The 72,089-nt window shown below is 38.0% G+C and overlaps 1 protein-coding gene across 1 annotated transcript; it reads left to right on the top strand.

Moving 5' to 3' along the window:
- Positions 1-45,859: 45,859 nt before the first annotated feature.
- Positions 45,860-66,928, top strand: DSCC1 (DNA replication and sister chromatid cohesion 1). Its single transcript, XM_053713201.1, has 9 exons — positions 45,860-46,103; positions 48,207-48,375; positions 49,655-49,789; positions 57,234-57,324; positions 60,013-60,151; positions 62,102-62,154; positions 62,949-63,103; positions 64,578-64,726; positions 66,539-66,928. The coding sequence occupies exons 1-9, from the start codon at positions 45,931-45,933 to the stop codon at positions 66,645-66,647; spliced, it is 1,173 nt and encodes a 390-aa protein (XP_053569176.1). The 5' UTR covers positions 45,860-45,930; the 3' UTR covers positions 66,648-66,928.
- Positions 66,929-72,089: the final 5,161 nt, after the last annotated feature.

Below are 72,089 nucleotides of genomic sequence, written 5' to 3'. Positions count from 1 at the left end.
CATCATAGTATAGGAAACCTCTATTTCCACCAATGGCGAAAGTCTGTGGAGGGTGTTTCTTTCCACCAATACCTAATTCATCTGGCACAAACCGCACCCAGAACCTGCGCTTTCCATTGAAAGTCTCAAATTGATTCTTCAGCTTGCTACCTCCTTGAACATCATCAAAGTAGCGACAAAGAAACAGACGAATTTCCACATCAGTGACCCAAGGGTTGTACATATGTACTGTCACCGGGATTCATCTCTCCCTCTGCACACAGGCAACAAATCTCATGCCCACCAACTCTGGAGCAGCAGCCATATCAGTAGTCTATTGATAGCAGGTCTGTAAATGATGCTCATCGGTGAAAGCCACATCAAAAATTCCTCTTGAAGGGAAAGACTGAACACAATGCAAACTTGCTCTTGGCATCTTCAAAACACCCTCCAAAACAACCTGATGGACATGAGCCAAACCAATCTTCTCTCGGAAGTCCTCAGAAATCAACACCAGAAGTGTATGGGGAACGTTTGGCACATTGGTAGCCATAATTGTCCTATTGCCTCTGGATTTCAGAGCGCCCCCCCAAAAGCAGCATGTGGCTGAAGTCCAGGGACGATGCCACAAGGCCAAGGAGACGGCCCTACTACCCAGTTGCTCTACGCCTAAGGAGTAGCCACCTCCCAATAGCAACAGGAGCCCAAACCCAGAAGGGAAAGGACCCCAGGCCGAAGGAGCAGGTCTTTCAACCAAGACCAAGCACAGAAAACTGCACTTGATCCCAGCCAAAGGTCCGAGAAGTGACCCCAGACGATCGTTTCGGCCTTCTGTGGGCCTCGTCAGTGAGGTGCAGTCGCATCTCTCTAAGGGCATGTGTGCAAGGAGTCCACGTCTGGTTTCCCCTTTAACTCTTAGGGAGTCCCTAAGAGTAAAAGGGAGAAACCAGATGTGGACTCCTTGCACACATGCCATAGAGATATGCAACTGCACCTCACTGACGAGGCCCAAAAGAAGGCCGAAACGTACGTCGGGTTTGTTGTTTGTCTTGTTCAGAGAAGAATTGCCTGGTATTTCGGAGCTGGACTGTCATTGGGCAGGATCAGACTGATGTGCTACAGGATATTATTTCTCTGTGAAAAGGCATAGTGTGCAAAAAGAGACTGCACCCTGAGTGGCACTGGCCTTGTGGACGAGCACAGAGGTTTTTCTAGCTATTGTTCTGTCTCAGTGAGTGCGTCTCTCTATTTTCTTGATTTTAAGCTTTACTTCATAACATTTTACTTTAGAAGTTTATTTGATGTTTATTAAATGTTTTTTTCTTAACTTTTCTCACATAATTTTAGCTGGGGATCGATCCTAATTTGGGATAAAATTTAAAGTGATTTTTTTCCTTGGCTTATTTTAATTGAATATTAAAATCTTAAATCTTTAAAAACCCTGTATTTAAAAAAAAATCTTTAAAACTTATCTGTACAAGTTTATTTACTGTTTCACAACAATGGAGCAAGAGTCTGCACTCATGAATTCATGCTTATTATGTTTAAATGCACAAATTTCAGCTCCTATGCAATTTTGTTCTTTGTGTGTCAAGAAAACCTTGCAAAATAAAGGTAACAGTTTTTGAGCCTGTCTCTCAGGATGATGCTGTTAAAATAATACCTCAGCTTTCTCCTGCTATGTCCCAAGCCTCAATGGCATCACATGCAGTGCCCTGCGGTTCCTCTTTAACTCCTAGTGGGGTTTATTTAAAAGCAGAAATTGCTGCCTAGGTATCTTCAGTGGTATCTGCGGCATTAGCTAATTAGAGATGTATGAGACCCCAGTTTAAAATACGGGAGCCCCCTTTTTCCAAGGAGGGATCTTATACCCCTAAATTAGTAGGTGATTACCTAGCTAACACCACATTCCCAGATTACAGGGAAAATGCAAAATCTAGAAATTCATAAAGTAAGGTGTCTATCCTCAGTTCTGTCTGACCATCCTAGTGGTTTACCCCTGGACTGCCTTACTGTTGCCAAACCCTGCCTGCCATTTATCTCATCTTGCAAACCTACTCTGCTCTGGGATATTCCCTATCATTCCGGCTTGACGCCGGGATAACAAGACTACTGGCCGAGTTCGGTCTGATAGAGGAGTATACCACGAGCATTACAATAAGTCTGATGAGGAAGATACATCGGGACTTTATGAGTGTGAAATATCAGATTTGGACAGTATAATTCCTTCTTCTGAGACTGAGGTGGCATCCTTCAGATTTAAGCTTGAACACCTTTGTGTATTGTTAAAGGAGGTTTTAGCTACTTTAGATGACTCCAATACCCCTGTCGTTGTCACTCTTAAGAAATCTAGTAAACTTAATAGTTTCTTTGATGAACCTTCCACTTCTGAGGTTTTTCCTGTGCAGGACCATGCTATGGAGATTATCTCACAGGAATCGGAGAAACCAGGGGTGTCTTTTTCCCCATCTCCCATTTTTAAGAAAATGTTTCCTGTAGAGGACTCCATTAAAGACGCTTGGTATACTGTACCCAAAGTTGAAGGGGTGCCATCTTTTCAACTTGCAAAATCTCACACAGAGATATTGTTGTCTTTTCTTCGTTCCCATGGATGGAATGTGAATCTGGAAAAAAGCTCCCTTTCCCCTGCTACAAGAGTAGTGTTCTTAGAAACCATAATAGATTCTCTATTGATGAAGATTTTTCTGACAGAGGTCACGAAAAACAAAATAATTTCCTCTTGCCTCTCTCTTCTGGCTTCTGCTCATCCTTCAGTGGTTCAATGTATGGAGGTAATCGGACTGATGGTGACTTCCATGGACATCATTCCTTTTGCTCTATTCCATTTGAGAGCTCTCCAGTTGTACATGCTCAGATAATGGAATGGCAACCATGCGGATCTATCTCAGAGAATAGAGTTAGATCAGTTGTCAAGGGATTCTCTCCCGTGGTGGATTTCTCAGGAACATCTGTCTCAGGGCACCTGCTTTCGGAGACCCTCCTGGGTGATCGTGACCATGAATGCCAGCCTGCTGGACTGGGAAGCAGTCTGGAACTTGTTAAAAGATCAGGGCCTTTGGATTTGGGAGGAGTCTGCTCTTCCCATCAACATCTTGGAGTTAAGGGCAATTTAAAATGCTTTATTGGCTTGGCCTCAGTTGTCCTCAGCCCAGTTTATCAGGGGCTTACATCAATCACCAGGGAGGAACTCAGAGTTCCTTAGCCATGAAGGAGGGTACTCGGATTCTTCAGTGGGCAGAGACCCACAATTGCTGTCTATCTGCTATCCACATTCCAGGAGTAGACAACTGGGAAGCTGATTTTCTGAGCAGATAGACTTTTCATCCCGGGGAGTGGGAACTCCATCCGGAGGCGTTTTCCAGCTTAGTCCTCAAACGGGGAGGTGCCGGAGTTAGATCTGATTGCGTGCCATCAGAATGCAAAGCTTCCAAGGTACGGTTCAAGAGATCCGCAGGCTGTTCTGATAGATACTCTGGTGGTAGCTTGGGTTTTCAGGTTGGCATACCTGTTTCCTCTGTTTGCTCTCCTTCCATGAGTCATTGTTCATTTCAAACAGGAGAAGGTATTGGTGATTCTAATAGCCCCTGCGTAGCCTTGCAGGATCTGGTTTGCAGACCTAGTGGAGATGTCATCTCTCCCACCTTGGAGACTACCTCTGAGGAAGGACCTCCTGATTTAGGGTCCCTTCCTTCATCCAAATCTTGTTTCTCTGAAGCTGACGGCTTGGAGATCGAACGCTTAAAGGGACCTAAAACCCAATTTTTTTCTTTCATGATTCAGATAGAGCACACTATTGTAAACAAATTTCCAATTTACTTCTGTTATCACATTTTCTTTGTTTTCTTGTTATCCTTTGTTGAAAAGCAAGGATGTAGGCTCAGAAGTGTGCACGTATCTGCAGCACTATATGGCAGCAGTTTTGCAACAATGTTATACATTAGCAGGAGCACTAGATGGCAGCAATATTTACTGTCATGTAGTGCTGCAGGCACATGCACACTACCTACCTAGGTATCTGTTCAACAAAAGAATATCATGAGAAGGAAGCAAATTTGATAATAGAAGTAAACTGGAAACTTTTTTTAAATTATATTCTCTATCTGAATAATGAAAGAAATATTTTGGGTTTAATGTCCCTTTAATTCTAAGCGTGGTTTTTCTGAGTCGGTCATTGAGACAATGATTCAGGCTCGCAAGCCTGTTACTAGAAAGATTTACCATAAGATATGGCGTAAATATCTTTATTGGTGTGAATCCAAGGGCTACTCTTGGAGTAGAATTAGAATTCCTAGAATTTTATCTTTTCTTCAGGAAGGCCTGGAAAAGGGATTGTCAGTCAGTACCCTAAAGGGTCAGATTTCTGCTTTATCAGTTTTACTACATAAACGTTTGGCGGATGTGCCAGATGTGCAATCTTTTTGTCAGGCCTTGGTCAAAATCAGGCCTGTCTTTAAGTCTGTTGCTTCTCCTTGGAGCCTTAACCTTATTCTTAAAGTTTCACAGCTGGCTCCGTTTGAGCCGTTGCATTCCATAGACATTAAGTTGTTATCTTGGAAGGTTTTGTTTCTTGTTGCTATCTCTTCTGCTCGAAGAGTCTTGGAACTCTCAGCTCTGCAGTGTGATTCCCCTTATCTTATTTTCCATGCCAATAAGGCGATTCTTTGTACTAAGTTAGGTTTCCTTCCTAAGGTTGTTTCTAATAGAAATATCAATCAGTAAATTGTTGTTCCCTCTCTGTGTCCTAATCCTTCTTCTTCCAAAGAACGTTTGTTACACAATTTGGATGTTGTACGTGCTCTTAAATTCTACTTACAGGCGACTAAGGATTTTCGCCAGTTCTCTGCCCTCTTTGTTTCTCTGGGAAACATAAAGGTCAGAAAGCTACTGCTACTACTCTTTATTTTTGATTGCAAAGTATAATTCGTTTGGCTTATGAGACTGCTGGACAGCAGCCTCCTGAGAGAATACGGCTCATTCCACAAAAGCTGTTTCCTCTTCTTGGGCTTCAAAAATTGAAGCTTCTGTGGAACAAATTTGCAAGGCTGCAACTTGGTCTTCTCTACATACTTTTTTCTAAATTTTACAAATTTTATACTTTTGCCTCACCTGAGGCTTCTTTTGGGAGAAAGGTTCTTCAAGCGGTGGTACCTTCTGTTTAGTACTGCCTGTCTTGTCCCTCCCTATTTATCCGTGTCCTCTAGCTTGGGTATTGGTTCCCAACAGTAATTACTCAAGCATTGGACTCACCATATCTTAGGAAAGAAAAACAAAAGTTATGCTTACCTGATAAATGTATTTCTTTCCGGATATGGTGAGTCCACGCCCCACCCTTTATTTTAAGACAGTTGTTCTTTTGACTATAACCTCAGGCATCACTACACCTCGTGTTACTCCTTTTTCTTAATTTCTCTTCGGTCGGATGACTGGGGGTTGTGGGTAAAGGAGTGATACTTAACAGTTTAACTGTGGTGCTCTTTGCCTCCTCCTGCTGGACAGGAGTGATATTCTTAACAGTAATTACTCAAGCCGTGGACACACCATATCCATAAATAAATAAATTTATCAGGTAAGCATAAATTTTGTTTTTATTTTAAATTACCAATGGTCCTCACTGTACAGACATAGGTGTCCCATGGGCATAACTTGTATAACAATGAGAAAACTTTCATAATAACAAAGTTAGGGAGCATTTATTAATTCACGTTAAAAAAAAACTGAACGGGTTATACACAACCCAGCTGAAACAAGGTAAAGGGTTTACAAATATTGCAAGGCTGACATGTTTCGGCGTAACGCCGTACTCTAAGCCCTATGTCGAGAAAACTTTCAGGTATGGTCTAATGTTCTAAACAATGCATGGAAGTTGAACATTTTCTCACATACATGTCTCGCCACTTTTGCATTTGGCGAGATGAGCATTTTTAAGAAATAAGCTACTTACTATAAAAACACAATTTATGCTTACCTGATAAATTTATTTCTCTTGTGGTGTATCCAGTCCACGGATCATCCATTACTTGGGATATTCTCATTCCCAACAGGAAGTTGCAAGAGGACACCCACAGCAGAGCTGTAATATAGCTCCTCCCCTAACTGTCATAGCCAGTCATTTGACCAAAAACAAGCCGAGAAAGGAGGAACCATAGGGTGTAGTGGTTACTGTAGTTTAAATTTAAAAATTACCTGCCTTAAAATGACAGGGCGGGCCGTGGACTGGATACACCACAAGAGAAATAAATTTATCAGGTAAGCATAAATTGTGTTTTCTCTTGTAAGGTGTATCCAGTCCACGGATCATCCATTACTTGTGGGATACCAATACCAAAGCTAAAGTACACGGATGAAGGGAGGGACAAGGCAGGAACTTAAATGGAAGGAACCACTGCCTGTAAAACCTTTCTCCCAAATATAGCCTCCGAAGAAGCAAAAGTATCAAATTTGTAAAATTTTGAAAAAGTATGAAGCGAAGACCAAGTCGCCGCCTTGCAAATCTGTTCAACAGAAACCTCATTTTTAAAGGCCCAAGTGGAAGCCACAGCTCTAGTGGAATGAGCTGTAATCCTTTCAGGAGGCTGCTGTCCAGCAGTCTCATAGGCTAAGCGGATTAAGCTTCTTAGCCAAAAAGAAAAAGAGGTTGCCAAAGCCTTTTGACCTCTCCTCTGTCCCGAGTAGACAACAAACAAAGCAGATGTTTGACGAAAATCTTTAGTAGCTTGTAAGTAAAACTTTAAAGCACAGACCACGTCCAGATTGTGTAACACAAGGATGGAACCACAATCTCTTGATTGATATTCTTGTTAGATACCACCTTAGGTAAGAACCCAGGTATGGTACGCAGGACTACCTTATCCGTATGAAAAATCAGATAAGAAGAATCAGGCAGATAGCTCAGAGACTCTACGAGCCGAGGAAATAGCTACCAAAAAAAAAAAAAAAAAAGAACTTTCCAAGATAAAAGTTTGATATCTATGGAATGAAGAGGTTCAAACGAAACTCCTTGAAGAACCTTAAGAACCAAGTTTAAGCTCCATGGTGGAGCAACAGGTTTAAACACAGGCTTGATTCAAACTAAAGCCTGACAAAATGCCTGAACGTCTGGAACATCTGCCAGACGCTAGTGCAAAAGAATAGACAGAGCAAAAATCTGTCCCTTTAAGAAACTAGCTGACAATTCTTTTTCCAAACCTTCTTGGAGAAAAGATAAAATCCTAGGAATCCTGACCTTACTCCATGAGTAACCCTTGGATTCACACCAATAAAGATATCTACGCCATACCTTATGGTAAATTTTCCTGGTGACAGGCTTTCGTGCCTGTATTAAGGTATCAATAACTGACTCGGAGAAGCCACGCTTTGATAAAATCAAGCATTCAATCTCCAGGCAGTCAGCCTCAGAGAAATTCGATTTGGATGGTTGAAAGGACCCTGAAGTAGAAGGTCCTGTCTCAGAGGCAGAGACCATGGTGGAAAGGATGACATGTCCACTAGATCTGCATACCAGGTCCTGCGTGGCCACGCAGGTGCTATCAGAATCACCGATGCTCTCTCCTGCTTGATCTTGGCAATCAGTCGAGGGAGCAGAGGAAACGGTGGAAACACATAAGCCAGGTTGAAAGACCAGGGCGCTGCTAGAGTATCTATCAGTGTCGCCTTGGGATCCCTGGACCTGGATCCGTAACAAGGAAGCTTGGCGTTCTGGCGAGACGCCATGAGATCCAGTTCTGGTTTGCCCCAACGGAGAATCAGTTGTGCAAATACCTCCGGATGGAGTTCCCACTCTCCCGGATGAAAAGTCTGACGACTTAGAAAATCCGCCTCCCAGTGCTCTACACCTGGGATATGGATAGCTGATAGGTGGCAAGAGTGAATCTCTGCCCAGTGAATTATTTTTGAAACTTCTAACATCTCTAGGGAATTTCTTGTTCCCCCTCGATGGTTGATGTAAGCTACAGTCGTGATGTTGACCGACTGAAATCTGATGTACTTCAGAGTTGCTAACTGAGGCCAAACCTGAAGAGCCTTGAATATCGCTCTTAGTTCCAGAATATTTATTGGAAGGAGAGACTCCTCCTGAGTCCATGATCCCTGAGCCTTCAGGGAGTTCCAGACTGCACCCCAACCTAGAAGGCTGGCATTTGTTGTTACAATAGTCCAATCTGGCCTGCGAAGGTCATACCTTTGGACAGATGGACCCGAGATAGCCACCAGGGAAGAGGATCCCTGGTCTCTTGGTCCAGATTCAGTTGAGGGGCCAAATCTGTGTAATCCCCGCTCCACTGACTGAGCCTGAATAGTTGCAGCGGTCTGAGATGTAAGCGTGCAAACGGCACTATGTCCATTGCCGCTACCATTAAGCCGATTACTTCCATACACTGAGCCACCAAAGGGCGCGGAATGGAATGAAGAACCCGACAGGAATTTAGAAGCTTTGATAACCTGGACTCCGTCAAGGTAAATTTTCATTTCTACAGAATCTATCAGAGTCCCTAGAAAGGAAACTCTTGTGAGTGGGGATAGAGAACACTTTTCCATGTTCACTTTCCACCCATGCGACCTCAGAAATGCCAGTACTACGTCCGTATGAGACTTGGCAATTTGGAAGTTTGACGCCTGTATCAGGATGTCGTCTAAATAAGGGGCTACTGCTATGCCCCGTGGCCTTAGGACCGCCAAAAGCGACCCTAGAACCTTTGTAAAGATTCTTGGGGCTGTAGCTAATCCAAAGGGAAGAGCTACAACTGGTAATGCCTGTCTTGAAAGGCAAACCTGAGAAACCGATGATGATCTTTGTGTATCGGAATGTGAAGATAAGCATCCTTTAGATCCACTGTAGTCATATATTGACCCTCCTGGATCAATGGTAGGATGGTACGAATAGTTTCCTTCTTGAACGACGGAACTTTGAGGAATTTGTTTAAGATCTTTAGATCCAAAATCGGTCTGAAGGTTCCCTCTTTTTTGGGAACCACAAACAGATTTGAGTAAATACCCTGTTCCTGTTCCTCCTTTGGAACTGGATGGATCACTCCCATAACTAGGAGGTCTCATACACAGTGTAAGAATGCCTCACTCTTTATCTGGTTTGCAGATAATTGTGAAAGGTGAAATCTCCCTTTTGGGGGGGAAGCTTTGAAGTCCAGAAGATATCCCTGGGATATAATTTCCAACACCCAGGGATCCTGAACATCTCTTGCCCACGCCTGGGCGAAGAGTGAAAGTCTGCCCCCTACTAGATCCGTTACCGGATAGGGGGTCGTTCCTTCATGCTGTCTTAGAGGCAGCAGCAGGCTTTTTGACCTGCTTACCTTTTTTCCAGGTCTGGTTTGGTCTCCATACCGTCTTGGATTGAGCAAAAGTTCCCTCTTGTTTATTATTAGAGGAAGTTGATGCCGCACCTGCCTTGAAGTTTCGAAAGGCACGAAAATTAGACTGTTTGGCCCTAGATTTGGACCTGTCCTGAGGAAGGGCACAACCTTTTCCTCCTGTGATATCAGCAATAATCTCCTTCAAACCAGGCCCGAATAGGGTCTGCCCCTTGAAGGGAATGTTAAGTAGCTTAGATTTTAAAGTCACGTCAGCTGACCATGATTTAAGCCATAGCGCTCTGCGCGCCTTTATAGCAAAATCAGAAATAAAATAATTGGCTAGCTTAAGTGCTCTAAGTTTGCCAAGTATGTCATCCAATGGAGTCTCTACCTGTAAAGCCTCTTCCAGAGACTCAAACCAGTACGCCGCAGCAGCAGTGACAGGGGCAATGCATGCAATGGGCTGTAGGATAAAACCTTGTTGAATAAATATTTTTATAAGGTAACCTTCTAATTTTTTATCCATTGGCTCTAAAAAAGCACAACTGTCCTCGACAGGGATAGTAGTACGCTTTGCTAGAGTAGAAACTGCTCCCTCCACCTTAGGGACTGTCTGCCAGCACGGTGAACAAGAGAGAAAGAGAGAGGTGAATGCAATTTTTCTACACACTGACCGCCTACGAACGGAGTGTGGCATAAGTCCCGTGTGGTGGCGTCTATTGGAAAACATTTTTCTAAAAATAGGAGGGGAAGAGAACGGCACACCTGGTCTATCCCATTCCTTATTAATAATTTCTGTAAACCTTTTAGGTATTGGAAAAACATCAGTACACACCGGCACTGCAAAGCATTTATCCAGTCTACACAATTTCTCTGGCACTGGAATGGTATCACAGTCATTAAGAGCAGCTAAAACCTCCCTAAGTAACACGCGGAGGTGTTCAAGCTTAAATTTAAATGTAGAAATATTAGAATCAGGTATCTTTCCTGAGTCATTAACATCACCCACTGACTGAAGCTCTCCTTCCTCAGCTTCTGCATATTGTGAGGCAGTATCAGACATGGTTCTTAAAGCGTCAGTATGCTCTGCATTTTGTCTCACCCCAGAGCTATCTCGCTAACCTCTAAGTTCAGGTAGTCTGGCTAATACCGCTGACAGTGTATTATCCATGACTGCCGCCATGTCTTGTAAAGTAAACGCTATGGGCGCCCTAGATGTACTTGGCGCCATTTGAGCGTGAGTCCCTTGGGCGGGAGTCAAAGGGTCTGACATGTGGGGAGAGTTAGTCGGCATAACTTTTTTCCCCTCGTCAGATTCCTCTGGTGATAATTTTTTTAAAAAACAGAATATGATCTTTATTGCATAAAATGAAATCAGTACATTTGGTACACATTCTAAGAGGGGGTTCCACCATGGCTTTTAAACATAATGAACAAGGAGTTTCTTCTATGTCAGACATGTTTATACAGACTAGCAATGAGACTAGCAAGCTTGGAAAACACTTTAAATCAAGTTAACAAGCAAATATAAAAACCGGTACTGTGCCTTTAAGAGAAACAAATTTTGTCAGAATTTGAAAAACAGTGAAAAAATGCAGTAAATCAAACGAAATTTTTACAGTGTATGTAATAGGCTAGCAGAGCATTGCATCCACTTGCAAATGGATGATTAACCCCTTAGTTCAAAAAACGGATCAAAAAAACGAAATAGACGTTTTTTGTTTTTTTGTTGTTGTTTTTTTTTGTTTTTGTTTTTTGTTGTTGTTTTTTTTGTTTTTAACAGTCACAACCAACTGCCACAGCAAGCTGTGGTCCTACCTTCCCCAATAAACGACTTTGGAAAGCCTTTGAGCCCTTTAGAGATGTCCTATAGCATACAGGGGACTCCTGAGGGAAGCTGGATGTCACAGTTTGTAATTTTAACTGCACCAACTGTAACTTTTATACTATAACAGTGGAAAGCCTCAGTAAAACTGTTTCTAGTCAAAATTTAAGCCAGCCATGTGGAAAAAACTAGGCCCCAATAAAGGTTTATCACCAATGCATATATAAAAACGATTAAACATGCCAGCAAACGTTTATATTGCAATATCATAAGGGTATTACCCCTGGGAGTAAGCATGATACCAGTCGTTATTAAATCACTGTATTCAGGCTTAACTTACATTAATCCGGTATCAGCAGCATTTTTTAGTGTTTTCCATCTCTAGAAAAAATTATAACTGCACATACCTGATAGCAGAATAAACTGCACGCCATTCTCTCGCTGAAGTTACCTCATCTGTGTAATCCCCTCAGACATACAGGGAGAGCAGAATTATTAGGCAAATGAGTATTTTGACCACATCATCCTCTTTATGCATGTTGTCTTACTCCAAGCTGTATAGGCTCGAAAGCCTACTACCAATTAAGCATATTAGGTGATGTGCATCTCTGTAATGAGAAGGGGTGTGGTCTAATGACATCAACACCCTATATCAGGTGTGTATAATTATTAGGCAACTTCCTTTCCTTTGGCAAAATGGGTCAAAAGAAGGACTTGACAGGCTCAGAAAAGTCAAAAATAGTGAGATATCTTGCAGAGGGATGCAGCACTCTTAAAATTGCAAAGCTTCTGAAGCGTGATCATCGAACAATCAAGCGTTTCATTCAAAATAGTCAACAGGGTCGCAAGAAGCGTGTGGAAAAACCAAGGCGCAAAATAACTGCCCATGAACTGAGAAAAGTCAAGCGTGCAGCTGCCAAGATGCCACTTGCCACCAGTTTGGCCATATTTCAGAGCTGCAACATCACTGGAGTGCCCAAAAGCACAAGGTGTGCAATACTCAGAGACATGGCCAAGGTAAGAAAGGCTGAAAGACGACCACCACTGAACAAGACACACAAGCTGAAACATCAAGACTGGGCCAAGAAATATCTCAAGACTGATTTTTCTAAGGTTTTATGGACTGATGAAATGAGAGTGAGTCTTGATGGGCCAGATGGATGGGCCCGTGGCTGGATTGGTAAAGGGCAGAGAGCTCCAGTCCGACTCAGATGCCAGCAAGGTGGAGGTGGAGTACTGGTTTGGGCTGGTATCATCAAAGATGAGAAAATAGTGCAATACATCCAGCAGCAATACTCACAGGTCAGAGCTTCAAGGAGTCACTACAAAACTCCCCAACGATAGTAAAAAAATGTAAAAATGAAGCTCTCCAAAATGCCAAAGTTTCAGTGCTTTATTTTAGAAAGTGCAGAGTCAAACAGCCACGACGTTTCGGGGAGCTATGCCCCTTAATCATGCATCCTTCAAGAAAAACATGATTTTCATGCAGCACAATGCTCCATCACACGCGTCCAAGTACTCCACAGCGTGGCTGGCAAGAAAGGGTATAAAAGAAGAAAATCTAATGACATGGCCTCCTTGTTCACCTGATCTGAACCCCATTGAGAACCTGTGGTCCATCATCAAATGTGAGATTTACAAGGAGGGAAAACAGTGCACCTCTCTGAACAGTGTCTGGGAGGCTGTGGTTGCTGCTGCACGCAATGTTGATGGTGAACAGATCAAAACACTGACAGAATCCATGGATGGCAGGCTTTTGAGTGTCCTTGCAAAGAAAGGTGGCTATATTGGTCACTGATTTGTTTTTGTTTTGTTTTTGAATGTCAGAAATGTATATTTGTGAATGTTGAGATGTTATATTGGTTTCACTGGTAAAAATAAATAATTGAAATGGGTATATATTTGTTTTTTGTTAAGTTGCCTAATAATTATGCACAGTAATAGTCACCTGCACACACAGATATCCCCCTAAAATAGCTAAAACTAAAAACAAACTAAAAACTACTTCCAAAAATATTCAGCTTTGATATTAATGAGTTTTTTGGGTTCATTGAGAACATGGTTGTTGTTCAATAATAAAATTAATCCTCAAAAATACAACTTGCCTAATAATTCTGCACTCCCTGTATGTGAGAATAGCAATGGATCTTAGTTACAACCTGCTAAGATCATAGAAACCTCAGGCAGATTCTTCTTCTATTTACTGCCTGAGATAAAATAGCACAACTCCGGTACTATTTAAAAATAACAAACTTTTGATTGAAGAAAATAAACTAGCTATATTTAACCACTCTCTCCTACAACATCCTAGCTTGTTGAGAGTTGCAAGAGAATGACTGGGTATGACAGTTAGGGGAGGAGCTATATTACAGCTCTGCTGTGGGTGTCCTCTTGCAACTTCCTGTTGGGAATGAGAATATCCCACAAGTAATGGATGATCCGTGGACTGGATACACCTTACAAGAGAAAATGAGTTTGCTTGTTATTTGATACATTGATGTATAACAAAACATAATCTATTTTTAGATTTACAAAAACACGCTTTATATTGTATGTAAACATCTTTTGAAAATATGCCCCCTCCATGCTGCTGACATTCGCAATCATTACCAAAGATTTTCAGCATTTTAGAAGGCATCGAGACCTATACTTTCCTATACCTTATCAAATGCCCCTAACTATGGAACAAATTTGCAAGGCTGCAACTTGGTCTTCTCTACATACTTTTTTCTAAATTTTACAAATTTGATACTTTTGCCTCGCCTGATGCTTCTTTTGGGAGAAAGGTTCTTCAAGCGGTGGTACCTTCTGTTTAGTACTGCCTGTCTTGTCCCTCCCTATTTATCCATGTCCTCTAGCTTGGGTATTGGTTCCCAATAGTAATTACTCAAGCATTGGACTCACCATATATTAGGAAAGAAAAACAAAAGTTATGCTTACCTGATAAATGTATTTCTTTCTGGATATGGTGAGTCCACGGCCCCACCCTTTCTTTTAAGACAGTTGTTCTTTTGACTATAACCTCAGGCACCACTACACCTTGTGTTACTCCTTTTTCTTCATTTCCCTTCGGTCAGATGACTGGGGGTTGTGGGTAAGGGAGTGATACTTAGCAGTTTAACTGTGGTGCTCTTTGCCTCCTCCTGCTGGCCAGGAGTGATATTCTTAACAGTAATTACTCAAGCCGTGGACACACCATATCTGGATATAAATAAATTTAATAGGTAAGCATAAATTTTATTTTTTATTTTAAATTACCAATGGTCATCACTGTACAGACATAGGTGTCCCATGGGCATAACTTGGATAACAATGAGAAAACTTTCATAAGAACAAACAACCGCCTAGATTTAGAGTTTTGTTGGTAAAGACCCGCGGTGCTAACGCTGCTTTTTTTTCCAGCGCACCCTTAAGACAACGCTGGTATTTAGAGTTGCCTGAATGGCTGCGTTAGCCTCAGAAAAGGGAGTGTTGAGCATAATTTAGCTCCACTTCAACCCCCAATACCAGCGCTGCTTACGGTAGCGGTAAGCTTGTGCACGATTTCCCCATAGGATACAATGGGGCTGAGCTGGCTGAAATAAAACCTAACACCTGCAAAAAAGCAGTGTTCAGCTCCTAACGCAGCCCCATTGTTTCCTATGGGGAAACAGTTTCTAAGTCTACACCTAACACCCTAATCTAAACCCCGAGTCTAAACACCCCTAACCTTACACTTATTAACCCCTAATCTGCCGCCCCTGCTATCGCTGACACCTGCATTATACTATTAACCCCTAATCTGCCACTCTGGACACCGCCGCCACCTACATTATAGCCCCTAATCTGCTGTCCCTAACATCGCCGACACCTATATTGAATTTATTACCCCCTAATCTGCCCCCCCAACGTCGCCGCCACCTACCTACACTTATTAACCCCTAATCTGCCGACCGGACCTCGCCGCTACTATAATAATTGTATTAACCCCTAAACCTAAGTCTAACCCTAACACCCCCTAACTTAAATATAATTTAAATTAATCTAAATAAAATTACTATAATTAAATTAATTAATCCTATTTAAAACTAAATACTTACCTATAAAATAAACCCTAATATAGCAACAATGTAACTAAAAGTTACATTGTAGCTATTTTAGGATTTATATTTATTTTACAGGCAACTTTGTATTTATTTTAACTAGGTACAATAGCTATTAAATAGTTAATAACTATTTAATAGCTACCTAGTTAAAATAATTACAAAATTACCTGTAAAATAAATCCTAACCTAAGTTACAAATACACCTAACACTACACTATCAATAAATTAATTAAATTAATTACCTACAATTAGCTAAACTAAAATACAATTAAATAAACTAATCTATAAAAAAAAAAATCCATTAAATTACAGAAAATAAAAAAATTACAAAAAGTTTAAACTAAATACACCTGATCTAAGCCCCCTAATAAAATAAAAAAGCCCCCCAAAATAATAAAATGCCCTACCCTATTCTAAATTACAAAGTAATCAGCTCTTTTACCAGCCCTTAAAAGGGCTTTTTGCGGGGCATTGCCCCAAAGTAATCAGCTCTTTTACCTGTAAATAAAAATACAACCACCCCAACATTAAAACCCACCACCCACACACCCCTACTCTAACCCACCCAAACCCCCCTTAAATAAACCTAACACTAACCCCCTGAAGATCTCCCTACCTTGAGTTGTCTTCACTCAGCCGAGCCGAATTCTTCATCCAAGCGGAGCAAGAAGAGGTCCTCCATCCGGTAGGAGTCTTCATCCAAGCGGGGGAAGAAGAGGTCCTCCATACGGTAGAAGTCTTCATCCAAGCGGGGATTGAACTTCAATCTGATTGGCTGATTGAATCAGCCAATCAGATTTTTCTTACCTTAAGTAAGGATGGCTCAGCGTCGGCTGTATGGAAGATGGCTCTGCTCCACTCCGGATGGATGAAGATAGAAGACCCCGCTTGGATGAAGACTTCTACCGGATGGAGGACCTCTTCTTGCCCTGCTTGGATGAAGACTTCTACCGGATGGAGGACCTCTTCTTGCCCCACTTGGATGAAGACTTCTACCGGATGGAGGACCTCTTCTTGCTCTGCTTCGATTAAGAATTCGGTTCGGCTGAGTGAACGACTCAAGGTAGGGAGATCTTCAGGGGGTTAGTGTTAGGTTTATTTAAGGGGGGTTTGGGTGGGTTAGAGTAGGGGTGTGTGGGTGGTGGGTTTTAATGTTGGGGGGTTGTATTTTTATTTACAGGTAAAAGAGCTGATTACTTTGGGGCAATGCCCCGCAAAAAGCCCTTTTAAGGGCTGGTAAAAGAGCTGATTACTTTGTAATTTAGAATAGGGTAGGGCATTTTATTATTTTGGGGGGCTTTATTATTTTATTAGGGGGCTTAGATTAGGTGTAATTAGTTTAAACTTCTTGTAATTTTTTTCTGTAATTTAGTGGGGGGGTTTTGTATTATAGATTAGTTTATTTAATTGTATTTTAGTTTAGCTAATTGTAGGTAATTTATTTAATTAATTTATTGATGGCATAGTGTTAGGTGTATTTGTAACTTAGGTTAGGATTTATTTTACAGGTAATTTTGTAATTATTTTAACTAGGTAGCTATTAATAGTTATTAACTATTTGATAGCTATTGTACCTAGTTAAAATAAATACAAAGTTGCCTGTAAAATAAATATAAATCCTAAAATAGCTACAATGTAACTATTAGTTATATTGTTGCTATATTAGGGTTTATTTTATAGGTAAGTATTTAGTTTTAAATAGGATTAATTTATTTAATTATAGTAATTTTATTTAGATTAATTTAAATTATATTTAAGTTAGGGGGGTGTTAGGGTTAGGGTTTGACTTCGGTTTAGGGGTTAATACATTTATTATAGTAGCGGCGAGGTCCGGTCAGCAGATTAGGGGTTATTAAGTGTAGGTAGGTGGCGGCGATGTTAGGGAGGGCAGATTAGGGGTTAATACACTTTATTATAGTGTTTGCGAGGCGGGAGTGTGGCGGTTTGGGTGTTAATACATTTATTATAGTGGCGGCGAGGTCCGGCCGGCAGATTAGGGGTTAATAAGTGTAGGTAGGTGGCGGCGACGTTGGGGGGGGCAGATTAGGGGGTAATAAATATAATATAGGTGTCGGCGATGTTAGGGACAGCAGATTAGGGGTTCATAGCTATAATGTAGGTTGCGGCGGTGTCCGGAGCGGCAGATTAGGGGTTAAAAAAGATTTATTATAGGGTTTGCGATGTGGGGGGGCCTTGGTTTAGGGGTTCATAGGTAGTTTATGGGTGTTAGTGTACTTTGTAGCACAGTAGTTAAGAGCTTTATGTTCCCGCGTTAGCCCATAAAGCTCTTAACTACTGACTTTTTTTGACTGTAGGAGTCTTGTCGGTAGAGGCTCTACCGCTCACTTCTTCCAAGACTCGAAATACCAGCATTAGGCAAATCCCATAGAAAAGATAGGATACACAATTGACGTAAGGGGATCTGCGGTAGCCTCGAGTCGGAGAAAGAAAGTGAGCGGTAGACCCTTTCCTGTCTGACTCCAAATACCAGCGGGCATTAAAAAGCAGCGTTAGGACCCCTTAACGCTGCTTTTGATGGCTGACGCCAAACTCTAAATCTAGGCGAAAGTGAGGGAGCATTTATTAATTCACGTTTAAAAAAAAACGAACGGGTTATACACAACCCAGGTGAAACAAGGTAAAGGGTTTACAAATATTGCAAGGCTGACATGTTTCGGCGTAACGCCGTACTCTAAGCTCCATGTCGAGAAAACTTTCAGGTATGGTCTAATGTTCTAAACAATGCATGGAAGTTGAACATTTTCTCACATACATGTCTCGCCACTTTTGCATTTGGCGAGATGAGCATTTTTAAGAAATAAACTACTTACTATAAAAATGAGTTTGCTTGTTATTTGGTACTTTGATGTATAACAAAACATAATCTATTTTCAGATTTACAAAAACGCACTTTATATTGTATGTAAACCTCTTTTGAAAATATACCCCCTCCATGCTGCTGACATTCGCAATCATTACCAAAGATTTTCAGCATTTTAGAAGGCATCGAGACCTATACTTTCCTATAGAAACATCATTGTCTGTGCGACAAGTAGGGTTGACACCTTTTGCCCAGAATATTCCAGGAAAGGGCGTGGCTGCGGCGTGGTTTCTTGCGGCCTCAAATTCAATATGAAATCAAATACAGTATTCCAAAAGTAAAAGGAATGCCCAGCACTTACTGCAACCAGGTGCACGCTACAGAGGTCCTGCATATACCCCTCAGATCAAATTCCTGTTTTTTTTACCTGCAACACAGACTATGTAATCTACCTTATCAAATGCCCTCTCTAAGATCTATATTGGGGAGTCTACACGCAGGATAAGGAATAGAATAAATGAACACAAGTCTAACATACGCTGTGGAAACAAAGAGGCCCCTGTATCAAATCACTTTCTACAAGCAGGTCATACTATTTCCCAATTAAGGTTCCAGGTGATAGAACAGATAAGGAGACCTAGGCGAGGGGGAGATAGACATAAGATCCTCAAAAGTAGGGAGATTTTTTTGATCTATACCTTACAGTCCTTAATATCTTTGGGTATGAATAGAGAAATTGATTGGAACGTTACTTTATAAATTTCTACACATGAATAGATAGGTGTTAGTAATCAAAACACTTTGCAAAATGTATATTTCAATTATGCTTATGTAAAACTTTGCTGTTTTTAAGCAGTCAATATTTCTATTGATAAAATGTATGTACAAATAGGATAGTGATTTTGTACTGTTTTTTAGGTTTTATATCTATAGCTGAATATCCCTTCTGCCACTATATGGAGTCTTGAAATCTTCAATCACTCTCACATTCCAGTCAGCAACCAGGGTGTCCAGCTTAATTGTAATACATCTAAACAAAAATCTCACGGTAGTTGTAAAAGGGAAGCTGCACTCACTGGATTTTAAAGCAAAGCAAACAACTTTTATTTATAGACCACTCCTGTTACAGGAGTGGTTTGTAAATAAAAGTTGTTTACTTTGCTTCAAAATCCAGTGAGTGCCGCTTCCCTTTTACAACTACCTTGGGATTTTTGTTTGTATATATATATATATATATATATATATATATATATATATATATATATATATATATATATATATATATAAAACACACAGAGAAAGTCCAGCACTCACTTACAAGCTCTCAGCTAAGATTTAAAAGCAAAAATGGAAAGGATAGTTACTGCTTCTGGCCAAATGGGACAAGCCCAGGTACCACATCAAGGTCCTTTCCAATACCTGGGACCCTAAAACAGCCACACAATGCAAGCTCTCAAATCCAAACAAACTGGGAACAAGGGAAGGGTGCACAGGCTTATGTAATCACCCTAGACATATACAAAACACGGAAAGGGACTGTACTCTCATACCGGACCGGGTACACATCCCATGACCCTGCAACATGTGCAGCCCTGGGTGCTCACGGGCACTCACAGGAAGCTGTGCTGTCTTCAGAGTCACAGGCAGTTAACCCCAGACAGGTCTGGGTGCAAGAACCATAGGGAAAATTACAAAACAAATTAATACAACACACAGAGAAAGTCCAGCACTCACTTAAAAGCTCTCAGCTAAGATTTAAAAGCAAAAATGGAAAGGTTAGTTACCGCATCTGGCCAAATGGGACAAGCCCAGGTACCACGTCAAGGTCCTTTCCAATACCTGGGACCCTAAAACAGCCACACAATGCAAGCTCTCAAATCCAAACAAACTGGGAACAAGGGAAGGGTGCACAGGCTTATGTAATCACCCTAGACATATACAAAACATGGAAGGGGACTACACTCTATATATATATATATATATATATATATATATATATATATATATATATATATATATATGAAATATTATATATATACATATATATATATATATATATATATATATATATATAATGTCTAAACCGTTGGCAGCAAAAGTGAGTACACCCCTAAGTAGAAATGTCCAAATGAGGCCCAATTAGCCATTTTCCCTCCCTGATGTCATGTGACTCGTTAGTGTTACAAGGTCTCAGGTGTGAATGGGGAGCAGGGGTGTTAAATTTAGTGTTATCGCTCTCACACTCTCTCATACTGGTCACTGGAAGTCCAACATGGCACCTCATGGCAAAGAACTCTCTGAGGATCTGAAAAAAAGAATTGTTGCTCTACATAAAGATGGCCTAAGCTATAAGAAGACTGCTAAGACCCTGAAACTGAGCTTCAGCAAGGTGGGCAAGACCATACAGTGGTTTCACAGGACCTGTTCCACTCAAAATATGCCAGTGTTTATTGACTATATTTGATCATTGTTCACTTTGATGATTACAAGTGGAGATGAATCTAAGTGTATCTGATTTATCATGCTCTTTGGGTTTAAGGAGATTTTTTTTTGTCCTTAGCCAGAGCTTTGTTATATACTTTGGTAAGTGACTTTCTAGAATATCTATGTGATAGTACAGGGAGTGCAGAATTATTAGGCAAATGAGTATTTTGACCACATCATCCTCTTTATGAATGTTGTCTTATTCCAAGCTGTATAGGCTCGAAAGCCTACTACCAATTAAGCATATTAGGTGATGTGCATCTCTGTAATGAGAAGGGGTGTGGTCTAATGACATCAACACCCTATATCAGGTGTGCATAATTATTAGGCAACTTCCTTTCCTTTGGCAAAATGGGTCAAAAGAAGGACTTGACAGGCTCAGAAAAGTCAAAAATAGTGAGATATCTTGCAGAGGGATGCAGCACTCTTAAAATTGCAAAGCTTCTTAAGCGTGATCATCGAACAATCAAGCGTTTCATTCAAAATAGTCAACAGAGTCGCAAGAAGCATGTGGAAAAACCAAGGCGCAAAATAACTGCCCATGAACTGAGAAAAGTCAAGCGTGCAGCTGCCAAGATGCCACTTGCCACCAGTTTGGCCATATTTCAAAGCTGCAACATCACTGGAGTGCCCAAAAGCACAAGGTGTGCAATACTCAGAGACATGGCCAAGGTAAGAAAGGCTGAAAGACGACCACCACTGAACAAGACACACAAGCTGAAACGTCAAGACTGGGCCAAGAAATATCTCAAGACTGATTTTTCTAAGGTTTTATGTACTAATGAAATGAGAGTGAGTCTTGATGGGCCAGATGGATGGGCCCGTGGCTGGATTGGTAAAGGGCAGAGAGCTCCAGTCCGACTCAGACGCCAGCAAGGTGGAGGTGGAGTACTGGTTTGGGCTGGTATCATCAAAGATGAGCTTGTGGGGCCTTTTCGGGTTGAGGATGGAGTCAAGCTCAACTCCCAGTCCTACTGCCAGTTTCTGGAAGACACTTTCTTCAAGCAGTGGTACAGGAAGAAGTCTGCATCCTTCAAGAAAAACATGATTTTCATGCAGGACAATGCTCCATCACACGCGTCCAAGTACTCCACAGCGTGGCTGGCAAGAAAGGGTATAAAAGAAGAAAATCTAATGACATGGCCTCCTTGTTCACCTGATCTGAACCCCATTGAGAACCTGTGGTCCATCATCAAATGTGAGATTTACAAGGAAGGAAAACAGTACACCTCTCTGAACAGTGTCTGGGAGGCTGTGGTTGCTGCTGCACGCAATGTTGATGGTGAACAGATCAAAACACTGACAGAATCCATGGATGGCAGGCTTTTGAGTGTCCTTGCAAAGAAAGGTGGCTATATTGGTCACTGATTTGTTTTTGTTTTGTTTTTGAATGTCAGAAATGTATATTTGTGAATGTTGAGATGTTATATTGGTTTCAATGGTAAAAATAAATAATTGAAATGGGTATATATTTGTTTTTTGTTAAGTTGCCTAATAATTATGCACAGTATTAGTCACCTGCACACACAGATATCCCCCTAAAATAGCTATAACTAAAAACAAACTAAAAACTACTTCCAAAACTATTCAGCTTTGATATTAATGAGTTTTTTGGGTTCATTGAGAACATGGTTGTTGTTCAATAATAAAATTAATCCTCAAAAATACAACTTGCCTAATAATTCTGAACTCCCTGTAGTCTCTCTCTTAATTCTAAAGCTGCCTTTTTGAAGGATTCAAATGTGGTAAGATCCTGTAACAAGAAAAAAAGCGCAAATCCTATCAAGGTAGACGTTTTGTGTTTTTATTAAACACACACAGTTAAAAACACTTACAGAAATAAAATGTCACAAGCCTGTCTCACAATCGTAGGGAACAGAAGAATAAGTCACAGTAGAAACCGCAGTGTTATTACGACCACGCTTCATCACCATTTCCTCTTGAGAAAGTTCGGATAGGCCGAACGAAAAGCGTTGGGGGCGGGGCTTGACGAGGCTCCTGTGGACTGGATATACGACTGTGAGAATATTTGAAGCGTGATCGTAATACCACTGCAGTTTCTACTGGGACTTATCCTTTTGTTCCCTACGATTGGGAGACAGGCTTGTGACATTTTTATTTCTGTAAGGTTTTTTAACCGTGTGTGTCTAATAAAAACACAAAACGTCTACCTTGATAGGATTTGTGCTTTTTTCTTGTTACAGGATCTTTTTGCATATAGAGTGTGTGGTGACACATCTCTGAATCAAGCTGCAATCCTCAGACTGTGAAGCACTCAATAAATGAACTGCACTGTTTTGAATAAATGAAAAAGACATTGGACTGTGTGTGCTGATATTTTGACCATAATATCCATTTGACCATTGGAAGTGGTAAATATAACCAGAAGCATAACATCATTATTGTAAAACTTATACAATCCAATGTTGCTATTTGTTTATGGTGTCATTGTTGTAACAAACTGATTCTTAATTTTCAATTGTGACTCCTTCCCCATTTGTTGCGCTGTAAATATTTGTTTTGGAAATTCAAATGTGGTACTATTCCTTTTTAGTCTCAGATATTCACCATATGGAAGTCCTCTAACTGTAGAGGGATGATGGTGACTTGATGCATGTAGAATATTATTGGTTGCGGGGGGCTTCCTATAACTGTCTGTTTCCAGTTTGTTGTCCACCTTTTTAATAACCAAATCCAAGAATTCCACATTAGCTGTATAAGTTAAAAAAAGGCCAAATGGATTAGCATTTAGAATTTTGATGAATTCCTTTAAGGTTTCCACTGGTCCATCCCAAATAAATAGAATATCATCTATGTACCTGGACCAGTGGGATATTTGTTGCATATAGCCAGGCCCGGCTCCAGTGTAAGGTGAACTAGGCAGCCGCCTTAGGGTGCCCCCAGCAGAGGGGTGCCGGATCTGCCTGCCGGCATTGCCAAACCAGCTGCTTGACTTTGTGCGCACAAGCAAAGCGCGAACGGCACACTGTTGTCACTCACTTATAGTCTCAAGCACTGCCAGCTTTATGCATGATGGCGGGGGTCAGGGGGGCTCAGGCACTGGGCATGTATGTGGGCACTAGTACACTCTAGCAGTGGCACTCTGCGCACAGTTTGAGCGAGTCACATTTGCATTGAAGTTGCGCTGTTATGCGCATAGGTTTGGCACTGAGTCAGACAGCATGCGTAGTAATGGCCATCTATATGCTGACTGGTCTGTCAGTCAAATCAAGTAAGCCACGTGAGGGACGCTGTGACGTGAGAGGCGAGGGCAGCTCAGGGTTTGCACTAGCGGGAAATTGGGAGGTGAATGCCAGAGGCAGTGTGACTAAGAGAAAATGAGCCACGTGATGCCTGGTACTTCTGGAGTGAAGAGGTTAGAGGTCTGGGGTGGGAAGAGTACAGAGGCCATAGGAACCGGTACGCTGCACGGCCTGGGTAGGGTTGCACATGTTAGATGACAGTGAGTGACACAGGGGCCAACATCAGCAGTGCAGCACTGAGCTAATTTGGCAAGGGAAGTGGCAATTACTCCCCAGGCAGCTGAAATCTTCAGACAGAGCAGAGGAGGAGGGTGAGTCAGTGCACCGACAGCTGCATTGGTAACCCCACAATTTAATTAAATACAGGCTCAGTCATGACTCACTTTATTTAAATATATTGGCATTTTTATTAAAAAAACAGAAGTCTAAGTACACCTCACTGGGCCCCAGGACAAAGTCATACAATGGTATGACTTTGCCCTGGGGCCCAGTGAAGTGTACTTAGACTTCTGTTTTTTTCATGTCTTTGCAGCAGCAGGGGTTAAACACATTACATGGAACCATTTGTTAGATAATATTATTTACTTATAGCTATCTCCCTACCTTTTGGCTCCCTTGGGACAGTTTCCATAAATCCAGGAGAGGTTTACAGCTTACACATATCATGATGACTAGCAATTGTCTTACCTATATTATTCTACATGAAGTACAATATTTCCCTTACTTAATTTCTTCATGCTGACTTTTTTCTGCACAGTATCAATCTAGGTTGTCAGAGTATATGTCACTTATTCATATGGTATAATGCATATGGTATAATTCATATGGTATAATTCATATGGTATAATGCATATGGTCTAATGCATATGGTCTAATACATATGGTCTAATACATATGGTATAATGCATATGGTATAATGGATATGGTCTAATTCATATGGTATAATCCATATGGTATAATGCATATGGTATAATGCATATGGTCTAATGCATATGGTCTAATACATATGGTATAATGCATATGGTCTAACGCATATGGTCTAACGCATATGGTTTAATGCATATGGTCTAATTCATATGGTCTAATTCATGTTGTGTAATGCATATGGTGTAATTCATATGGTATAATGCATATGGTATAATGCATATGGTCTAATTCATATGGTCTAATTCATATGGTCTAATGCATATGGTGTAATGCATATGGTCTAATTAATATGGTCTAATTAATATGGTCTAATGCATATGGTTTAATTCATATGGTCTAATTCATATGGTCTAATTCATATGGTGTAATGCATATGGTGTAATGCATATGGTGTAATGCATATGGTATAATGTATATGATATAACTCCCTATGATATACTATGTAAGGGAGGACTGGGCTTGGGTCTTTTTAACTCCTTTGGGAAATGCAAATAGGCACCTGGTACCTGCATATGTACTTGAAGAAAAAAAAAAAAAGACTTCTTTCAAGTTCCCTGAAAAGCATTACATAAGAACACCAACCTTCAAATGTATCTACTAGCCCCTACGCTTAGTGTTAATTTGAGTGGTTTCAATGTATACCTCATGCTAATGTTGTTACAAGAATGTTGTACATCATTTACAGTGGTGCAGCCAAAATGTTCTTTTAGCCTCTTGCCAGGCAGATGTTTGCAACAAATTGCTTTGTCCTTTTGACAGCCAAAGTGATATGCATCAAAAGCAGGCACTTTTAAACCTAGCTCTGCACTCCCTTATTTTTACAATGGTTATTATGTCTTCTGGCCTTGTTTTGCTTAACATGAACTATAATTACTTTATTATATTGAATTATACCTGTCTTACTGATATGCTTATAAATATATGTATATCTATATAGATATACGTATATATTTTTGTTTTACAGCACTAACACTGTTTGATTTGTTATGCAGATTTTCAGATTAACAGTCAGCGATTGTATGTGGCAATGGGAAATGATATTCTCTATAATTATAGATTCAATTGTTATATGTAGGTTTTTTAGCACATCTCTCTAACACTTTGTCACAAACCAGCAATAGGAGGATATGTATTTGGGGGGGGTGGCGGAAAAAATGTATCCTCGCCTAGGTAACCAAAAATCCTTGCACCGGCTCTGCGTATAGCCCTGTAGTGAGTCATGAAATACTACCGATCAGGATGATTGACACCCCCTGCTAGCGGCCGATTGGCCGTGAATGTGCAGGTGGAGGCATTGCACAAGCATTTCACAAGCATTTAGCGATGTCTAATATAGATAAATCTACCCCAAGGCTCTTTATAGAGGGCTTATGATAGCCAAATTAAAATCACTTCTCTTAAAGTCATAATAAAATTATTGAAAAAAACTAAATGTAGCCTTCTAGATACATGAGGTCCTATCTATAAAGCATATGTGAAGTGAAGTGTGGATCTGTAAACATAACACATCAGTATAAACAATTATAAAAACAAGTTGACAGCTTATTTATGTACCAGTAAAGATAAGCATCTTATAACCGCAAAAGGGAAGTGAGTGGGGAATAGATGTATTATAAATAAACCACATAACCTCTGAGAGATTGAAACAAAATGTTATCATGAGCAGGGGTTGTATAGATTATCAGACATCAAACATACATCTCTCTTCAGGAGGTTTTAAGAAGCTTTCTCTTTTTTTAGTGTTTGTTTTCAGAATTGGGGAAAGGGGAAAAGGCAACCTAGGGTGGAGAGAGAGAGAGGGGGAGTGATAGGGTGGGACAGATGGAGAGATATTTGTGTTTAAGTAGTGGGATACCAACAATAAAAGGGATTTTAAGAATTCCAAGTTGCACTATCTGCAACAGTAAAGTCAGTATAATCCTTGAACAGACTGTTAGACATCTCTATATGAGTAAATATTCCACGTCTCACATGTATTCCTTACTTTGTATTATAGCTACTTAATCATTTCTATGAATGGTACAGAAGCATGTACCAAAATGGCAAACCATTGGTCTTCTATTCATGTACAGTAGCTATCAAAGACACTAACAGATATTACCAATACAAATCATGGCGGTCATCATAAACAATACATCTACCCAACGCTTCGAGTTATCCAGAGGGACTAGACAAGGATGTCCTCTTTCTCCTTTCTTGTTTAACCTGAGTGTAGAACCCCTTGCCATCCGATTAAGACAAGAACTGGACGGGATTCTCCTAGCAGATGAAAAGCTAGTGCTGCTTCTATATGCGGACGACCTTCTAATATTCCTTTCCAATCTTGAGGTCACTTTACCCATTTTTCAAGCGATTATTCAAGAATTTGGGGAGATCTCTGGATTTAAGATAAACACCTCAAAATCAGAATTAATGTGGCTATATAGAAATCCCCCTTATTTTTGTAATCATCCCTTCCTCGAGGTCTCCCAGATTACTTATCTTGGCCTTTGTCTATCTAGAAACCCAGAAGAGTGGTACAAGATAAATTATAGGCCAAGCTTGGACTACTGTAGAAGGAAACTAGAGGAGTGGACTTCGTTGCCTATATCATTAACGGCTCGCGTGACCTTAATTAAAGCTGTCCTCTTTCCAAAACTTTTTTATATTATGCAGAATATCCCATGCTTTTTACATAAAAAAGATATTAACATGTATAATAGGGCATGTTCCCAATTTTTATGGAATGGAAAGAGACCACGCATTGCGCCCCATAGACTTATGAATTCTAAGCTTTCAGCAGGCCTTGCTCTCCCCAATATTCAAACATACAATCTGGTCATTATAGCCAGATTTGCTTTAGACTGGTTAACTGAGAAAGACCAAATTTCCTCGGTTATCTGGGAAAACCAAATTGTGGCCCCGTTCAGCTTGAAGGCACTCTTACACTGTCCTCTCACTTCCCTGCCCTCTAATATATTTTATATGACCACCTTTAAGAACGTTATTGTGGCCTGGCAGAGGCTCTGTGTGGAAAACGATTGCTCCCCCTACATATCTCACTATTTAACTATATGTGGCAATCCCGAGTTTGGGCCCGGCCTAAACAATCAGATATTCAAAGTATGGGCGTTAAAGGGTCTTCAAAATATGTCCCAACTACAGGACGCAGATGGGTATCCGCGACTGTTTGAAGATATTGCAATACAATTTGACCTACATTCACGCGAATTCTACGCTTATCTCCAAGCTAGATACTATCTTCGAGAGATATGCTCAAAATACGGGAAAAATTGGTCCCGGGGTGAGTTACAGGCTAAGATCTCCCTGTATGCGGCAGGAATCTCCCCACTATATCTTCTCATAAATCAGAAAGCGTCAAAGACGCAGATGACTGAGATGGTGGCAATGTGGGAGACATACTTCCCAGATATAGACGAACAGACTATTACCGGGAGTTTCCAAATAACTCAACAAAGCTGGGTACCGACCTCTTGGAGAGAGTCACAGATAAAAATTGGCCTTAAAAGATATCTTACTCCTGCTGCTCTCTCCAAATGGTATAAGTCTAGAGTTCTTTGTTCGAGATGTTCCTCATCAAGTGCAGACTTATTCCATTGTCTGTGGAGTTGCCCTAAAACCTACCAATATTGGCAGAAAATATCCTACTGGATGACGGTAACTCTAAAATTGGACCATAAATTATCTCCAATGGATGTGTTCTTTCTGGTGAAATTTCAGGGAATATCCAAGAATTACAATCTGATAAACACTATAATCCTAACGGCTCGTAATCTTATTTTTAAACGGTGGAAAGCATCTTCCGCACCCACAATGTCACAATTTAAAAGTGCTATGATCAATCATTTTACAACTGAGCAATTTAATATTCCCTATCCACAAGATAAATATCTGCCTACATTCTTCAAAAAATGGGAAATATTTGTGAGATCTCATCCCCTTGCACTTCAGAAAAAACTGATTAAACCTCTTAGAGACACAGAGTATGTTATGGTAAACATTCTAGCTGGCCACTTCCCTGGAGAATGGGTGACAGATGCTAGGTGAGGTGATTAGGCGGGGCGGGGAGATGAGAGAGTCGAATATTTTAGTTTTTTTTTTTTTTTTTTTTTTTTTTTTTCCTTCTGTGTTTTGTTTATTTGTGTGGTATGTGTATGTCTGGGAGAAAGTCACTCACTGTTAAAACAAGTAAAGATGAGAAATGATCACAAATATGTCACAAGTGTAACATGTTTTTTAATATTTGACTCACATACGATAAATCCTGGCTGATTGTCCAATTTTTGTATTATCTTTAGTATATCATCCACTAATGAAAGGGGGATTTTGACCCTTACTTGACACTGATTGTTACTGTCTAAATTTTATATGGAATAATTTATTCATTGTGATGCACTTTTTATAACTGATTATTGTAATATATTTTCTTTACTATAAATAAAATTTTAAAAAAAATGAAAACGAAAAAAGAAAAAAAAAAAAAAAAAAAAAAAAAAAAAAAAAAGAAAACCAATACAAATCATATCGTATCTAACAAATGACTTTATTCTTGTATGCCTATGGTTTTGTATAAGGGTAATTGTTTTGCGTACTGAGACACAATCTCGCCACCTTTCAGATTGCAAAATACAATTGTGACACCTGGCAGAGTATGAGGGTTCTCTGCCGCTGGCAGAATGTTCAGAGAAGCATCGCCATGCAGGCTTTAATGTAAATGATCCCTATAGACAGTGTCGAATAACAATACAATTTATATGTGTGAACTGAAAACTGAAATTCTTTAGGTACAATACAATAGTGAAACTTGTTCATAAATAATAAATCTATTTTAACTGGCGGTATACTGTGCATGTGTTGTTTATAATATATATATTATACTTCAAAATAGTATTATATATTTAAACTAAGTTAATTATTTTTAAAAAATCATGTTTTTCATTTTGGCGTGGTTTTTAAAAAATTTTTGGAACAAGGTTTAGTGTATGAGATATTAATATCCCACACTGCAGATCAGAGGCAGAACTACCATTGGTGTGTGCAGAATGTATAAAACCTAATGCAGGGGAGCCTTTTAGTAGTGCAGGTTGCAGGCCCATCTATCTATCTATCTATCTATCTATCTATTAAATGTAACACAGTCCAGCAGGCAAAGAGGATGAGTGGGAAAACATTAAGTGAAGAACATTTTACAGTACAATGTCCTTTTACTTGTCCGTTTTTATAAACATTATCAGTGCACAATCACCTAGATTACGAGTTTTGCGCTAAACAGGGTGCGAAACTAACGCCACAAAAGTTGCGTTATTTCCCTCTCCATAGCGCTGCCATTACGAGTTACTGAAAAGCCTCCTTGTGCATGCGATATGGTGGCGTTAAGCTCCATACCGCAAAAAAGCCAAGGGCTGCTTTGACCTGCTCGTGCACGCTTTCCCCCATAGACATCAATGGGGAGAGTGTTAGAAAAAAACACCTTAAGTTGCGGAATGAAAAATCTCCGTAACGCAACCCCATTGATGTCTATGGGGAAAAAAAAGTTATGTTTAAACCTAAACTCTAACATAAACCCCAAGTCTAAACACCCCTAATCTGCTGCCCCGACATCACCGACACCTAAATAAAGTTAATGACCCCTTATCTGCCGTTCCCAACATCGCCGACACTAATAAAAGTTATTAACCCCTATTCCGCCCCCACATTGCCGACACTATAATAAAGTTTTTAACCCCTATTCCGCCGCTCCCTGACATCGCCACCACTATAATAAAGTTATTAACCCCTAAACCTCCGGCCTCCCACATCGCTGCCACTAAATAAACCTATTAACCCCTAAACCTCCGGCCTCCCACATCGCCATCACTAAATAAACCTATTAACCCCTAAACCTCCGGCCTCCCACATTATTACAGTGGCGACAATGTTATAGTTGCAATGAGGGTGGGGGTTTAGGGATTAATATGTTTTTTATGGGTGACAGTGTACTTTGTAACACTTTGGTTATGAGTTTTGTGAAACATTTTTGTTCCGCAAAATCCATAACTACTGCTCTCAGATGACGGTATGGATCGTGTCAGTATAGGCTGTAACGCAAGCATTTTAGCCGGACCGCACAACCTGTAATACCGGCACTATGAAAATTCTACACAAAAAAGTCATTTTTTTGAGTGTGGAATGGACGTTGCGTTACAGGCTAAAATGCTTGCAGTATAGCTTTACCGACATGACTCGTAATATGCGTTGCTGGCCATTACGCTGGAATGGCCATTTCTTAAAGTGAATGTAAATTTTGATGCTAAAGTGCCCGGTTTTTAAAAATTTGATTAAAAACAGGGGCACTTTAATTCATCAAAATTTACATTTCACTCGTGTTGTGAAAAAATACTTACCTTTTAAACTTCACAGCAGCTCCAGCTTCCTCCACCCGTCGCAAAGCCTCTTCCTGGGTCTGAAATTAGGAATCCGGCTTCCTCCAATCACGGCATTGAATCAGACACTGATTCCCCCAGGGGAAAGCCGTGATTGGAGGATGACCTATCCATAATTTCTGACATCAGAAATGGCTTGCAACGACCAAAAGAACCTGGAGCTGCTGTCAAGAGTAAAAGGTAAGTTTTTTTTTTCTCAACAGGAGTGAAATGTAAATTTTGATGAATTAAAGTGCCCCTGTTTTTAATACATTTTTTAAAAACCAGGCACTTTAGCATCAAAATTTACATTCACGGGGCAGGGCCAACTGCCAAAGCAACAAGATGTGCTGACTTGGAGCTCCTACATTATGACTACTAAAATACTCCTTTGGGACACCCTAAGGCTTTATATATTTCCATATTCAATTTTTCTCACACCCTGGGATATGGCTCACAAAGATTGGGACTAAAACTGACAGGATTGACAAACTAATGGTGCTGAGGCCTATTAGCGAGCTGAGACCACTACGACGCTCCCGCCATCATTTCTGAATCTACCCACGCACTGCTCCAATGGATAGAAATATATTTATTATATACATTGCACTTATACTGGTAGTATAATAATGGAGCAACAACTTCATCTAGCGATTCGCGCTCTAATGCGCTCCATGGACTTACACCAGCAAGCTCTAGTTGCTGAATTGAGAGCTGTGATGGACCCATTACAAAACACAACAATGGCTAGAGAAGAGAGGGTGGAGATAGACCGGCAGGAACCACGCCTGACACAAAACCACATAGATCTGTCCCAGGATAATGCCGACTTGTTTGTAGTTAATCCGAGGGAGCTAGAACCGAGCTCAAAGACACTGCCTGAAATCCCTTCTATCCCGCAGCACTCAAAGAGCTTGGGCGACAGCATGCTCCATACCTTGAGACGCTGCAGACTCCGCTGCTTGAAGTGACCGGAGTATGCAGTCCCCAGCTGACGCTTCATAATCCCTGTGAGCCTGAGGCAGCTGATTCATCTGGAGGTCCTGCTGCCGATGTTCAGAAACAACGCGGTCTGTGGAGCTCTCCCCTGCAGATGACCCGATCCTCTAGTGAGGTTTGTTCAGAAGCCCTTAACGACTCTACTTATCTTAAAGCCCTCACCCAGGGCAGGGGACCGTGGATTGTCCGACCGATTGATTCTAAGTAAGGATGATTCAGGGATACTCTTCTTCACCTCAGCTCTGCTTACTCAAAGTACATTGTCATCTGGATTACACGTAGTGGATACCATACATCGCATCAATTTACTGAAAGTCTCCTTTGATCCGGGAGGCCACGTGCGGTCCCTGTCAGTTTGACCTGCATAGCTCAATAGGAGGTCTATAGCACAGCCGGACTGTTTTTCTCACTGCAGTCAGCGTTATTATAGCGATGGCTTGGAACTCTGTGTTTTGCTGCCCATAAACTCTCCCCATTTAACCTATCAGAAGCTGGGAATAGGCTAAGGCTGAGTATTGACAGTATTAATTGGGACTTTACCTAGGTTAAAAGTGGTCTGTATACAGTATATTGCTCCTATTCTTTGTGCTTGAACATTTAACTCCTCAAGTCATGTTATATATGTGAGGATATAGAAAGCCCCATCATTACATAGCCATAATCACCTCATTTAGTATACAGGTCTGAGTAGTATCCAACTAACAGCTAATAGAATATCACATCTTATCCTTTTGCCTACTGCAATGTCCCTGAGATAATATTACTATCAACATGCTAATTTAAATATACGAATACTTTATCTAACACCCCCCTGCTAGAATATATAGGTACTTAGATATTAGCTTGTTAAATCACATACAAAAAGAGATATAGGATCTGTGAAAGCATTGGGGCTGGCATTTACATTTCCCTGTATTTAGCCTAAACTGCTTGCTCTTATTGACTTGTTCTATGCAACCCATGTAGTATCTAAAATCCTGGGAAATGTCTTAAGCTTGAAGGATTGTTATCCCTCTACACTATTTTATTAGATATTTTCATATTAGGATAGCATATGGAAGCTGAAGCTTTATTATTAATATTGTACACTAGGTTTTAGTGCTACTATAACTTATATTGCTATCCCAAACTCAATACTAACATGTGTTGCATTGATTCTTTTTATTGTACTCTTGCTGCTATTTCCTCCTGTTTGGGCTATATTTAATTTCATTGGTTTATTCAACTACTCAAGTCTCTGGTACAGAGTTTATTGGAAACGTTGCTTATATTTGTTGATATTCTGGGTACTAGTATAACCCTTAATTGGAGACTTATAAAATGATATATACCCCCCCCCCCCAGTTCTCATGTATTCCCGTTAGACAGGCCACATTCTTATTATACTAAGCCCCTTGGGTTCAAAGTTTTTGCTCATCTAATTCCAGAGATAAAAGGTCTCTGAGCTTTGCATGTTTATGGAGGTATCTCAGTTATAATATTCCTTCTATTATCCTTACTCTAAAATGTATTTGTTTACTTAGATATGCAGTTTTTAGGGATGCCTCAGGGTAAAGCTATTTACCATCTACCTTATATTCCGATATAATCAGTTGTATGGGTATCTGTTTTTGTTGCCTAAATGTTTTGTTATTTTTATTCTATATGTTATCTGCTATTATTATTTGTGATTTCAATGGAATTCCACAGCACCCAGGATTCATGATAAAATTAAGAAATTTATTGAGGTACAAACAATAGCAACGTTTCGGGAGTATTTCCCTTAATCAGGCAACTATTTGTGACTGTATGACTGTCATCCCTAGTCTCTCTATAGTTTTGTCCACATTATTAGTACATATTATTTGTTCCTGTTGAGCCTCTCTCCTCCCTTTCCCGCCGGTACTTGCTGCCTGCGGGTCATATCCCCACTCCTTTCTCCCGCATCGCCCATAGGTGGCACTCCCCTAGGAGAGGGGCTCACCCAGAGGTCCCCTATGCTACAAACATTCTAATGTCCCCCTTTCCACATAATATTGTAGAGTGCAATTTTTATTCATTTCATAGAAAGCGAATTTACTCGCATTAAGTGTGCTGGATTACAATTCAGTTGCTTCCTACTTAACCATCACCCCTCACTTTTTATAAACAACATGTCCTTCCTGTTAAGCCCAATATACTGTAACTATATAATATGACCTTTACTAATTATTTTGTTATCCTGTTTGGCCCCGCCCTCCACTCCCTCCCCCACTCCACCTCGAGCGGCTCTTGCCCGCTGCACTCCTTTACTCCTCTCCTCGCTAATTTGGTCCAAAAGTGGCCAAATATAAACACTTGTCCCACTATTACTAGATTATATAACCTTATAAATGATTCCTATGGCAATGTGGTGATTTTTCCCTGTATATATTATTTCAGTATATCATACATTATATGTTTATTCATTGACTCTGAGTAGCTACATCAGATATAATATTCATGATAACATTCGGTCCGCATGCGACCAACGCTGTAGCTACTCCCCCTTTAAGCTTAAAATATAAAACTGAAGTCTCAATGTAGATAGTCCAAACTCCTTGCTAATACCTTCGATGAACTGGATTCATATGCCCCTTCTATTTACCTCTACTGCCTAGTCAACCTCTTTGCTTCTTCATATCTCCAGCCAATTATAGCTTCCTCACTTCATTAATAATCTTCATCAAATACCACTCTTTAAACTCATAACTGCTTATTAGGTTGGCATAATTTGGTTTGTTGATTTGGCAATATCTTTGTATTAGCACTGTATTCTTCTTTTATTTGTCATTGTTTTTGGATGTGTCATTATTGTTACATTTGATTATGACTTCAATAAAAACCGTTTAAAAAAAAAAATTAAAAAAAAATTATATTCACTTTAAGCATTAAAAGCCGTACCGCAACACTTGTAATCTAGCTGTATATTAGTTACTCTCTAGCTATTAGTAATAATATGTATTATAATTAATTATGATTATTTCTATACAGTTTTTTATTGTAAATGAATATCACTGTTTTAAAACCACTATATTACTAAAGATACTCATGTTAGTCTGACCAGTAATTTTAGTATTGTGTTTTCTTTTGGCTGTTTTACATTTATTCAAAAGAATTATTCCTGTCTGCACAGGCGATATAGACATTGTGATGCTCTGTTTATATTTTGTATAGCATGATGGTTTCCATAGCAACCATCCAATCAGTTCTATTCAGCTGATTAAAGTGACGTTTTAGTTATATATGTGTGTGTGACTTATGCTCACAAGGTTTTCCAGTAGGTTTGTCAGATGAAGTCTAGAGCGCCACCTTTTGGATGAAATATGATAACTACAAGACTGAAGAAAATGTTATGTCCTTTTTTTGTAAGGTACATTTAAAGGGCCAGTAAACCCACCAACCAATATTATATAATTCTGCACATAGTGCAGAATTATGTAACTTTTATACATGAATAACAGGAAGCAGGCACTGCACAAAAGCCCAAAAATAAAATCCAAAAAGTCTTTATTGAAAATGATTAAAAAATCCACAAGCAGACATGGCAGGACAGGTAAAGCAGAGAGTCTAACGCGTTTCGTGCCCCCCTAGTGGTGCTTAGTCATAGACTGATGTCCATGTCTCAACCCTATCTATTTATAAGCAGTGAAGGAAATTATTAACTACTTTACTGCCACATAAACAGAGCATAAAAGGGTTAAAAATATAGTATACCCATATAAACACAGAATTGACTAAAGTGAATAATACAAAAAATGCATATAACCTAACAGATGACAGCAAATTACAAACATCCTAATACTTAAACATTTAGGCATTATATCCCCTAAACACTATATTAGATCCATAAAAAATAATGAAAAAATAATAATAATACAAATATAAGAATAGAATATATATATATAGACAGACGTGTTGCAAATATTGAAATAAGTGTATATGAAGACCACAGAACGATTATCATGATTAAAATTATTAGCTACTGTGGAGTCTGGATTATAGAATTTCAAATCCCTAACATGATTTTCAGCGTATTCCAAGGGGCCTGAGAATAAAAAAAAATACCCCTCTTTTGATTTGAGGATGTTTCTGATATGGAAGAATGGAATACTGCATTATCAGAATGCTCATTTAAATTAATAAATATTCTCATTAAAGTGAAAGATAAAAAACGTATCAAACTAAAATCAGAAATAAATGCAAAAAAAGAGGAGTTGAAGAATTTTGAGAGTTGCTCTAATTTTTCAGATTATAAAAAGAAAATGAATGAAACCATTAATAAGTTTGATGGAGAACAGGCCCTAAGAAAAAGTAACAAATTTAATTGTGATAAAGAAGACTATGAGCAAGATAAAGTCTACAACTGGGCAGCTGTAAGAAAACAAAGGAGGGATTTTAATTGGAAAAATAAACAACTGGCAAAAAAAAATAAAAAAATAAAGAGCATCCAAAATCCATCTTAAAGAATAAATAGCAAAGAAAAGTTGTCTTCAGCAATGATGAGGGTGATTCCACAGATTCAGATGCTACCTCCAAAAGTATTGCTGCTTCTGGCAGCTCTTCTTCTCTTTCCTCTTTCCCTCCCTCCTCTTCTCTCTCTCTTTCTTCTTCTATTTTTTTTACAGGAATCAGAGATAGAGGAATCAGACGAACCCCCACAGGTGGTCTGGCCGAAAACAAGAAGAGTAACACAAAAAGAGAAAGAAAAAGGAGACGATGGAGAAGCAAAAGGGCAAGACAAAAACAAAAAGAAGAAGTAAATTTGGGGCCTCAGCTCCAATCTTTGGATACAGAACAAAACTTAGAAAATGAACTAAGTATAATTAACATTTCTGACTATCAACTTACTAGAGATGAAATTAAAGTTCTATCTAAGGGTCTTGGGTTCGCGCCCACCAATAAGTTTTCAAGTTTTAGTACTCTGTTAGATTTAAACAAATTTGTACGTAAACTCTCACTTAAAAGATATTTTGCTCAGTCTGCAAATCAAGATATGCCTATTACAGAATTTGTAGATAACACACAACAGGATACAAATCTAGTTCATGTAGAATTTAGGGATGCCTGTGCTCTTACCACCGTGAATGATTTATACACAGATTATCAAAATGAGGACTGTCTTATTCAAAAACCGTTACCACAACCAAAAAAACATCACTCTGATTTTTATCCAAAAAATTTCAGAGGACCCTTGATTAATGCTTTTTAAAAAGCTGTTCAAGTAGACATATTATTATTAGAAAGGGATATTAAAAACAATGCTGCCTCCCCTAATCTGTTGTTTAAAGAAAGACAGGCGATTGTAATTTGTAATACGCAATTCAGATAAGGGAGGCAGCATTGTTGTAATGAATAAGCACAGTTACTTTCAAGAGGCATTGCGACAATTGTTGGATAAAAAAGTATATTGTCAATTAAATACTTATCCCACCAACACCTTTAAGTATAGTCTTAAGAAATTGGTCTCAGATGGCATCTGTTTAGGTATTTTTAAAGATGAGGATATGAGTGTTTTGTTTCCGGACAATCCAATATGCCCTATTTTTCACCATGTACCCAAGGTGCATAAAGATGTCAACTGTCCCCCGGGTAGACCGATTGTGGCTGGGATTGGCTCTATTTTTGAGCCTTGGGTGAATGGTTGGACTCTATTCTCCAGCCATTTGCTAAGGCACAGTTGAGCTATCTGCAGGACAATTCACATCTACTTTGCACTTTGGACCAAATAGTTTGGCAGCCTAATTATACCTGGATGGTTATAGACATTACCTCATTGTATACTTCTATCCCACAGACTTTGGGTATTAAGGTAGTTTAGTACTTCTTGCGAAAAGATTCTGACTTCGATCTAATTGGGATTGAGTATATATGTGAGGTTTCTTTTGTCACATAATTATTTTACCTCCAAGTTTGTGGCACCGCCATGGGTACAAAGTTTGCACCTTCCTTTGCAAATATTTATGTGGCATGGTGGGAACAGCTTTACATTTATACATCTGCTAATCCTTGGTATAATGATATTGAGTTATTTGTACATTACATAGATGATCTGCTCTTTATTGTAAAAAAAAAACAGTTGATGAGACCTCTTTCTTTGATTTTATGACGTTTTGTAACAATAATGAAATGGGTTTGAAATTCACTGATGAATACTGTGGGGAACAGATAAACTATTTGGGCCTTACACTTCAAACTTCTGAAAATTTGATTGTGACTAAGACATTTAGGAAACCAATGGCAGGGAATACAATCTTACATGTCACCTCACAGCACCCAAGACATTTAGTAGAATCAATACCTAAATCCAAGTTTCTCAGACTGAGGCGCAACACCAAGTCCAATAGTATCTATGATCAACAATCTATAGAACTCAGAGACTAGATTAGTTAGAAGAGGCTATAATTTCCAAAAATTGGGAAAATGTAGAAATTTGATTAAGTAAAATAGTACACACAGAAAACAGATTAGATCAAGGGATGACTTTAGTGATGCAATTGTTTTCACTACTGAGTTTAGTCAACAATATAATGATATTGTAAAGATTCTAAGAAAACATCTACCTATCTTAGCCAGCGATGAGGTTTTAAAAACACATGTTCATAAATGTAAGTTTGTCCCAAAAAAGTCTAGAACCTTAGCTCAAATGCTGTCTCCAAATTTAGTCAAAAACAAGCCAAACAATATGTCTAGAGATTGGTTGTCTAAGAAAGGGACATTTAAATGTGGTGTGAGGTCATGCTATGCTTGTCCCAACATAAGACAAGGCAATATAGTTGCTTGTACTGTTGATGGGACAGTGCACAATATCAATTTTTATGCCAACTGTGGTACTCAGTATGCTGTGTATCTTCTTACTTGCAATTTTTGTTCTTGCCAATATGTTGGCAAAACTACCCGCCATGTCAGGACAAGATTTAATGAACACGTTAGGGATGTGAAATACTATAATCCAGACTACACAGTAGCTAATCATTTTAATTACTTACATTTTACAAATATAGCTAATTTGTCATTACAAATAATTGATGTTGCAATAAACCCTATCAGAGGTGGCAACAGAAACAAAATATTAGACAAAAAAGAGCTCTATTGGATTTTAAAGTTAAACACACAAGATCCTTCAGGAATGAATAAAGAATGTGATATTAGCTTCTTTATAGATAATTGAAGTGACACTCAAATTGTTCATGGTTAATTTGTTCATTGGTTGTGTGTGTTTTTGATATAAGAGCATACTTACATATCTTGCTAATAATCGTTCTGTGGTCTTCATATACGCTTATTTCAATATTTGCAACACGTCTGTCTATGTATATATTCTATTCTTATATTTATATTATTATTATTTTTTCATTATTTTTATGGATCTAATATAGTGTTTAGGGGATATAATGCCTAAATGTTTAAGTATTAGGATGTTTGTAATTTGCTGTCATCTGTTATATACAGGTTATATACAGTTTTTGTATTATTCACTTTAGTAAATTCTGTGTTTATATGGGTATACTATGTTTTTAAACCTTTTATACTCTGTTTATGTGGCAGTGAAGTAGTTAATACTTTCCTTCACTGCCTATAAATAGACAGGGTTGAGACATGGACATCAGTCTATGAGTAAGCGCCGCTAGGGGGCGCAAAACACGTCAGACTGTCTGCTTTACCTGTCCTGCCATGTCTGCTTGTGGACTTTTTAATCGATTTCAATAAAGACTTTTTGGATTTTATTTTTGGGCTTTTGTGCAGTGCCTGCTTCCTGTTATTCGTGTATGACTCCTGCGGCTTTATCCACCGCTACCTGCTACGGCACTCCGTGTTGTTACAATATTCTTTTCATCTAACGCTCCTTGAGGGTCTTTACTTCCGGGTAATGTGGATGTACACTCAAGTGCTGCGACTCTCTCTATTATATAACTTTTGCCTAGTGCCAGCTTTCTAAAGCAAAGGAAAGAAGAGATATTTGCCTACAAATATTATTTTTACAGACCGCCGCTCCTTGCTCTACTGAGCGGGTCTGTTTTTTTTCTAAATACTTTGGGCGCGCTGTCTAGTCACAGCCGGCCCGATTGCGCCATTTAACTAAATGTAGCTCGCTCCCACTACCAGAGCAGGAGAGAGCTACATTTAGTTTAATGGCGAGATATTTTCTCCCCTTTAAAGTGACATTAAAAAATTAATAATTAATCACTTTGTTATTGTATTTCATCTTGTTCCTGTAGCTCTTAACAAATCAGTTTTCCTGTTTTATTAGCTTAAAGGGACACTGAACCCCAAATTTTTCTTTCGTGATTCAGATAGAGCATGCAATTTTAAGCATCTTTCTAATTTACTCCTATTATCATATTTTCTTCATTCTCTTGGTATCTTTATTTAAAATGCAAGAATGTAAGTTTAGATGTCAGCCCATTTTTGGTGAAAACCTGAGTTGTCCTTGCTGATTGGTGGATAAATTCATCCACCAATAAAAAAGTGCTGTCCCGAGTTCTGAACCTAAAAAAAAGCTTAGAAGCCCTTTTTTTCAAATAAAGATAGCAAGAGAACTAAGAAAAAATGATAATAGGAGTAAATTAGAAAGTTGCTTAAAATTGCATGCTCTATCTGAATCATGAAAGAAAAAATTTGGGTTCAGTGTCCCTTTAAAGGTGCCAGATGGTGAAGCTCCACCTCTTCATACTAGACGCCATCTTAGAGCGCAAGAATTTGCACAGCCTGTTACAGAAGCTGTGCACACTCACACATCAGTAATATTTGCCACTGTTTTACAGCAGAATCATTTGCTTGGAGTTAGTGTGCAGGATACATCATATGAGATTTACAGAGTTGTACAGTTACACAAAATAGAGCAATGCAGCCAGCGTGAAAAATGAAAGCTCCTGCTTTGTATCATGTACCCTAACCTGAAGCACTTTATACAGTTGTCAAAAAGTTAACAACCTCATTGATATGTAAATGCACACTACTTTTGTCCCAGTATGTGAGAATACTTGAGCTCCAAGATGGCGGCACCCAGTATGAAGAGGCGGAGCTTCAGTATCTGGCACAAACAGGAGAACTGACTTGAAATGAGCTGCAGGAACAGAATGAAATGCAATAGCGTAGTATTCTTTTGTAGTTGTGCACAGCAGTTTAATGTCCCTTTAATGGGTTTCTAATTATCCATTCACCTTCATAATGCATCCTTCACCTTTATTTTCTGATTTGAAATAGCTGGTTTAATCTAATGTTTCCCCACCCATACTGAACATTTCTGAACTTAAGCTCTGGTTACACACAAAAAAAATGTAATGAAAAAAGATTTAGATAAAATAATGCTCCCAGTGGGGGTCTTTTACAGAGAGGTACTAAAATTGTAATTTTCCATTGTTCTAGTATTGGCCTTTGAGTAAAAATGAAGATAAGGAGGACTTATGTAAACAATTAGACAGAAAAGATAATAACGTCTGCCTTCTCTACTAGCTCCACCCATTTCATTGGGTTGTAGTTTCAATTAGCAGTAACAGTTATTTTATATACAAAATTATACCTAATGGTGCAATTTCCCATACAAATTAAACTCTGCAGCTGTTATAACAAGTCATTGTAAACACATTAATGAGAAACCAATATTACAGTACACTGTCCCTTTAAATAGACATTAATGTCAAATTTGTTTATATATATTTAAAAACATATATCAGCAATTAAGCACTGCCATACAAGTTTTTTTTTTTTTATAAATTGTGCACAGGATTTACTAAAATGTTCTGACCACACACGAAAAACAGATCACAAAATCAGATTCAGAATAGCTTTAATACATAAACAAGCTCAAACAACATCTGCACTTTACTAAAATGTGCACCATTTTGTAAACTTGGGGCATTTTCACAAACATTATAATATACAAAACACAAGATCACTCCTATTTAAAGGGACATAATACTCTTATGCTAAATCACTTGAAACTGATGCAGCATAACTGTAAAAAGATGACAGGAAAATATCCCCTGAGAATCTCTATGTAAAAAAGGAAGATATTTTACCTCACAATTTCCTCAGCTCACCAGAGTAAGTGCTCTGTAAAAAGTTATCTTTCAGTTACTGCCCAGCCGCAGGTAAAGAAAAAAAAAGAAGAGTGCTGAGGTCATGAACTCTTTTACTGTGCTCTCATGAGATTTCACTTAACTCTCATGAGATTACATAGTAAACTTCATTAAACTGAATAGGGAAATAACATGAGTGTGCACGAGGCACGCTCCCTTGCAGGTCCCAGGTCAGGCATACTGATTTGCTGCTTAAAGTCCTTTACAATGGGGTATGAATACTTAGGGCATTTTAAGGTAAAATACCTTTCTTTTTTACATAGAAATGTTCAGGTAAAATTTTCTAGCCAGCGTTTTACAGTTATGCTGCATCACTTTCAAGTGTTTCAACATTTGGGTATCATGTCCCTTTAAGTGACTTTCAACTAAGAATCAAGAAGCATATTCTTGAAAAAGTCTCTCTGTTAAGATAAAACGTGTAGAAGATCCTTGTCCATCACAGGCCACTGTACTTCCCCTTGAGATGGCTAGCGTTTTGGGAGCGATTACGGCTGCAACACCAGGCCTGTACTCATAAAACGGAGATTGGAAGAGGCTGAGTTTGGTGACATGCTATTATACAGTGGGTATTGAAAAGAATCACCCCCTTTGAAAATAATCACATTTTGTTGTTTTGCAGCCTGAAATAAAGACAGACACAGTTTTTGTTAATCCAGTTGTAATTACTCAGTGAAACTTATAATATCCAAGTGAAAGATATAACACCAACATGTCAGACAAAAATAGAAACAATTCAAAAACAGAATTACTGAGTTGGAAAAAGGATCACCCCCTTCTAAAATTACTTGTAAACTCAATCAGGTGTAGCTAATCACCTTCTAAACGGCACACACAAAGCATTTGACCTTCAACTGTGATCAGCTGTGGGCATATTGATTAGCTCAGCAGAAAAGCTTTCCTGGAGAATCTCAGTCCCTGGTAGTGCAACTGAAGCAACTATGGGTGGCAAGGCACTGTCAAAAGATCTCCGGGATAAAGTTGTGGACAGGCACAAGTCAGGAGATGGATACAAAAAAATATCAAAGGCTTTATCAATGCCTAGAAGCACAGTGAAGTCTATTATTAAGAAGTGGAAGCTATTTGGTACAACACAGACCCTCTCTGGATCAGGACGTCGCTCCAAACTGGATGAAAGAGCCAGGAGGAAACTGGTCAGAGAGGCTACCCAGAGACCCACAGGAACTCTGAAGCAGTTGCAGGAATTTATGAAAAAGAGTGGTCATTGTGTGCATGTGTCAACAATATCACAAATTCTCCACAAATGTGGCTTGTATGGGAAGGTTGCAAGAAAAAAGCCACCCCTCAAGACAGGCCACATGCAGTCACGACTGAGCTTTGCCATAACACACCTAGGAGATTCTGAGGCCACATGGAAAAAGGTGTTATGGTCAGATGAGACTAAAATGTAATTATTTGGCCTCAACATCAAATGATATGTCTGGAGGAAATCCAATACAGCTCACCATCCAAATAACACCATACCTACAGTAAAGCATGGAGTTGGTAATATCCTGTTATGGGGGTGTTTCTCTGCAGCAGGCACTGGAGCACTTGTCACGATAGAAGGAATAATGGATGGGGCAAAATACAGTCAGATTATTGAGGAAAATTTGCTGCCCTCTGCAAGGAAGTTGTCAATGGGAAGGTTTACCTTCCAACATCATAATGACCCAAAGCACACAGCAAAAATGACCACACAGTGGTTGAAGGAGAAAAGGGTGAATGTCCTTGCAAGGCACATGTTGAGCAAAAATAGGCTTCTTCTTGGGTGGTAACTAACCATAGAACAAGCTATTATGCTATTGTTCGTTCCCAGGTTAAGCGCTTCTCTTTTTATTTATGCAAATTATGACACTTAGGGAAGTCTCCCTAAGTGTGATGCGGGAATCCAGATGTGGACCCGTTGCTCAGTGTGCCTAGAGGGATATGGCTGTACCTCACTGACGAGGCCCACAATAGGCCGAAACGTACGTCTGGGGTTTTGCTGTTTCTCTCGTTCAGAGAGGGATTGCCTGGTATTTCGGGGCTGGACTGTACTGTGAGGTCAGGATCAGACTGATATGCTTCAGGAAAGTTCTTCTCTGTGAAAGGCACATGTTTAGCAAAAAGAGGCTGCTTCTTGGGTGGTAACTAGCCATAGAACAAGCTATTATGCTATTGTTCGTTCCCAGGTTGAGCGCTTCTCTCTTTTTATTTATGCAAATTATGACACTTAGGGAAGTCTCCCTAAGTGTGATGCGGGAATCCAGACGTGGACCCGTTGCTCAGTGTGCCTAGAGGAATATGGCTGCACCTCACTGACGAGGCCCACAATAGGCCGAAACGTACGTCTGGGGTGTTGCTGTTTCTCTCATTCAGAGAGGGATTGCCTGGTATTTCGGGCCTGGACTGTACTGTGAGGTCAGGATCAGACTGATATGCTTCAGGAAAGTTCTTCTCTGTGAAAGGCACATGTTGAGCAAAAAGAGGCTGCTTCTTGGGTGGTAACTAGCCATAGAACAAGCTATTATGCTATTGTTCGTTCCCAGGTTGAGCGCTTCTCTCTTTTTATTTATGCAAATTATGACACTTAGGGAAGTCTCCCTAAGTGTGATGCAGGAATCCAGACGTGGACCCGTTGCTCAGTGTGCCTAGAGGGATATGACTGCACCTCACTGACGAGGCTCACAATAGGCCGAAACATACGTCTGGGGTTTTGCTGTTTCTCTCATTTAGAGAGGGATTGCCTGATATTTCGGGGCTGGACTGTACTGTGAGGTCAGGATCAGACTGATATGCTTCAGGAAAGTTCTTCTCTGTGAAAGGCACATGTTGAGCAAAAAGAGGCTGCTTCTTGGGTGGTAACTAGCCATAGAACAAGCTATTATGCTATTGTTCATTCCCAGGTTGAGCACTTCTCTCTTTTTTTTTAATGCAAGTTGTGCTCATAAGTTTACATACCCTGGCAGAATTTATGATTTCTTGGCCATTTTTCAGAGAATATGAATGATAACACAAAAACTTTTCTTTCACTCATAAAACAGGAAAGGCATATAAAAAGATATCCAAGGAATTGAGAATGCAAATCAGCAGTGTTCAAACTCTAATAAAGAAGTGGAAAATGAGTGGAACTAACACTCCATAAACACATACCAAATACACTGCATATATAAATTTGAGGAAAATATGCTTATAAAATAGTTCATTTGCCAATTAAAAAAAAAAAATGTCCCCGGATTTCATTTTAAAAATCTGGTAACCTTACTTGTACATGGATTTTTTTTTAAAAAACTTGATAACTATGAATTATAGAGTTTTCTAGACAAGACAAAGTTACTATCCAGGAAAGAAACATTTTCGTTGCCATAATACACATTTATACAATTTTCTCGGAGTGTCGCAATAGAAAACTTTCAGTAAGGTTCCATCTTATTAAGCATTGGCTGCTACTGACGCTCAGTCTGTGCATTGGCTGCTACTGACACAAGCAGTACACTAGCCGCTCAGTCTGTGCAACTGCATTGGCTGCTACTGACACAAGTAGTACACTAGCCGCTCAGTCTGTGCAACTGCATTGGCTGCTACTGACAAGTAGTACACTAGCCGCTCAGTATGTTGCCGGAAATGTCTAGCAGGCTGTGGGCGGCTCTATAGCTACAGAACGTCAGGCTGTGCTTCCCTCGTAGTGAGCGCGGGAAGTGTGAACGTTCTGTCAGCAAATACTGAGAATCTGCAGGCCGTCTGTCCCGTGCAGCCTTAACCATGAACCGGACAGCAGAAGAGGTGGAGGCCACGCTACATGTTGCGAAGCTGGAGCTTTGTGACCTGCGACGTACTGCACAGTGTCTCCGCTTCAGTGACACGTTTACCTCCGGGGAGTACAGCCTCATGGAGCTGGATGATACCATGTGCCGGGAGATTGAAACTGGGAGCAGGTGCGAGAACGGCCTGGCACTTCGTTGTCTGCAGCCTACTGTCCGCTAAGGGGTTAATATATGTTAGATAATTGCTGGGGCATTGGTAGATATTGTCCTGCTTATGTACATAAAGTTGCTCAAATAAGCAACTAGTGGATTGCCAGATAACATATGTCCGTATTTTCCTTGCTTAGATGTGTGAGCAATAAGGTTACATTCACTGTACCTACTGGGTGCATCTGACTCAAAAACCATAGTACAGGGGAGGGGGCGGGGTCAACTGCAACGTAGACAGAATGATGGCATTGATGATGACTTCTGTATGTCCAATTGCACATCTGGAAACAAAGTCCTAACCAGGTAGCATAACATACATGATGTATGCATACATCCAACTAGCAACTATGTTAATTCCATATCAACATGTGAGGGGGGTAGATGGTAACTGGTTAATACAGGGTTAGCACCCCACCAGCTAATTATATATTGTAGACCTGCTTTATTATTATCATCATCATCAGTTATTTGTAGAGCAACAACATGCTAGTAAATATAACTGAAATCTGTGTGTAAGCTGAAAAAAACAAAAGTGAAGGCACAATTTTTGGTTTGATTTATCTGAAAAGTACAATTGCTTTAATTTCTGTACTGAGATATAACTCTAACACCCAAAGAGTGGTGCTCAAAATTTGTGGGTCATCCATCCATATGGACTAGCAGCATATAAACAGGATGAAGAATTATAAAGTGAAAACTGTTTACATTGAATGTTGTACAGTACCAGTTGTGTACTTTATACTAATGATACTTGGCTGATAAGTACAAAATAAATATTATACCTATCAGACAGTGAACATTAGTAGAAAGTACATGATTGACACTACTGTGTTGATTCTGGTTTAAAGACCAATACGAAAATGCTCTGGCTTGTTAGACCAGTTCAATTAGTGGCACTGAATTAGATCATTTTTGTGCTTGTAACCCTATTAAAACAAATTTATTTCACTTTTTTTTAGCCAAAAAAGTGATTAAATGTAACTTAATGTGTATACAGCTTCCCTTTAAAGATAATGTTTGCTGCAGTCCTGTATGCTTGTTTCTGACTTCACATTAAAGTGAATGTAAATTTTGATACTAAAGTGCCCGGTTTTAAGAAATTTGATTAAAAACCGGGGCACTTTAAGTAATCAAAATTTACATTTCACTCCTGTTGTGAAAAAAAACTTACCTTTTAATCTTGACAGCAGCTCCAGCTTCCTCCACCCGTCACAAAGCCCCTTCCTGGGTCTAAAATGAGGAATCCGGCTTCCTCCAATCCCAGCGTTGAATCGGACACTGATTCCCCCGTGGGGAAGCCGTGATTGGAGGATGACCGATCCATCATTTCTGACATCAGAAATGGCTTGCGACGACCGGAGGAAGCTGGAGCTGCTGTCAAGTTTAAAAGGTAAGTTTTCTTTTCACAACAGTAGTGAAATGTAAATTTTGATGAATTAAAGTGCCACTGTTTTTAATCAAATTTTTAAAAACCGGGCACTTTAGCATCAAAATTTACATTCACTTTAACCCTGAAGTAATGCTTTAAATGTCATTATTAAATGATGCAGGAAGACACAAGCATAACATTTCATTCATTTTATTCCTCTCCACCAGCTGTAAACTTTATTAGAAGCGTCTCTCTTGAGTGGGTTTAGTAAACTTTATTGCTGCACTCCCAGTACTATTGTTTATCCATATCATTTTAAAGTTATACTAAGATGTAAAGTAATACGCTGGCTATAAGATCCACGCTGCATGCTGAGCGATGTTGAGGTAATTTATATCAAGAGGAATATTGATGTTTCATGGCCAGTGTGCATTGCAGCAAGGTGGCAAACTGTATCTGTATATTCTGTAAGAATGTCATGTTCATTATCTTATTTGGTCACTGTATTCAGTTTGATCTTCTAGATATGCATTGTTTATTTAATTTGTTGGCTGTTTTATTGGCCAACACTTTTTGCATTTGCATAGTTTTCAATGAGTAGTCTAAATTGAACACAAATTTTACTAGATTAATTTATATAAAGGTGAGAATAAAACTGAAAAATCTTTGTTTTCTTTTTATAATTCCCTCTGTAGTCTTGTGATCCGAGGTGACAAAGATGACCATGCTGTTCTTTGTAGTCAAGACAAAACCTATGACCTTAAAATTGCTGATACGTCAAATTTACTGCTTTTTATTCCTGATTGCAAGACTGCAGACCAACTGCCCCCTGATCAGGGATCTACCCTTGTAGTTAATTGTGAGGTAAGTCCAGGAAATGTTATAACCGTAAAATAGATCTGAAAGTCACATAGAGGCATGTTTGATGTGTAAACACGTCAAAAATATTACTACAAAATTCTGGGGTGTCCAACTGCAGTCCTTAAAGGAACATGGTACCCAAATGTTGAAGTCCTTGAAAGTGATGCAGCTTATCTGTAAAAAAGCTGACTAGAAAATATCACCTGAACAGCTCTATGTAAAAAAAAAAAAAGGGAAGATATTTTACCTTAAAATTCCCTCATTAGCCATATCCCATTGTAAAGGGACTTTAGACAGCCAATCAGAATACTAGTCCTGGGACATGTAAAGGAGCAAGCATCTGGGATGAGCTGACAGTCATTTTTTGCCTCCTCAGTTGAAGGAAGTTTACTATGAGCTGAAAAAGTTTGAGGTAAAGTATCTATCTTTTTTACATAGAGATGTTCAGGTGCATCACTTTCAGGGTGATTTAGCATATGGGTATTATGCAGCATTTTTACTGTGTTTTAATCCCTTTGCAAATTACAGTACACTTTTTAAGTTGATCAATGCTTGTCCCTTTCAATTAAAGGGGCAGTCTACACCAGAATTGTTTTTGTTTAAAAAAAATAGATAATCCCTTTATAACCCATTCCCTAGTTTTGCATAACCAACACAGTTATATTAATACACTTTTTACCTCTGATTATCTTGTATCTAAGCCTCTGTAAACTGCCCCCTTATTTCAGTTCTTTTGACAGACATCAATTTTAGCCAATCAGAGCTGGCTCCCTGGAACTCCATGTGCGTGAGCACAGTGTTATCTATATGACACACATGAACTAACACCCTCTTGTGGTGAAAAACTGTCAAAATGCCCTGAGAGAAGAGGCAGCCTTCAAGGGCTTAGAAATTAGCATATGAACCTCCTAGGTTTAGCTTTCAACTAAGAATACCAAGAGAACAAAGCAAAATTGTTGAGAAAAGTAAATTGGAAAATTGTTTAAAATTACATGCTCTATCTGAATCATGAAAGTTTATTTTGGACTAGACTGTCTCTTTTAATATACATGTGGGAGTTTTCCATATCAGGCAGTGGTCAATAAACACCTTGGCATGCTTGCTTTTTGCACATTTTTTTATTGGCTATTTTATATATTTGTTTCTAATTGTCCTTAGCAGAAGAGGGAAAGCTAGGTTTCAACATTGCAGTGTCCATTACTTTATAGAAGCTTAAACTTATGTAGCATGTATTTACTGTTTAAAATCAATCATCTTTTTTGAATAACTACTTTTATTTCAGATCTCTGGATTATCCAATCATTACTGGGAACTGAGGAAATGTAGACCAAAACTAAAAAAGCTGAAGAAGCTTCTGATGGATAATACCTATGATGGGCCAGAGAATGACCTAGAGCCAGAACAAAATAATTCTTTGGTAAGGATAAAATGCAGCGTCAAACGGATATTGGCATAAGTCTAGACAGGTTAGGAGACATTAATGATACATTATTACATTTCTAAACCAACAGAACCTGCTGAACTTTTGATTATTTTCTTTAATAAAAATAAAACGGATTAGAACAGGACTGGACAAATCCTTAGGGCAAGAATTTTACACTTTTCAATTTAACTCAAAATATATCCATATATAAAGCTTATCTGGCCCGTAATACAAGGGTAGCTGTTCCTTTCATTTTCTGTTTGGCTCGTTAGTTTGCTATATATTTTTAAGCCCTGATCTTGAAGTTTGGCTTGGGACATGACTGTGCTGTAATTAATATTACTACAGCAACAGAAGTAAGACACTTTATTAATGCAGTTAATTTAAAGAGATATAAAAGTACAAAAAGAAAATGCTCTAATATGCCATGTCCCATTTCTACCACAGCCAAATTGTCTGTATTATTATGTTAGTGAGGCGCGCAAAGGGCTCAGTGACTGCGAAACGGAATGTTTTCAGTCTCAATATAAATTCGTAGCAGGGATTAGTTTTTACTCGGGGTTACCACAGGATTCCTCTTTCATCCGAGGAGTTAATAGCCATCTTCATCCAATCACAGGTGTCATAACATTCCTGTTAGGGTTGCTCTCTACACAGCCAATCACAAAGTATCCCATGTGGGTTCTGCAAATCAAGCTTTTACTGCATTCCAGTGCTGATGTGTTTGCACCTGCAGTGTAACCTAGGTCCCATAATGGTAGCACCAATGATTCAAAAGAGGCGCATGAAATGTATTTAGAGTTTAGCGTTCCTTTTTAAGGACCAGTAAATACAGTAGATTTGCATAATCGACAAATGCATGATAAAAAGACAATGCAGTCTTAAATAAGTAGTAGATTATTATTTTTTTTATGACAAATTTAAAAGTTATGTCTATTTCCACTCCCCCTGTACCATATGGCAGCCATCAGCCAATCACAAATACATACACGTTTATTCTGTGAATTCTTGCACATGCTCAGTAGGAGCTGGTGACTCAAAAAGTTTAAATATAAAAAAAAACTGTGCACATTTTTGTTAATGGAATTAAATTGGAAAGTTGTTTAAAATTACATTGTCTAGGGGGTTTCCGGAGGAGGAGCACAGGTGTGTGATCAGGTGCTGCACCTGCTCTGATCTCTCCTACCTACAAGCTGTTGGTGAAGAACCGTGCCTAAAACCCTCTAGCTTAGGGTGGCTTGTACTGCTGAATAACATCGCTGCTGGAAACTCTATAGTGCCTTGACATTGCACTAAAAAGCTGCAGGGAGCAGCCCTGAAAAAGGACTTATTGCTATATCAAAATTAATACCCCTATAAAAATACGGTTGCTGCCACACAGTCTCTCTATCAAGTCGGGGTAACCCAAGAAAAAGTGCTCAACTAAATCAACCGGCATACCAAATCTCCTGATTATCGCTGGATAACTTGAGGCGGAGGACGGAGGTGAGAGGGGCTGCACTCATTCTAAGTCATTTGGACTCTGAGATCTTACCTGTCTCCTGTATGCAGCCTAAGTGAATACCTAGGAGTTGGAGTTACCTGTACCTCACGCCGGCATTGCGGCTGGAGTGGTGTGTGCGGGTGGTGAAGCCCGGTGTCTTTTGCTCTCCTGTGCTGAAGTGGCACTCCCCCTCCCACCGGTGCTGCGTGAGGGGGGGCCACTGCTGGAGGAGGCTAGTCAATCCCTGGTGAGGTGCTGGTTCCGGGTAGGATAACGTGGAGCTGCTGGAGCGGTAGTTGTGGCTGCTTTTCCTCCTGCCTCTGCCCACTTTCTTCTGTCTCTAGCCAAGGTGACGGGACTCAGGACCGATATCGCTGTCTGCTGGTGGTGTGATTGGAGCAGCATATGAGTTATATCCCTGAGAAAAGCTGAGTTGCTTTTTCGAAAAAACGCAGGAGGTGAGGATATCGGAATCTCTGTGTTACAGCCTGCTGACTTGTTTCCCGGCACCCGTTGTTTCCCCGACTTGGAAAACGCTCCCCCTCCCACCGATGCTGCGTGAGGGGGGGCTGATGCTGGCGATCGCTGGTTGTCCTCTGTTCAAAATTTAGTCCATACACTTTGGGTAACGTAGAACTCTCGGGATAAAACCCGCAGTTATGTTTTTTTTTCTTATCTGCCTCTACTTTGGAATGACTTTGCTCAGTACTGGACGCTTATTACTTATTCTTTTTTCCCCTTGATGGGGGAATCTTTTTTTCACCAAAAATTGCACACCTGAGCAATTGAGGTGACAAACTATTTAGTTTTTTTTTTTCTTGATAAAAATCAGAATAGATTTAATATTTTTCTTCTTCTAAGATGGGTAACAGACGGCTCAGGTGGATTAGTCGTATGTTTTGGGGTTTCGTTTTTGTGTTTTTGTTTTGTTTTTTTTTCCCCTCACCATCTTCCCTATCTGAACATAGATACCTATTACAATGATTGGGATTAAATTTAACTCATCGAACATAGGAGGGTTAACTTCTCCTATTAAAAGAAAAACGATAATTTCTTACTTGAAGAAAATAGGTACTTCTATTGCCTTTCTACAAGAAACTCATTTAAAGACTCAAGAAATTCTTAAACTAAAATGTTCTTGGGTTAAGGAGGGTTTTTTTTTTCATCTAGTTCTAGGCGAAAAGGCGGAGTTGCTATTCTCCTGGGTAAAAAATTCAACTATGAGATAATACAGAGTGAATCAGATGAGGAGGGGAGATATATCATACTGAAAATTAAGGTTGCTAATGTTTTGTATACTTTATGTAATGTATATGCTCCAAATGTTTTCAATCTCTCATTTTGGGATACACTTCAGGCCAGGCTTATGACATGTGCAGAGGGTTTTTTGATATTAGCTGGTGATTTTAATATGGCTCCTCAATACCCAATTGACAGAATGAGGCAGCAGCCATTAGTCAAAAAAACTAAAAGATAATCTTGAGGCAAAGTTGTTTTCCAGGATTTTTGCTAATTTAAGAGTCAAGGATATTTGGAGGATACTAAATCCGGATACACGTGATTTTACATGTCTCTCAAAAGCACATAAATCATTGTCACGGATTGATTTATTTTTGGTTGATGAAAAACTTTGTAAACACAAAGTATCAGCTCAAATTTTGCCTATTGTGGTGTCTGATCACGCTCCAATATGCTTTGAGCTTTATACGACTGGCCCTTCACATACAAATACTCGTTTTTTCTTTCCTAAATATTTGTCTTCTGACTCTGGATTTAGAGGCTTCCTCGAAACCAAGTTTCTGGATTTTGCCTTGTTCAATGCGGAGGCTAGAAGTCATCCTTCTTTGTTCTGGGAAACTGCTAAAGCAGTGCTGAGGGGGGAAATCCTGGCATATACCATTAGGCGTACCAAGAAATTTAAAAAACATGAAAATGAACTCCTTCGTGCAGTTACAAATGCTTATAACTCATACTTACTAGAAAAAACGCCTCAGAAATGGGTTAAATATATCACTGCATTAGAAGAGAGAGACTCATTTCTACTATATAAATCCACTCAGCAGGATGTCCGGTTTTCTGCGAAACTATACAGATATGGGAATAAGACCGGAAAACTTTTGGCTAGATTGGTAAGGCAGGACTTAGGTTCTCAGTTAATAGACTCCCTAGATAAAGAAGGACAGATGTTTAGTTCCTCACAGGATCTTGTTCAAATCTTTTATGACTATTATAAGGGAATATACTCCCCCAGGATATCTAACTCTACAGAACGTCAGAAATTATGGGGAGAAATCTCTTTTCCATCACTAACACCTAGTTTAATCGAGGAACTTGAATCCCCTATTACGAAAATAGAAGTTGCAAAGGCAATTAAGAATTTGGCATATAATAAAGCGCGGGGTCCGGACGGAATACCTAATGAGTTCTACAAAATGATACCCTCCACTGTAATACCTGATTTAACTTCTTTATTTAATTATATATATATATATATATACAGGTATACCTCACTTTACAGCGCTTCACTTTACAGCGCTTCGCTAATACAGCGCTTTGTGGAGCTGAAGTTCAACCTCCAAGGATTTTAAAACATTGCTGTAATCTTTGTGAGATTGCGAGAAAAGTGACTGGCACCATTTTATTATGCTTAGTTCACCATTTTACAGCATTACAGTGTAATCTGTGTCTCAGTGCCATAGTCTGGCAAATTGTACTACAGTAATTGTCACTATTTTACAGGTACAGTATTTATTGAATACTGTGCTGTGCGAGTGTTAAACTAAACTTAGCACTATTGCACACCTAATATAAGTTAATTAAAACATGTTTTTAAGTTTTTAAATACACTGGCAAGTGAAAAGAAAAAAAACTGCCTTGTTTCACTTTAAGGCGGTTTTCACTTTACAGCGGGGCTCCGGTCCCTAACCCGCTGTATGAGCGGGATATATATATATATATATATATATATATATATATATATATATATATATATATATATATATATATATATATATATAAACCCACATCTAATTTTACAGCTTCACACACGTCTTTGATTTTAAAAAAGGGCAAAGATGCAAGAATGGTGGAATCATATAGACCTATAGCCTTGATGAATACGGATTATAAGTTGCTGACTACAATTCTTGCCCAGAGACTCCAATCTCTTCTTCTTTTGATTATTAGCCCAGATCAGGCTGGTTTTATGAAGAATAGGAACTCTGCGGCTAAAATAAGGGAACTCCTGCTTACCTTGGATTTATTTTCGAATAGTATGGATGCTGATCGTTCAGAGGAGGGAGGTACTTTAGACTTGGCAATTTTAGCTATAGACGCCGAAAGGGCTTTTGATTCAGTTTATCATGATCATCTCTTATTCTCATTAGAACAATTTGGACTGAAAGGTAATTTTGTTAAGTTTATTGAAAAATTATATCGTACAACCTCCACAAGAATGATAGTGAATGGTCAGTTGTCTTCAGAAATAATTCTGCATAGGGGGACTAGGCAGGGGTGTCCCCTCTCCTTTTTAATATCGCTATAGAACCCTTTGCTATAATGATAAGACAGAGATTGGAGGGGATTGGGGTGGCTGGGCGGGAGTTGAAAATAGCATTATATGCTGATGATATTCTCATTTATCTTTCCAATTTACGTAGAAATTTACCTATTCTCCTATCAACTATACAACAGTTTGGTTCCTTTTCAGGATATAAGGTAAATATAAAGAAATCTGAACTTCTTTGGATTAGGCATACAGACAGTTCCCCCATAAATGTACCTTTCTCTATAGTGAATGACTCATTTAGATATTTGGGTATAAATGTCTCAAGTAATCCTGATTCTTGGTACTCCCTGAACATTCTTCCGGTATTGAATAAAGTTAAATTAGCCTTTAAGAATTGGCAGACCTTACCTTTGTCCTTATCTGGACGCATAGCCTATAAGATGATCTTATTGCCAAAAATATTATATGTCCTTCAAAACACTCCCTTGATTTTAAGGAAGAACGATTTTTTAAGTTTATTTAATTCACAGCTCCGGTCTTTCCTATGGCAGGGTAGGAAACCTAGAATATCATTTGCAAAACTCTCCCTTCCAATAGGATCCGGAGGTCTGGCTTTACCTGATTTACGAGCGTATAATTATGCTTTTTTGGTCCGTATTCTGGCGGATTGGCTATTTGGTCGTAACTATGTTACAAATAATGACTTAGAGAGCAGTATTTTGTATCCTTTTTCATCTATTGCGCTGATTCATCTCGACACTACTCACATTCCACCCCAAGTTAAACGATATAGATCTATATATAATATAATCTTAGCTTGGAAAAAGATATGTACTTTGTTAGGACTAGAACAACGGGTGTCGAGATTTCTACGTTTTCTGGGGAATCCACAATTTCAGTCCGGAACACCATCTCCAGTCTTCTTAAAGTGGAGGACCCAAGGGCTTGTTAATGTTCTTCAGATGCTTGATATAGAAAAAAGATGTGTGAAATCATTTGATGCTCTTAGGGTGGAATTCAATATCTCCCAGAGAAACTTTTTTGCCTACCTTCAGGCTAGACACTATGTTATGAAGTTAGTGAATGATTATGGTTGGAGTTGGTCACTGGGACATCTGGAGAACTGGTTTATCCTGGTTAAAAATGGACTCATGTCAATATCTCCATGTTATTTGATTCTTGTTTCCGATAGGGGCACAATTAATCTTGATAAAATTGCTATTAACTGGGCCATATTGTTATCTCAGGAAGTAGAACCTAAAATACCTTCTTTTTCAATTCAAAAGGTTGCTCAGACAACCCTTTCTGCTACATGGAGAGAATCTCACCTGAAGTTGTTACATATTTTACACCAGAAAAAGGAGTTAGATGTGGTAAAACGAATTTCACCACATGTCCTAAATGTTTGTTCCCCTCTGCAAATCTTCTGCACATGTTATGGACCTGCCCTAAAATTAAGAACGTATGGTGCAAAGTGCAATTTTGGCTTTGCAAAGTATTAAAGCTCTCCTCATTAAATCTAATAGGTAGACATATAATTTTTCTTTTTTTTGACCCAGAAGATAAACAACTTAATGTTAAATTTATTAATATAACTATATTGGCTGTCAGATATCTCATTTTTAAAAAATGGAAAACGTGCACGGTTCCTAGTATATCAGAAATTAAAAATTGTTTAAAAAAACAATGCATTCTTGAACAATATAATATTAGTGTTGATAATGATGTTGACGTTGTTAAGTTCTTTCTCAAATGGTCAGCATTCATAAAAGCTTTTTCTCCTACGGAAGTTGAATATTTGATACATCCCTTACGTAATTCTGAACTAGTTTTGCTAGGGAGGTGCTGAAGGGTTTTCTTTCCTTTTTTATTGTTTCTTCTTTTTTCCCTACCCTATCCCCTTCCCTTTTATTTTTTTTTATTTTTTTTTTCTCCTCCTTTTATGTTGTGGGGTACTGTGTTGTTTATTTTTTTAGCAATGTCTATGTAAAAATAAAAACTCAACAAGGTATAGAGTATTAAGAAGCATAGTGTTATTTCTTGGGTTATTCTTTTTATTTATTTAAGGTACATTCAAAGAGTTGATGTGTTCTTAGAATATAGAATTGAATGTGTAATATTTTGTATATTATATGTATATTTGTTATACCCAAGGTATGGTTTGGAAAAAGTTTTGTTCTTGTTTTTTTTTTTTTCAATTTCTATGTTTCTTTTTTATTGTTGTTATCTGATTGTTATGTTTCCTTGTTGGATATAAATAAATATTTAAAAAAAAATAAAAAAAAATTACATTGTCTATCTGAATAATGAAAGTTTAATTTTGACTTGAGTGTCCCTTTTAAGTGAGCTGAATTTAGTGATTACTGCTGAATGCTGTAAGATCTGATTTAAACCAGATGAAGAGATGCAAGCATAAGTCTAAATCATTTAATTACATTTTTCACCAGTATACAACAGAAGACCTTCTGGATCAGATTCAAGCGAGCAAGAAAGAATTAATTAATCACTTGAAACGTATACATGCATGCAGTATTAAAGGTATATTTTATTACAATCTTGTGTGTTAAATAAATTGTAAGCTGAAGGTAAAAGTTATTCTGAAAACAAAATTGCTCTGAATAATTAAACAAAACAAGTCATTCAAATTAAAGCGCAGCAGTTAAATAATATTGTATAAAAAAAGGTTCAGTCAAAGCTATTCAACCTAAGAAATGCTTATTTGTGCACAGTTGTTACTGAAAGATCTAGAAAGTTTCTTAAAATTGCATGCTCTATCTGAATCGCAAAAGAAAAAATGTGGGTTCAGTGTCCCTTTAATTTACTCTTCCTTTTAAAAAGAGCAACACCCTCCATTAACATTTTTTTTTACTGTAGTCTAAAAATAATCTAACTTATTAGGTGAGTGTGGATTTTTTTTTTTTAAATGCATTAACATCTTGTTTTCTACAGTTATTTTTCAATAGCCAAACTAGCATCTTATGTGACTAAGCAGATTTCAATAGCCTGGATATATTGCTTTATTTGTTTTCTGAAGATATTATTTGTGACGTAGGGTTGCACCGATACCATTTTTTTAAGACCGAGTACAAGTACTGATACTTTTTTCAAATACTCACTGATACCAATTACTGATACTTTATTTTTATGTCATGACAGTTTACCAAGCACAATACAGACTAATGATTTAAGATTGCTTCTTTATAATTATGAACTGTATCTTTTAAGGACATTTTGAAATAATAAAACAGTTTTTTGAGCTTGTCACAAAGTTTACAGAGCATGTTTATAATCATAATATGTTGTTGTAATATTTTATATATATATATATATATATATATATATATATAACAATAAGCTAGAATTTAAAGGGTTGATTACTGGACACAATTGGGTTGTAGGGTGCTTATATAACTCATCAATCTGACATTTGTATTAATTACAAAGTAATATAATTTAATTCTGGAAACAATATTGTGGAAGGAGTATCCCAGTAATCCTCTGAGAAAAATGGGGCATTTGCATTCTACTGACTCAACAGAAAATAGTGCTGGTCTTCATATTTTTCCAGGGCTGCTTTTTATTCCCAGTCCAGCCCTGGCTAAGGATGTTCCTCAGAGTACAGTATGTTTTGAGTATAATTGTGCAAAATGAGAACTAGCAGTATAACAGGCAATCTAGCAATTAGAGTAATTTTTCAAAAGCAAGTTCTTATTAAGGAACGGAAGCATCTCTGCATGTTCAGCTATAAGTCTGTTTCTGCTATCAGTAAGGACGTTTGACGCTAAGATAAACAGTCTCACTTTTCACACTACTGCATGGGTCAGAAAGATATTTTTGGGCCATTAAATCTCAGTTTAACTGCCCAGTATTTCAGAGGTTTGTATGAATGAGGTACAGTGATCTCTCTCAGGTAGGCTTCCAGCTGTAAAGTAGCAGCTTTTGGAGCACTGCTCTGATGTACAATAATACAAATAACAGCAATTTGTATTGGCAGAACAGAAGTAAACCATTTTTAGTTAAGTCTCCACTCCAGCTTAAAATGAAATGGGAACATGCAGTTTGAAAAATACCACAAGATGGCGTATGGGTAGGAATTGGAGATATCGGTTTAAGTATCAGTGCATTTGCTCGAGTACAAGTACTCATGCAAATATTTGGTATCGGCACCGATACTAGTATCGGTATCGGTGCACCCCTATTTGTGAGTATATGTACTTTTATTTAAAGGGACATTCAATTTCAGGGAAAAAATATGTATTTAAAAAAAAAGGAAATATTTAAGTTGTTTTAAATTGATATAGATGGTAACAGGAAATACATGTTTGTGCACAACAAATTCCTAGGTACTGTTGGAGGACAGAGGCAAACCTGCATAACTATGTAAACTTAAAGGGACATGAAATCCAAAATTCTCTTTTCATGATTCAGATAGAGAATACATTTTTTTTTTTTTTAAACGTTCCCAATTTATTTCTATTATCAAATGTGCATCATTCTCATGTTATTCTTTGTTGAAGAGATACCTAGGTAGGTAGTGTGCACATGTCTGTTATCTAGTGCTCTTGCTAATATACAACATTGTTGCAAAACTGCTGCCATATAGTACTGCAGACATGTGCACACTCCTGAACTTACCTTATTGCTTTTCAACAATGGATAACGCGAAAACAAAGAATTTGATTATAGAAGTAAATTGGAAACTTGTTTAAAATGGTATGTTCTGTCTGAATCATGAAATAATTTCTGGTGGTTTTATGTCCCTTTTTAAAATTTTATAAAGAAAAGAAATACTGTTCTTTTTAAGCACCACATTTTCTTAAATGAACTACTGAGAGTTAGCATCTGGTGAGCCAATGACAAGATGCATGTGTGTATAGCCACCAATGACCAGCTAGCTCCCAGTACTGCATTGCTGCTCCTGAGCCTACCTAGGAATGCTTTTCAATATAGGATACAAAGAACAATTTACGCTTGTCTTAATGTTTAGAGTTGACTGATGTTATTGTATAGCAAGACTACAGCAATGCTTGCTATCCCTTCAAGCTGATAAGATACATAATGATCATTTCTATATCACAGTCTTGGCTTTATTTACAAGGTGTGTCCTGTTAGTTACATTCAGCAGCTTTTGTATTTTATGTGGTACCTTGCAAATAAAAATGTGTTTTCTGTATCGATGGGTTTGCAAGCTGTGTGCTAATAATTTATGGTAATCTTATCTTTCAGGTTTTTGGCGACTTCTTGATTTTGATTATGAGATGAAGCTTCTGAATCACATCATGCAGTTGATTGACTCCGAGTCCTGGTCTTTTAGCAAAGTTCCATTAACCGTTTGTCTTCAAGAACTTAAATGTTTGGAGCCAGAGTAAGATCCATTAAACACTCTTGTACACAGCTATACTGCCACACTCATACCCAGATATTAACCCAACAACTCTATCAAAGGGACAGTAAAGTCATGGTTCAGGCAGAGCATACTATTTTAGACAACTTTCCAATGGACTATTTAAATTGCCCTTTGTTGAAGGGTTTATCTAGGTAATCTCAGGAGCAACAAAGTACCTGGGTGCTAGCTACTGATTGGTGGATATATATATAATCCATTATAGAAGAGGACTGCACTCACTGGATTTGGTATATAAAATAAAAAGTTTTATTAAGGTGACGTTTCGGGGTACGCAGACCCCTTCCTCAGACCGAGCAGGTCTGAGGATTATCAATGGATTATTGATATACCTGACTTGGCACCCTGGTTGATGCCCCTATTGCATTGTGAGTGCAGACACACATGGAAGTTATATATATATATATATATATATATATATATATATATATATATATATATATATATATATATACACACACTGATTGCCATTGGCTCACCCCATGTGTTCAGTTAGAAACCAGTAGTGCATTGCTGCTCCTTCAACAAATACCAAGAAAATGAAATAAATTTGATAAAAAAAATAAACTATGTTCTGCCTAAATCATGACTTTTTTTTATGCTTTATTTATAACATTTCCTTAAAGCATTATTTATTAAAACAGTCAATGTCTTTGCTAATCACAGAGTATTTTGGAAACACTAATTTACTCGTGCTCAGTCATGGGATTTTTTTTATATATATCTGGTTTATTAGGGGTTCCTGTAAATTGCAGTTAAGAAGTATTGTTTTAAGCAACCCTATGCTGTATATCTAATTCACCTATAAATGTTTTTAAAGGGATATTTAACACAATATATTGTAGCATTGAGGTTCTTCCCGCCTCTCTCTAGTCTTGGGTGCTGCCATGATAAAATCTAGCGTTTACTGCATTCCATTGCTGATGTGTTTGCAGATATCTGAAGGAGAGTTGCACATCTGCAGTGTCACCTGGTTTCCAAAAGGCAGCATACATAATTAGAGGGGGTTCATAAAATATATTTAGTGTTTAATGTCCCTTTAAACAAGGTTACCCTCCTATATTAGACATATTCAAAACATTTTTTTTTTTGGCTTTACAAACAAATGATGAAGTTGAAATATTGTGTTCAAAATGTGTTCATTAACAGAACAAAACAAATGAACAAATACATTTGTTCATTTATTTGTTTTAACTAATTGATAGAGAAATGTATTAACTAATGAATGAACACATTTTAATTAATAAATGAATTAACAAATTTGTTTCCGTTTAATGAACAGATTTGGGCAAAATATTTCAGCTTTGTCACTCGTTTGCTAGATAACAAAAAGTGAATTCTTAAAGGGATACTAACCCCAATTTTTTTCTTTCATGATTCAGATAGAGCATGCAATTTTAAGCAACTTTCTAATTTTCTCTTATTATCCATTTTTCTTTGTTCTCATGTTATCTTGATTTGAAAAAGCAGTAATGAAAGGTTAGGAGCCAGCCCATTTTTAGTTCAGCACCTGGGTAGCGCTTGCTAATTGGTTTGCTACATTTAGCCACAAATCAGCAAGTGCTACCCAGATGCTGAACAAAAAATGGGCTAGCTCTAAAGCTTACAGTACTGCTTTTTCAAATCAAGATAGCATGAGAACAAAGAAAAATTGATAATAGGAGTAACTTAGAGCAGGAGATTTTAAGCAACTTTCTATCTGAATCATGAAAGAAAAAAAAATAGTTTAGTATCCCTTTAAACGTCTAACATTGTCTCTTGTAGTTTAGTTTTGCATATTTATTCATAAGTGCAGCATTTTGAAACCTTCCATGCCATTTTTGTTTTCAGTGCTACGTAATGTGGAGACAAATAATAAAAAATAGATATGGTTTCCCCTTTTATAGAACTTTTTGCAATTTATGTTTTTAGGGAGATGATAGAGCACTGTCTTGTTTGCTATGGGAAGACGTTTACAGATAACGGTGAGTGCAGGGCAGATTTATTTTATTTTAATGTCCACTATTTATTGTTTTTCTCTGCAAAGTTGTTGCTTTGTTTTATAAATCATGGAATCTCAGTAACCCGCATACAAGTCATAATCTTTCATACATTTTCATATAATATTCCATAAACCTGTAAATGGCTAAAAACTTAGCAGAACATTTTAAAATTCCCAATAAAATTGCTAATATGTTTTTTTAAATGTATTTATTTTTATACATTTTGCGTGTACCATACTTTAAGTATGGTTTTAACTGACCCTGCAACATTCTACATGGATTGCTTTAGATGATAATTTCTAATTGGTCACAGCAAGGTGAACAGGAGCATGGATTCAACTGGAGATTGTGCTAACTAAATGATTAACTTGGGTAAAAACATTTATTTTATATACAGATGTTCTGCAGTGCAGCAATTAATTGCTGCTGTGTACTGTGCATATATAAAATTGATTTTAATTTCCTTTTTAGGCTAAAGTTATTTACTTTTTGTCATTTTTATTGCCCAAGTTTTTAGCAAAAGAGTTCAAGATTTATATTTTGCTTTCTTCTGCTAAGCCAGCAACCAAAATATATTTTAAAAATGGCAAATTTGTGTAATGTTTCAAAACATTAATATAGTAATGTTTATATATTTTGTGCCTGCATTCAACGTTGTGTTTTTTGTGTGGTTTTTAACCTTTATCTGAAATCTTTTGAATGTAACTGTTATAGACCCCGTTGATGTTGCACTCTATTTAGTTTATTTATTGACTGCTATGATTTTTTATTCTTAGATGAAGTTTATTTTGCTATGGACGAGGATAAAATCTGCAGAGCTACAGCCCAGATGCTTCTGCAGAACGCAGTGAAGTTTAATCTTTCTGAGTTCCAGGAAGTGTGGCAGCAAAGTGTCCCAGAGGGCATGAATACCAGGCTGGACCAGCTAAAGGCAGGCACAGGGGCTTTAAAATTCCTCCCCGACAAATCATTTTTGTGGCACAGCAAGCAGGGGTTTAAGAACAGTGCAAGCAGGGGTTTAAGAACAGTTTACCAGGTTGACAAGCCAAATGACAAGAAGCTGTGAATATTATTAATGAAAAATTCAACATTTAAAGGGACATGAAACCCCAGATTTTTTAACGATTATAATAGAGCATATGATTTTTAAAATGTTTCCAATTTACTTCTATTATGAAAGTTAATTAGTTTGCATGGCATTCTTTGTTGAGAGATTAAGATAGGTAGCGTGTACATTTCTGGAGCACTACATAACAGGAAACGCTGCTTGTAAATGTATAACAGTTATAAAACTGCTGCCATATATTGCTCCAGTCATTTGCATGCTCCTATACCGTCTGGTCTGCTTTTCAACAAAGGATACCAAGTGAATGAAGTAAATTTGATAACTAATAAATTGGAAAGTTTTTTTTTTTTTTTTTTTTTTTTTTTATTTCAAACTCTATCTGAATCATTAACAAAATTTGTGTGTGGGGGGTGTTATGCAGGAGAAAGCTTGAGCAAAGTGTGTTTTTATATCTACACATGCACTTGCAACTAATCCAGAGCCAAAAATGGAATAATCAAATTAATTACCAGCTGAATTTGATGTATTTTCCCATCTCATAACAAGCAGTTCTATGTGGGGGTTAATAAATAGACTTGTACAGTCTGTTGTGCTAAAACTGCATGTTCTATTGAATAAGAGCAAGTTATTTTTGTACTACAATGTCCCTAAACTACCTCAATTTTCATCTAGGATACCCACACTAAAATACATGTAGTATTTTGCTTTTCTCAAATACTAAAAAATTTAAGAGACAGTCAAGTCCAAAAAAAAAACTTTCATGATTTAAATAGGGAGTGTAATTTTAAACAACTTCCAGATTTACTTTGATTATCAATTTTGCTTTGTTCTTTTGGTATTTTTAGTTGAAAGCTAAACCTAGGAGGTTCATATGCTAATTTCTTAGACCTTGGAGACTGCCTCTAATTTGAATGCATTTTGACCACTAGAGGGCATTAGTTCATGTGTTTCTTATAGATAACATTGGGCTCATGCACGTGAAGTGACATAAGAGTGAGAACTTATTGGCTAAAATGCAAGTCTGTCAAATGAACTGAAATAAGGGGGCAGTCTGCAGAGGCTTAGATACAAGATAATTACAGAGGTAACACATGTATTATTATAACTGTGTTGGTTATGCAAAACTGGGGAATGGGTAATAAAGGGATTATCTTTCTTTTTAAACAACAAAAATTCTGGTGTTGACTGTCCCTTTAAGCATTTTTCTGTCAGGAAAAAAAAGCTAATTCCACAGGTACTTTTAAAAAAAATAATTAAACTGATTATTATGAATGTGGCTATTGCATTAGAGGAGATAAGTATTTTTTCCTGACATCTGTCTGTCTGGTTGTGGATGCAGGGGCTTGCATTGGTGGATCGCACATCTAGGCCAGAGACCATATTCCTGCTGAAAGTAGAGGACTTGTCTGAAGATACCCAAGAGCGATTCAACAGTTTGTTCAGCATGAGAGAGAAGTGGCAAGAAGCAGATATTGCTCCTTATATCCAGTAAGTAATTTGACCAGTTACTGTTTCTTACCTAACATTATAAGATAGATTCATTGGGTGGACTTATAAACAAAAAAATAGTTATGTAGGTTATATTATGCTAAGGAACATTGAGTAACCAGAGGGCTACTACTCCTTTCTTAAAGGGGCAGAACACTTTTTATAGACACAAATGGAATTGAACAATATATTGCAAAAAGTCTGCCAGCAAAATAAATGTTTTAAAATGTCTTTTTTTTGTAACACAATTTAGCATTTTTTGTAGTTCTGGAACATCCATTTAAAAGTCACTCCTCTGCTGAGGATAGTTGGGAACAGATATAAATGAGCGACATTGATCAAATGACCATTTTGCAGAGTTTAGCTTCTGAAATGTTAAGTCTGCATTTCATATTCTTGCTTGGACGAAGTAATTGTTAGTTAATTTTTTTTTACACAGAGAGGTCAGAACTAAAATGTGCATGAGAGCATTTCAATTTTAAAAAGGTCAGTCAAGCCAAACTAGGGCATGCAATTTTAAAAAAAACTTTCCAATTTACTTTTATCAAATTTTGCTTTGTTTTCTTGTTTTTTTTTCCGAAGCTAGACCTAGGTAAGCATTTTGACAGTTTTTCACAGTTAGATAGTGGCAGTCCATGTGTGCTATGCAAATAAAAATAAAAAACTGTGCTCACTCCCGTGGAGTTATTTATGAGTAAGCACTGTTTGGCTAAAATGCAAGTCTGTCAAAAGAACTGAGATAAGGGGGCAGTCTGCAGAGGCTTAGATACAAGGTAATCACAAAGTATATTAATATAACCGTGTTATGCAAAACTGGGGAATGGGTAATAAAGGGATTGTCTATCTTTTTAAACAATTACAATGTTCAAGTAGACCCTTTAAATATAAACATGTTTGCAATATACTTCCATATGCAAAATGCTTCTAGTAAAACTAATTACTGTTACAGTGGCATACGCACATATGCTCAGATAGCTGGTAGTGGTGTTTGTTGCGTCAGTGAAGTTTTAATTTGTGCCATACAAGCCACCACTGACTGAGAATGTGCAGTGTCTGAATGCTGGTGCATGGGGCACTCACAACATATGTGCGTATGCAGCTGAAAAACAGTAATGACTTTTACTAGAAGCTTGTTTGCTAATGCAAGTGTATTGCAAAATGTTTCTATTTAAAATTTAAAGGGACAGTCTAGTCCAAAATATACTTTCATGATTCAGATAGAGAATGTCATTTTAAACAATTTTCCAATTTACTTTTATTACCAATTTTGCTTTGTTCTTTTGGTATTCTTAGTTGAAAGCTAAATCTAGGAGGTTTGTATGCTAATTTCTAAGCCCTTGTAGGCTGCCTCTTAGGGCATTTTGACAGTTTTTCACCACTAGAGGGTGTTAGTTCATGTGTGTCATATAGATAACACTGTGCTCACGCACATGGAGTTTACCTGGGAGCCAGCCCTGATTGACTAAAATGGATGTCTGTCAAAAGAACTGAAATAAGTGGCCAGTCTGCAGAGGCTTAGATAAAAGGTAATCACAGAGGTAAAAAGTATAATACTATAACAGTGTTGGTTATACAAAACGGGTAATAAAGGGATTATCTATATTTTTAAACAATAAAAATTCTGGTGTAGACTGTCCCTTTAAATGCACTTGCGTACATTTCAATTTTGACATTTCTCTCCCTTTTTAAATTTCCTATTTTAACCCCATAAAGAATCGGTAAAACAAAATCTTCTAAAACATGTACAGTATTGCAGATATCTGTCTGAACATTGTTTCTTCATCGGTCCTTTCATATACTCTTGTTTTCTAGGGACTTGTGTGGAGAGAAACAGACAGTCAGCGCGCTACTGACTAAATATGCTCGATCTTCGCTACAGAATGGTGTTAAACTTTATAATTCCAGACGCCCTCTATCCTGATTGTTATATACATTTCTGTTAAGATTTTGTAAAATAATTTATATACGTATATTTTAGATATTGTATATTTTTTTTCCATTTTATAAATGTTGTGTTCTCTGTTACATTTTGTATCCGAATTTCAAATGTACCTGGAATAAAAATCGATCTTTTGTACAATTATTGTACCACGATGATACCTACAAAATATAAATGTATTTAAATAAAAATAAAAAAAATGTTGCAATGGTTTTTCACCAAAGTTGTGAAATAATTTAATTAAAGTGAGTATACTGACCATTTTCTGGAGGTATTTAATGGATTGTTTTTAAAAATAATGGTACTAGTGGGATTTTTTTTATTTTATTTAAATGAAATAATCATATTTTTTATTTAAATCTCATATGTGCCAACATATTAAACCACATTACTGAATGTTCTTATCTAGTTACAAAACCTACATTTTTTTTGAGCACCTTAGAACGGCTTAAATTCAAGAATAATCTAAACAATTATCTTTTTTTAAATATTTTATATACTTTTTTTATTTACATATTCTTTTAAAGTTTGAAATACTAAAGAAGAAATAAAAAATTGATGCTGATGGTAAGTCAAGGTTACAGGTACTTTGGGGGTGTTATTGTCTACTTGTTTGTAAAGTCTGCCAGTGTATTCTACATGGTGCATGGAATGTGTGAAAAATATTATTTACTCAGGATTGGCTCATAAAATTCCTGTGTTTTTGTTTTTACTTTCTAGCCACAACTGTGTCAAAGTTGTAATTTCAGGCTATTGGAAGATACAAAGAAATGTTTGTCATTTCTTAGACATCTACCAGTAAACCATGATTAAAGGGACACTGAACCCAAATTTTTTTTATTTTATGATTCAGATAGAGCATGCAACTTTCTAATTTACTCCTATTATCAATTTTTCTTTGTTCTCTTGCTATCTTTATTTGAAAAAGAAGGCATCTAAGATAAGGAGCCAGCCAATTTTTGGTTCAGACCTGGACAGCACTTTTTTATTGGTGGGTGAATTTATCCACTAATCAGCAAGAACAACCCAGGTTGTTCACCAAAAATGGGCCGACATCTAAACTTACATTCTTGCTTTTCAAATAAAGATAGCAAGAGAATGGAGAAAATTTAATAATAAGAGTAAATTAGAAAGTTGCTTAAAATTGCATGCTCTTTCTGAATCATAAAAGAAAAAAATTGGGTTCAGTGTCCCTTTAAAGGGACATGAAACCCAATTTTTTTTTTATTCAGATAAAGAATACGATTTTTAAAAATGTTTTAAATTTACTTCTATTATTGAATTTGCTTAAAGCTCATGTTATCCTTTGTTGAAGAGATATCTGGATAGGTAGCGTGCACATGCCTGAAGCACTACAGAACAGGAAATAGTACTGCCATCTAGTGCTATTGCTAATGTATAACATTGTTGCAAAACTGCTGCTATATAGTGCTGCAGACAAGTGCACACTCCTGAGCTTACATTGTTGCTTTTCAACAAAGGATAACAAGAACACTAAGACAATTTAATAATAGAAGTAAATTGGAAAGTTGTTTAAAATATGATCTGTCTAAATCACAAAAGAAAATTTTGGGGTTTTATATCCCTTTAACCTTTTGTAACATTATGGCTGGAGTGATATAGGTGTGACAGTGAAAATCTAGTGCAAGGCTAAATCACTTAAAGGGTTTTAATCACGGCTTTTTGCCTATTTCTGGCAATCACGGTTTTGTGTTACTGCAACCTATGTGTGTTTTATAAATGTTTGTATATATATATATATATATGTATGGGGTCTGATGAAGGGGTGTATTCCCCGAAACAGCACTGAATAAATCCAGTATTGTCAAGACTAGTGAGTGCTGTCTCCTGATTTCCATATATATGTGTGTATATATATATATATGTATGTGTATATATATATATGTATGTATGTGTGTGTATATATATATGTGTATATATATATGTATGTATATATATATATGTATGTATATTATAGCAGTTGGTGGATGGAAAAAATTGCGATATTAAGGTTATAACAAGTGTAAATATATGGTATTGAAAATACTCAATTACCAACTTTATTGAGGACTAATAAAGTCCTGGTGCAGACCCTTATTATTATTATTATTATTATTATATATTATCTAAAGAGAGAGAGAAAATGGCACATAGTGATGTCATTTAAAAAAAGACAGGGATTTCAGCACTTTTTTACAAAATACTAAGACACTTGTTTCTGATAAAATATCAATGTTTATGTAGCAGTTAAACATCCACCCCCACAGGGGTCCGAGCCGTTACACAGTGCAAAATAGAATAAACAAAATTAAACCATAACCATAAAAGTAAATATGATGCCTCCTAAGAAGACATCTAAACACTTAAATAAATAAATAATAGGACCGGCCCTATGACAATCCACCTTATACGGTGTAAAGACAGCGTAGGCTGTTAAGAAAATACGTAACCAGGATATAGGTTTTTGAAATAAGTGAGAAATTTGTTCCTCAAAATTATGTTCAGACCATATTAGTTTTAGTGTAAACTGAACTTATAGAGGTCATAATAAACAGTTCTCACTTACCACATCATTTCAAAATATATATATACTGGAATGTTAACGGAACTTATAGCAAAACAACATACATAACATTCAATAATGCATGAATACAAGTTTGCAAGAGCGGTTGTAACAAGTAGCATGTCTGTGTTGGTTATTGCAACATTGTTAAATCCAGATACAGTCTATATTTAGAGCAGGTGAAGCGTATTGTAAAACAGTCTTGTATTAGTATGCACATATGCAGATGGCAGCGATAGTTGTTGGAAAGCTGTAAAGCAGGTAAGGTGAGTGCTTCAAGGCCAGTAAAATAGGCAAGCAATATTAGTGAAAGTTAGTCAGCCATTTTTTCCGGACTGTTTCAGACAGTCAACACAGCCTCCGTGGGCAGCATGTGAAAAGAATAAGACACTGGTGTAATGCAGGGAGAAGTGTAGGAGGATACTGAGTTGTTAAATAGTATCCCTCTGTCAACCACACTAATCCTGATAGTATGCAGATAGATTGTTTTCTTGCATGCACTAACTTCACTTTTGCTAAAGCATAGTTCATATGTATATAGCCATATAGCACTTTTCAACAGCATACGATATTACCATACTTCAGAGTAGTTCAATATACTCTATTCCATCTTAGAAGACTTGTTTGGAAATCATCCGCTCAATGTAGAGACCGCTCCGTTCCGTGTCAAACAAACACCGGCAGCGTGGATGTCACATGGGCCAATCAGCTAGCCAACACGTGTTTCACCCCTCGTGATCAGGAACAACGGGCTTCCTCAGGGCTTAGTTAGTAAACATACTTTCACAGGCTTAAAAGCCAATTATAGACACGCCCCCAGGTACAGGTGAAATAACAGCAAATAAGATACAATTCTTAAACAGCTATAGTGTTTTAAATAACATGTATAGTGTCACTATAAATAAACAAATCTTTATACTATTAAGATGTATATAGAACTTATGAAATTTCGATCGATTTTTTAAAAGAATGAAAAAGGCTTATAAAAAGCTCGCCATATCTAGCCTTTCATTCATACCACCTAGACCAATGGTAGAGAGGTCATAAATCCATCTACATTCTTTTTGCATTAATATTTTATCATTATTTCCCCCTCTACCATTGGTAATTCCTTTGTCGATACCGGTTACCTTCATGCAATCTGGCACACTATTATGACATAATTCAAAGTGTCTAGCTACACTACTAGTTTGAACTTTGTGTTTTATGTCGTCTCTATGTTCAAGAATTCTGTCTTTCAGAATTCTTTTTGTTTTTCCAACATAGAAACTGGGGCATGAGCAAGATAAAAGATAGACAACACCTTCTGTATTGCAGTTGAAAAAGTATTTTAACTTGTATATTTTGTCATTGTTTGTTGAAAAAACCTTGGTCTGCAACATAAATTTGCAGGCCACACATTTTTTACACGGGTAGTTTCCTACCAATTTCTGTCTGGTCAACCAGTTTTTCTGAGGTGTAACAAACTTACTCTTTACTAGTCTATCTTTTAAATTTGGTGCTCTTCTTGCTGTCAACATGGGGAAGTCTCCCACTTCTCTAGCTATATTGTCATCTCCTATCAAGATACTCCAATTTTTCTTAAGTATGTTCTTAATACTGTTCCAATGACATTTGTACTTAGTAATTAGTCTAATGTGGTTGTCTTTTCCCCATTCTTTTGGGAACAGCAGGTCATTTCTTTCCACTTTTTTTGCTTCATTTCTAGCATGAGAGACTATTCTTTTAGAATAGCCTCTTGCCCTGAACATCTTTTCCATCTGGGTAGCATGCTCATCATATTTGGTTGTAGATGAGCAGTTCCTACGCAGACGCAAAAACTGACCCTTTGGTATACCTCTCTTTAGGTGAGTGGGATGGTGGCTATGTGCTTCCAAGAGACTATTTGTAGCAGTCTCTTTCCTAAAGTTTTCTGTCACCAAAGCATCGTTTTCTACATGTATGTGGACGTCTAAAAAGGAGAGATCAGTTTTACTGAAGTTCAATGTCAAAATGATATTTCTATCATTCGGCATTGAGTTCAGACACAAACCTCTTAAGGTCTATTTCTGTACCTTCCCAAATTAATAGAATATCGTCCACATACCGCAGCCACAAGTGAACACGTTCATTGAAATCTAATTGTTGGAAAACATCCTCCATTTCCCACAAACCCAAATGGAGGCAGGCATATGTGGGGGCACAAGTGGCCCCCATGGCTGTATCTCTAATCTGTTTGTAGACCTTGTTGTCAAAGCTAAACACATTATTTTCCAATACAAATTGTAATAGCTGTACAACAAAGTTAGTATGGTCAGTGTATCCCATACCTCTTGAATCAAGGAAGTGTTGTGCTGCTTTTAAGCCTATTTCATGGGGGATAGAAGAATAGAGGCCCTCTACATCAAGGGAGACTAGTAAGGCTCCCTTTGGTATAGTTATACCATCGATTTTCCTTAAAAGATCAGAAGTATCAATGATGTATGAGGGCATGGTTTCAAGGAAAGGTTTGAGAAAAAAATCAATGTAGTTACCTAAATTTTCTGTCAGACTCCCTATCCCTGAAATGATAGGGCGGCCTGGAGGATTTGTTAGGTTCTTGTGGATTTTAGGAGTACAGTAGAAGACTGGCATAATTGGGTGCTCTGTATAGAGATATTTAAACTCGGCCACACTAATTAAGCCAGTTGATTTAGCATCATTTAGAAGTCTAAACAGTGTACTTTTTAGGGATGGAATGGGGTTCTCGTAGAAGCGTACGTATTGGTTTTTATCCAAGAGTTGTCTTTTTGCCTCTAGGACATAACAACTTGCATCCCAGAGAACCACATTCCCGCCCTTGTCCGCTGATTTAATCACTATATTTTCTGCATATATTAGTT

The sequence above is a fragment of the Bombina bombina genome, chromosome 5 (assembly GCF_027579735.1).
Source record: "Bombina bombina isolate aBomBom1 chromosome 5, aBomBom1.pri, whole genome shotgun sequence".
Classification (NCBI taxonomy): Eukaryota; Metazoa; Chordata; class Amphibia; order Anura; family Bombinatoridae; genus Bombina; species Bombina bombina.
This window is presented reverse-complemented; position numbering and strand designations above follow the sequence as displayed.

Coding starts and splice junctions, on each gene's coding strand:
- DSCC1 (XM_053713201.1), top strand. CDS start 45,931: ATGAACCGGACAGCAGAAGAGGTGGAGGCCACGCTACATGTTGCGAAG. Junction 60,152..62,101: donor CTTAAATGTTTGGAGCCAGA/GTAAGATCCATT, acceptor TTATGTTTTTAG/GGAGATGATAGAGCACTGTC. Junction 62,155..62,948: donor GAAGACGTTTACAGATAACG/GTGAGTGCAGGG, acceptor TTTTATTCTTAG/ATGAAGTTTATTTTGCTATG.